Raw genomic sequence first — 71,824 nt, 5'->3', positions numbered from 1 at the left:
TTCAATCGGAGGGCCTGAATTGGGATAGGCAGGGAGTGGCAATGTATGATGGAGAAAAGCGCCACGGGGTGGTCAGCATGGGGAGGTCAGGAAACATGCAGTGGCAATGTAGGATAGGTTTCTGAAAAACATCGCCGGGTGGTGTGCATTGTAAGGGTTTCTAACAGGCCATTCACTAGTAGGAGTGAGAAACTCATCACGGATTGGTGTGAATCGAAGGGCCTGAATTAGGATAGGCAGTGATTGGCAATGTAGGATGGACAAAAGCGCCAAGGGGTGGTCAGCTTGGGGAGGTCAGGAAACATGCAGTGGCAATGTAGGACAGGTTTCTGAAAAACATCGCGGGGTAGTGCATTGTAAGGGTTTCTAACAGGCCATTCACTAGTAGGGGTGAGAAAAACATCACGGAGTGGTGTGAATCGTAGGGCCTGGATTAGGAAAGGCAGTGAGTTGCAAGGAAGGATGGAGAAAAGCGCCAAGGGTGGTCAGCATGGGGTGGTCAGGAAACATGCAGTGGCAATGTAGGATAGGTTTGTGAAAAAGATCGCGGATTGGTGTATTGTAAGGGTTTCTAACAGGCCATTCACTAGTAGGGGTGAGAAAAACATCATGGAGTGGTGTGAATAGGCGGGCCTGGATTAGTATAGGCAGAGAGTGGCAATGTTGGATGGAGAAAAGCAACACGGGGTGGTCAGCATGGGGAGGTCAGGAAACATGGAGTGGCAATGTGGGATAGTTTTCTGAAAAACATCGCCTGGTGGTGTGCATTTTAAGGGTTTCTAACAGGTCATTCACTAGTAGGAGTGAGAAAATCATCACGGGTTGGTGTGAATCGAAGGGCCTGAATTAGGATAGGCAGTGATTGGCAATGTAGGATGGAGAAAAGCGCCAAGGGGTGGTCAGCATGGCAAGGTCAGGAAACATGCCGTGGCAATGTAGGACAGGTTTCTGAAAAACATCGCGGGGTAGTGCATTGTAAGGGTTTCTAACAGGCCAATCACTAGTAGGGGTGAGAAAAACATCATGGAGTGGTGTGAATCGGACGGCCTGGATTAGGAAAGGCAGTGAGTCACAAGGAAGGATGGAGAAAAGCGCCAAGGGAGGTCAGCATGGGGTGGTCAGGAAACATGCAGTGGCAATGTAGGATAGGTTTGTGAAAAAGATCGCGGGTTGGTGCATTGTAAAGGTTTCTAACAGGCCATTCACTAGTAGGGGTGAGAAAATCATCACGGGTTGGTGTGAATCGAAGGGCCTGAATTAGGATAGGCAGTGATTGGCAATGTAGGATGGAGAAAAGCGCCACGGGGTGGTCAGCATGGCGAGGTCAGGAAACATGCCGTGGCCATTTAGGATAGGTTTCTGAAAAACATCGCGGGGTGGTGCGCATTGTAAGGTTTTCTAACACGCCATTCACTAGTAGGAGTGAGAAAAACATCACGGGGTGGTGTGAATCGGATGGCCTGAATTAGGATAGGAAGTGAGTTGCACTGTAGGATGGAGAAAATGGCCACGGGGTGGTCAGCATGTGGAGGTCAGGAAACATGCAGTGGCAATGTAGGATAGGTTTCTGAAAAACATCGCGGGGTCGTGTGAATTGTAAGGGTTTCTAACACGCCATTCACTAGTAGGAGTGAGAAAACCATCACGGGGTGTGGTGAATTGGTCTGCCTGTATTGGGATAGGCAGTGAGAGGCAATGTAGGATGGAGAAAAGCGATACGGTTTGGTCAGCATGTGGAGGTCAGGAAACATGCAGTGGCAATGTAGGATAGGTTTCTGAAAAACATCGCGGGGTGGTGCGCATTGTAAGGGTATCTAACAGGCCATTCATTAGTAGGAGTGAGAAAAACATCACGTTTTTGGGTGAATCGGAGGGCCTGAATTAGGATAGGCAGTGAGTGGTAATGTAGGATGGAGAAAAGCGCCACGGGGTGGTCAGCATGGGGAGGTCAGGAAACATGCAGTGGCAATGTAGGATAGCTTTCTGATAAACATAGCATGGTCGTGTGAATTGTAAGGGTTTCTAACACGCCATTCACTAGTAGAAGTGAGAAAACCATCAAGGGGTGGTGTGAATCGGGGGGCCTTAATTGGGATAGGCAGTGAGAGGCAATGTAGGATGGAGAAAAGCGATACGGTTTGGTCAGCATGTGGAGGTCAGGAAACATGCAGTGGCAATGTAAGATAGGTTTCTGAAAAACATCGCGGGGTGGTGCGCATTGTAAGGGTTTCTAACAGGCCATTCATTACTAGGAGTGAGAAAAACAACACGTTGTTGGGTGAATCGGCGGAGGGCCTGAATTAGGATAGGCAGTGAGTGGTAATGTAGGATGGAGAAAAGCGCCACGGGGTGGTCAGCATGGGGAGGTCAGGAAACATGCAGTGACAATGTAGGATACGTTTCTGAAGAACATCGCCGGGTGGTGCACATTGTAAGGTCTTCTAAAAGCCCATTTACTAGTAAGAGTGAGAAAACCATCACGGGGTGGTGTGAATCGGGGCACCTGAATTGGGATAGGCAGTGAGTGGCCATGTAGGATGGAGAAAAGCGCCACGGGGTGGTCAGCATGGGGTCGTAAGGAAACATGCAGTGGCAATGTACGATAGGTTTCTGAAAAACATCGCGGGGTGGTGCACATTGTAAGGGTTTCTAAAAGTCCATTAACTAGTAGGAGTGAGAAATACATCACGGGGTGGTGTGAGTCGGAGGGCCTGAATTAGGATTGGCAGATAGTGGCAATGTAGGATGGAGAAAAGCGCCACGGGGTGGTCAGCATGGGGAGGTCAGGAAACATGCAGTGGCAAAGTAGGATAGGTTTCTGAAAAACATAGCGGGGTGGTGCGCATTGTAAGGGTTTGTAACAGGCCATTCACTAGTAGGAGTGAGAAAAACATAACGGGGTGGTGTGAATCGGAGGAGCTGAATTGGGATAGGCAGTGAGTGGCAAAGTAGGATGGAGAAAAGCGCCACGGGTTGGTCAGCATGGGGAGGTCAGGAAACATGCATTGGTAATGTAGGATAGGTTCTGAAAAACTTCGCGGGCTGGTGCACTTTGTAAGGGTTTCTAACAGGCCATTCACTAGTAGGAGTGAGAAAAACATCACGGGGTGGTGTGAATAGGAGGGCCTGAATTAGAATAGGCAATGAGTGGCAATGTAGGATGGAGAAAAGCGCCACGGGGTAGTCAGCATGGGGAGGTCAGGAAACATGTAGTGGCAATGTAGGATACGTTTCTGAAGAACATCGCAGGGTGGTGCGCATTGTAAGGTCTTCTAAAGGCCCATTTACTAGTAAGAGTGACAAAAACATCACGGGGTGGTGTGAATCGTAGGGCCTGAATTAGCATAGGCAGTGAGTGGCACTGTAGGATGGATAAAATAGCCACCGGGTGGTCAGCATGGGGAGGTCAGGAAACATGCAGTGGCAATGCCGGATAGGTTTCTGAAAAACATCGCGTGGTCTTGTGAATTGTAAGGGTTTCTAACACGCCATTCACTAGTAGGAGTGAGAAAAACATCACGGGATGGTGTGAATCGGGGGGCCTGAATTGGGATAGGCAGTGAGTGGCAAGGTAGGACGGAGAAAAGCTATACGTTGTGGTCAGCAAGGGGAGGTCAGGAAACATGCAGTGGCAATGTAGGATAGGTTTCTGAAAAACATCGCGGGGTAGTGCATTGTAAGAGTTTCTAACAGGCCATTCAATAGTAGGAGTGAGAAAAACATCACGGGTTGGTTTCAATCGGAGGGCCTGAATTGGGATAGGCAGGGAGTGGCAATGTATGATGGAGAAAAGCGCCACGGGGTGGTCAGCATGGGGAGGTCAGGAAACATGCAGTGGCAATGTAGGATAGGTTTCTGAAAAACATCGCCGGGTGGTGTGCATTGTAAGGGTTTCTAACAGGCCATTCACTAGTAGGAGTGAGAAACTCATCACGGATTGGTGTGAATCGAAGGGCCTGAATTAGGATAGGCAGTGATTGGCAATGTAGGATGGACAAAAGCGCCAAGGGGTGGTCAGCTTGGGGAGGTCAGGAAACATGCAGTGGCAATGTAGGACAGGTTTCTGAAAAACATCGCGGGGTAGTGCATTGTAAGGGTTTCTAACAGGCCATTCACTAGTAGGGGTGAGAAAAACATCACGGAGTGGTGTGAATCGTAGGGCCTGGATTAGGAAAGGCAGTGAGTTGCAAGGAAGGATGGAGAAAAGCGCCAAGGGTGGTCAGCATGGGGTGGTCAGGAAACATGCAGTGGCAATGTAGGATAGGTTTGTGAAAAAGATCGCGGATTGGTGTATTGTAAGGGTTTCTAACAGGCCATTCACTAGTAGGGGTGAGAAAAACATCATGGAGTGGTGTGAATAGGCGGGCCTGGATTAGTATAGGCAGAGAGTGGCAATGTTGGATGGAGAAAAGCAACACGGGGTGGTCAGCATGGGGAGGTCAGGAAACATGGAGTGGCAATGTGGGATAGTTTTCTGAAAAACATCGCCTGGTGGTGTGCATTTTAAGGGTTTCTAACAGGTCATTCACTAGTAGGAGTGAGAAAATCATCACGGGTTGGTGTGAATCGAAGGGCCTGAATTAGGATAGGCAGTGATTGGCAATGTAGGATGGAGAAAAGCGCCAAGGGGTGGTCAGCATGGCAAGGTCAGGAAACATGCCGTGGCAATGTAGGACAGGTTTCTGAAAAACATCGCGGGGTAGTGCATTGTAAGGGTTTCTAACAGGCCAATCACTAGTAGGGGTGAGAAAAACATCATGGAGTGGTGTGAATCGGACGGCCTGGATTAGGAAAGGCAGTGAGTCACAAGGAAGGATGGAGAAAAGCGCCAAGGGAGGTCAGCATGGGGTGGTCAGGAAACATGCAGTGGCAATGTAGGATAGGTTTGTGAAAAAGATCGCGGGTTGGTGCATTGTAAAGGTTTCTAACAGGCCATTCACTAGTAGGGGTGAGAAAATCATCACGGGTTGGTGTGAATCGAAGGGCCTGAATTAGGATAGGCAGTGATTGGCAATGTAGGATGGAGAAAAGCGCCACGGGGTGGTCAGCATGGCGAGGTCAGGAAACATGCCGTGGCCATTTAGGATAGGTTTCTGAAAAACATCGCGGGGTGGTGCGCATTGTAAGGTTTTCTAACACGCCATTCACTAGTAGGAGTGAGAAAAACATCACGGGGTGGTGTGAATCGGATGGCCTGAATTAGGATAGGAAGTGAGTTGCACTGTAGGATGGAGAAAATGGCCACGGGGTGGTCAGCATGTGGAGGTCAGGAAACATGCAGTGGCAATGTAGGATAGGTTTCTGAAAAACATCGCGGGGTCGTGTGAATTGTAAGGGTTTCTAACACGCCATTCACTAGTAGGAGTGAGAAAACCATCACGGGGTGTGGTGAATTGGTGGGCCTGTATTGGGATAGGCAGTGAGAGGCAATGTAGGATGGAGAAAAGCGATACGGTTTGGTCAGCATGTGGAGGTCAGGAAACATGCAGTGGCAATGTAGGATAGGTTTCTGAAAAACATCGCGGGGTGGTGCGCATTGTAAGGGTTTCTAACAGGCCATTCATTAGTAGGAGTGACAAAAACATCACGTTGTTGGGTGAATCGGAGGGCCTGAATTAGTATAGGCAGTGAATGGTAATGTAGGATGGAGAAAAGCGCCACGGGGTGGTCAGCATGGGGAGGTCAGGAAACATGCAGTGGCAATGTAGGATAGCTTTCTGATAAACATCGCATGGTCGTGTGAATTGTAAGGGTTTCTAACACGCCATTCACTAGTAGAAGTGAGAAAACCATCACGGGGTGGTGTGAATCGGGGGGCCTTAATTGGGATAGGCAGTGAGAGGCAATGTAGGATGGAGAAACGCGATACGGTTTGGTCAGCATGTGGAGGTCAGGAAACATGCAGTGGCAATGTAAGATAGGTTTCTGAAAAACATCGCGGGGTGGTGCGCATTGAAAGGGTTTTTAACAGGCCATTCATTAGTAGGAGTGAGAAAAACATCACGTTGTTGGGTGAATCGGAGGGCCTGAATTAGGATAGGCAGTGAGTGGTAATGTAGGATGGAGAAAAGTGCCACGGGGTGGTCAGCATGGGGAGGTCAGGAAACATGCAGTGACAATGTAGGATACGTTTCTGAAGAACATCGCCGGGTGGTGCGCATTGTAAGGTCTTCTAAAGGCCCATTAACTAGTAAGAGTGAGAAAACCATGACGGGGTGGTGTGAATCGGGGGACCTGAATTGGGATAGGCAGTGAGTGGCAATGTAGGATGGAGAAAAGCGCCACGGGGTGGTCAGCATGGGGTCGTAAGGAAACATGCAGTGGCAATGTAGGATAGGTTTCTGAAAAACATCGCGGGTTGGTGCGCATTGTAAGGGTTTCTAAAAGTCCATTCACTAGTAGGAATGAGAAATACATCACGGGGTGGTGTGAGTCGGAGGGCCTGAATTAGGATTGGCAGATAGTGGCAATGTAGGATGGAGACAAGCACCACGGGGTGGTCAGCATGGGGAGGTCAGGAAACATGCAGTGGCAAAGTAGGATAGGTTTCTGAAAAACATAGCGGGGTGGTGCGCATTGTAAGGGTTTGTAACAGGCCATTCACTAGTAGGAGTGAGAAAAACATAACGGGGTGGTGTGAATCGGAGGGCCTAAATTGGGACAGGCAGTGAGTGGCAATGTAGGATGGAGCAAAGCGCCACGGGTTGGTCAGCATGGGGAGGTCAGGAAACATGCTGTGGCAATGTAGGATAGGTTTCTGAAAAACATCACAAGGTGGTGCGCATTGTAAGGGATTCTAACAGGCCATTCACTAATAGGAGTGAGAAAAACATCACGGGGTGGTGTGAATCGGAGTGCCTGAATTAGGACAGGCAGTGAGTGGCAATGTAGGATGGAGAAAAGCGCCACGGGGTGGTGAGCATGGGGAGGTCAGGAAACATGTAGTGGCAATGTAGGATACGTTTCTGAAGAACATCGCAGGGTGGTGTGCATTGTAAGGTCTTCTAAAGGCCCATTTACTAGTAAGAGTGACAAAAACATCACGGGGTTGTGTGAATCGTAGGGCCTGAATTAGCATAGGCAGTGAGTGTCACTGTAGGATGGATAAAATAGCCACCGGGTGGTCAGCATGGGGACGTCAGGAAACATGCAGTGGCAATGCCGGATAGGTTTCTGAAAAACATCGCGGGGTCTTGTGAATTGTAAGGGTTTCTAACACGCCATTCACTAGTAGGAGTGAGAAAAACATCACGGGATGGTGTGAATCGGGGGGCCTGAATTGGGATAGGCAGTGAGTGGCAATGTAGGACGGAGAAAAGCTATACGTGGTGGTCAGCATGGGGAGGTCAGGAAACATGCAGTGGCAATGTAGGATAGGTTTCTGAAAAACATCGCGAGGTAGTGCATTGTAAGGGTTTCTAACAGGCCATTCACTAGTAGGAGTGAGAAAAACATCACGGGGTGGTTTCAATCGGAGGGCCTGAATTGGGATAGGCAGGGAGTGGCAATGTATGATGGAGAAAAGCGCCACGGGGTGGTCAGCAGTGGGAGGTCAGGAAACATGCATTGGCAATGTAGGATAGGTTTCTGAAAAACATCGCCGGGTGGTGTGCATTGTAAGTGTTTCTAACAGGCATTTCACTAGTAGGAGTGAGAAAATCATCACGGATTGGTGTGAATCCAAGGGCCTGAATTAGGATAGGCAGTGATTGGCAATGTAGGATGGAGAAGAGCGCTACGGGGTGGTCAGCATGGGGAGGTCAGGAAACATGCCGTGGCCATGTAGGATAGGTTTCTGAAAAATATTGCGGGGTGTTGCGCATTGTAAGTGTTTCTAACACGCCATGCACTAGTAGCAGTGAGAAAAACACAACCGTGTGGTGTGAATCGGAGGGCCTGAATTAGGATAGGCAGTGAGTGGCAATGTAGGATGGACAAAAGCGCCAAGGGGTGGTCAGCTTGGGGAGGTCAGGAAACATGCAGTGGCAATGTAGGACAGGTTTATGAAAAACATCGCGGGGTAGTGCATTGTAAGGGTTTCTAACAGGCCATTCACTAGTAGGGGTGAGAAAAACATCACGGAGTGGTGTGAATCGTAGGGCCTGGATTAGGAAAGGCAGTGAGTCGCAAGGAAGGATGGAGAAAAGCGCCAAGGGTGGTCAGCATGGGGTGGTCAGGAAACATGCAGTGGCAATGTAGGATAGGTTTGTGAAAAAGATCGCGGATTGGTGAATTGTAAGGGTTTCTAACAGGCCATTCACTAGTAGGGGTGAGAAAAACATCATGGAGTGGTGTGAATAGGCGGGCCTGGATTAGTATAGGCAGAGAGTGGCAATGTTGGATGGAGAAAAGCAACACGGGGTGGTCAGCATGGGGAGGTCAGGAAACATGGAGTGGCAATGTGGGATAGTTTTCTGAAAAACATCGCCGGGTGGTGTGCATTTTAAGGGTTTCTAACAGGTCATTCACTAGTAGGTGTGAGAAAATCATCACGGGTTGGTGTGAATCGAAGGGCCTGAATTAGGATAGGCAGTGATTGGCAATGTAGGATGGAGAAAAGCGCCACGGGGTGGTCAGCATGGCAAGGTCAGGAAACATGCCGTGGCAATGTAGGACAGGTTTCTGAAAAACATCGCGGGGTAGTGCATTGTAAGGGTTTCTAACAGGCCATTCACTAGTAGGGGTGTGAAAAACATCATGGAGTGGTGTGAATCGGACGGCCTGGATTAGGAAAGGCAGTGAGTCACAAGGAAGGATGGAGAAAAGCGCCAAGGGAGGTCAGCATGGGGTGGTCAGGAAACATGCAGTGGCAATGTAGGATAGGTTTGTGAAAAAGATCGCGGGTTGGTGCATTGTAAAGGTTTCTAACAGGCCATTCACTAGTAGGGGTGAGAAAATCATCACGGGTTGGTGTGAATCGAAGGGCCTGAATTAGGATAGGCAGTGATTGGAAATGTAGGATGGAGAAAAGCGCCACGGGGTGGTCAGCATGGCGAGGTCAGGAAACATGCCGTGGCCATGTAGGATAGGTTTCTGAAAAACATCGCGGGGTGGTGCGCATTGTAAGGGTTTGTAACAGGCCATTCACTAGTAGGAGTGAGAAAAACATCACGGGGTGGTTTGAATCGGATGGCCTGAATTAGGATAGGAAGTGAGTTGCACTGTAGGATGGAGAAAATGGCCACGGGGTGGTCAGCATGGGAAGGTCAGGAAACATGCAGTGGCAATGGAGGATAGGTTTCTGAAAAACATCGCGGGGTCGAGTGAATTGTAAGGGTTTCTAACACGCCATTCCCTAGTAGGAGTGAGAAAACCATCACGGGGTGTGGTGAATTGGAGGGCCTGTATTGGTATAGGCAGTGAGAGGCAATGTAGGATGGAGAAAAGCGATATGGTTTGCTCAGCATGTGGAGGTCAGGAAAAATGCAGTGGCAATGTAGGATACGTTTCTGAAAAACATCGCGGGGTGGTGCGCATTGTAAGGGTATCTAACAGGCCATTCATTAGTAGGAGTGAGAAAAACATCACGTTGTTGGGTGAATCGGAGGGCCTGAATTAGGGTAGGCAGTGAGTGGTAATGTAGGATGGAGAAAAGCGCCACGGGGTGGTCAGCATGGGGAGGTCAGGAAACATGCAGTGGCAATGTAGGATAGCTTTCTGATAAACATCGCATGGTCGTGTGAATTGTAAGGGTTTCTAACACGCCATTCACTAGTAGAAGTGAGAAAACCATCACGGGGTGGTGTGAATCGGGGGGCCTTAATTGGGATAGGCAGTGAGAGGCAATGTAGGATGGAGAAAAGCGATACGGTTTGGTCAGCATGTGGAGGTCAGGAAACATGCAGTGGCAATGTAAGATAGGTTTCTGAAAAACATCGCGGGGTGGTGCGCATTGTAAGGGTTTCTAACAGGCCATTCCTTAGTAGGAGTGAGAAAAACATCACGTTGTTGGGTGAATCGGAGGGCCTGAATTAGGATAGGCAGTGAGTGGTAATGTAGGATGGAGAAAAGCGCCACGGGGTGGTCAGCATGGGGAGTTCAGGAAACATGCAGTGACAATGTAGAATACATTTCTGAAGAACATCGCCGGGTAGTGCGCATTGTAAGGTCTTCTAAAGGCCCATTTACTAGTAAGAGTGAGAAAACCATGACGGGGTGGTGTGAATTGGGGGACCTGAATTGGAATAGGCAGTGAGTAGCAATGTAGGATGGAGAAAAGAGCCACGGGGTGGTCAGCATGGGGTCGTAAGGAAACATGCAGTGGCAATGTAGGATAGGTTTCTGAAAAACATCGCGGGGTGGTGCGCATTGTAAGGGTTTCTAAAAGTCCATTCACTAGTAGGAGTGAGAAATACATCACGGGGTGGTGTGAGTCGGAGGGCCTGAATTAGGATTGGCAGATAGTGGCAATGTAGGATGGAGAAAAGCGCCACGGGGTGGTCAGCATGGGGAGGTCAGGAAACATGCAGTGGCAAAGTAGGATAGGTTTCTGAAAAACATAGCGGGGTGGTGCGCATTGTAAGGGTTTGTAACAGGCCATTCACTAGTAGGAGTGAGAAAAACATAACGGGGAGGTGTGAATCGGAGGGCCTGAATTGGGATAGGCAGTGAGTGGCAATGTAGGATGGAGAAAAGCGCCACGGGTTGGTCAGCATGGGGAGGTCAGGAAACATGCAGTGGCAATGTAGGATAGGTTCTGAAAAACTTCGCGGGCTGGTGCACTTTGTAAGGGTTTCTAACAGGCCATTCACTAGTAGGAGTGAGAAAAACATCACGGGGTGGTGTGAATAGGAGGGCCTGAATTAGAATAGGCAATGAGTGGCAATGTAGGATGGAGAAAAGCGCCACGGAGTGTTCAGTATTTGGAGGTCAGGAAACATGCAGTGGCAATGCAGGATAGGTTTCTGAAAAACATCGCCGGGTGGTTTGCATTGTAAGGGTTTCTAACAGGCCATTCACTAGTAGGAGTGAGAAAATCATCACGGGGTGGTGTGAATCGAAGGGCTTGAATTAGGATAGGCAGTGAGTGACAATGTACGATGGAGAAAAGCGCCACGGGGTGGTCAGCATGGGGAGGTCAGGAAACATGCTGTGGCAATGTAGGATAGGTTTCTGAAAAACATCACAAGGTGGTGCGCATTGTAAGGGATTCTAACAGGCCATTCACTAATAGGAGTGAGAAAAACATCACGGGGTGGTGTGAATCGGAGTGCCTGAATTAGGACAGGCAGTGAGTGGCAATGTAGGATGGAGAAAAGCGCCACAGGGTGGTCAGCATGGGGAGGTCAGGAAACATGTAGTGGCAATGTAGGATACGTTTCTGAAGAACATCGCCAAGTGGTGCGCATTGTAAGGTCTTCTAAAGGCCCATTTACTAGTAAGAGTGAGAAAAACATCACGGGGTGGTGTGAATCGTAGGGCCTGAATTAGCATAGGCAGTGATTGGCACTGTAGGATGGATAAAATAGCCACCGGGTGGTCAGCATGGGGAGGTCAGGAAACATGCAGTGGCAATGCCGGATAGGTTTCTGAAAAACATCGCGGTGTCTTGTGAATTGTAAGGGTTTCTAACACGCCATTCACTAGTAGGAGTGAGAAAAACATCACGGGATGGTGTGAATCGGGGGGCCTGAATTGGGATAGGCAGTGAGTGGCAATGTAGGACGGAGAAAAGCTATACGTGGTGGTCAGCATGGGGAGGTCAGGAAACATGCCGTGGCCATGTAGGATAGGTTTCTGAAAAACATCGCGGAGTGGTGCGCATTGTAAGGGTTTGTAACAGGCCATTCACTAGTAGGAGTCAGAAAAACATCACGGGGTGGTGTGAATCGGATGGCCTGAATTAGGATAGGCAGTGAGTTGCACTGTAGGATGGAGAAAATGGCCACAGGGTGGTCAGCATGGGGAGGTCAGGAAACATGCAGAGACAAAGTAGGATAGGTTTCTGAAAAACATTGCGGGGTCGTGTGAATTGTAACGGTTTCTAACACGCCATTCACTAGTAGGAGTGAGAAAACCATCACGGGGTGTTGTGAATTGGAGGGCCTGTATTGGGATAGGCAGTGAGAGGCAATGTAGGATCGAGAAAAGCGATACGGTTTGGTCAGCAAGTGGAGGTCAGGAAACATGCAGTGGCAATGCCGGATAGGTTTCTGAAAAACATCGCGGGGTGGTGCGCATTGCAAGGTTTTCTAACAGGCCATTCAGTAGTAGGAGTGAGAAAAACATCACGTTGTTGGGTGAATCGGAGGGCCTGAATTAGGATAGGCAGTGAGTGGTAATGTAGGACGGAGAAAAGCTATACGTGGTGGTCAGCATGGGGAGGTCAGGATACATGCAGTGGCAATGTAGGATAGGTTTCTGAAAAACATCGCGGGGTAGTGCATTGTAAGGGTTTCTAACAGGCCATTCACTAGTAAGAGTGAGAAAAACATCATGGGGTGGTTTCAATCGGAGGGCCTGAAATGGGATAGGCAGGGAGTGGCAATGTATGATGGAGAAAAGCGCCACGGGGTGGTCAGAATGGGGAGGTCAGGAAACATGCAGTGGCAATGTAGGATAGGTTTCTGAAAAACATCGCCGGGTGGTGTGCATTGTAAGGGTTTCTAACAGGCCATTCACTAGTAGGAGTGAGAAAATCATCACGGATTGGTGTGAATCGAAGGGCCTGAATTAGGATAGGCAGTGATTGGCAATGTAGGATGGAGAAGAGCGCCACGGGGTGGTCAGCATTGGGAGGTCAGGAAACATGCCGTGGCCATGTAGGATAGGTTTCTGAAAAACATCGCGGAGTGGTGCGCATTGTAAGGGTTTGTAACAGGCCATTCACTAGTAGGAGTCAGAAAAACATCACGGGGTGGTGTGAATCGGATGGCCTGAATTAGGATAGGCAGTGAGTTGCACTGTAGGATGGAGAAAATGGCCACAGGGTGGTCAGCATGGGGAGGTCAGGAAACATGCAGAGACAAAGTAGGATAGGTTTCTGAAAAACATTGCGGGGTCGTGTGAATTGTAACGGTTTCTAACACGCCATTCACTAGTAGCAGTGAGAAAACCATCACGGGGTGTTGTGAATTGGAGGGCCTGTATTGGGATAGGCAGTGAGAGGCAATGTAGGATCGAGAAAAGCGATACGGTTTGGTCAGCATGTGGAGGTCAGGAAACATGCAGTGACAATGTAGGATACATTTCTGAAGAACATCGCCGGGTGGTGCGCATTGTAAGGTCTTCTAAAGGCCCATTTACTAGTAAGAGTGAGAAAACCATCACGGGGTGGTGTGAATCGGGGGACCTGAATTGGGATAGGCAGTGAGTGGCAATGTAGGATGGAGAAAAGCACCACGGGGTGGTCAGCATGGGGTCGTCAGGAAACATGCAGTGGCAATGTAGGATAGGTTTCTGAAAATCATCGCGGGGTGGTGCGCATTGTAAGTGTTTCTAAAAGTCCATTCACTAGTAGGAGTGAGAAATACATCACGGGGTAATGTGAGTCGGAGGGCCTGAATTAGGATTGGCAGATAGTGGCAATGTAGGATGGAGAAAAGCGCCACGGGGTGGTCAGCATGGTGAGCTCAGGAAACATGCCGTGGCAAAGTAGGATAGGTTTCTGAAAAACATAGCGGGGTGGTGCGCATTGTAAGGGTTTGTAACAGGCCATTCACTAGTAGGCGTGAGAAAAACATCACGGGCTGGTGTGAATCGGAGGGCTTGAAATAGGACAGGCTGTGAGTGGCAATGTAACATAGAGAAAAGCTCCACGGGGTGGTCAGCATGTGTAGGTCAGGACACATGCAGTGGCAATGTAGAATAGGTTTCTGAAAAACATCGCGGGGTGGTGAGCATTGTATGGGTTTCTACCATGCCATTCACTAGTAGGAGTGAGAAAACCATCACAGGTGGTGTGAATAGGAGGGCCTGATTTGGAATAGGCAATGAGTGGCAATGTAGGATGGAGAAAAGCAATACGGGGTGGTCAGCATGGGGAGGTCAGGAAACATGCAGTGGCAATGTAGGATAGGTTTCTGAAAAACATCATGGGGTGGTGCGCATTGTAAGGGTTTCTAACAGGCCATTCACCAGTAGGAATGAGAAAAACATCACGTTCTTGTGTGAATCGGAGAGCCTGAATTAGGATAGGCAGTGAGTGGCAATGTAGGATGGAGAAAAGCGCCACGGGGTGGTCTGCACTGGGCGGTCAGGAAACATGCAGTGGCAATGTAGGATACATTTCTGAAGAACATCGCGTGGTGGTGCGCATTGTAAGGTCTTCTAAAGGCCCATTTACTAGTAAGAGTGAGAAAAACATCACAGTGTGGTGTGAATCGTAGGGTCTGAATTAGGATAGGCAGTGAGTGGCACTGTAGGATGGAGAAAAGCGCCACGGGGTGGTCAGCATGGGGACGTCAGCAAACATGCAGTGGCAATGTAGGGTAGGATTCTGAAAAACATTGCGGGGTGGTGCGAATTGTAAGAGTTTCTAACAGGCCATTCACTAGTAAGTGTGAGAAAAAATTCACGGGGTGGTATGAATCAGAGGGCCTGAATTAGGATAGGCAGTGATTGGCAATGTAGGATGGAGAAAAGCGCCACGGGGTGGTCAGCATGGCAAGGTCAGGAAACATGCCGTGGCAATGTAGGACAGGTTTCTGAAAAACATCGCGGGGTAGTGCATTGTAAGGGTTTCTAACAGGCCATTCACTAGTAGGGGTGAGAAAAACATCATGGAGTGGTGTGAATCGGACGGCCTGGATTAGGAAAGGCAGTGAGTCACAAGGAAGGATGGAGAAAAGCGCCAAGGGAGGTCAGCATGGGGTGGTCAGGAAACATGCAGTGGCAATGTAGGATAGGTTTGTGAAAAAGATCGCGGGTTGGTGCATTGTAAAGGTTTCTAACAGGCCATTCACTAGTAGGGGTGAGAAAATCATCACGGGTTGGTGTGAATCGAAGGGCCTGAATTAGGATAGGCAGTGATTGGCAATGTAGGATGGAGAAAAGCGCCACGGGGTGGTCAGCATGGCGAGGTCAGGAAACATGCCGTGGCCATGTAGGACAGGTTTCTGAAAAACATCGCGGGGTGGTGCGCATTGTAACGGTTTGTAACAGGCCATTCACTAGTAGGAGTGAGAAAAACATCACGGGGTGGTGTGAATCGGATGGCCTGAATTAGGATAGGAAGTGAGTTGCACTGTAGGATGGAGAAAATGGCCACGGGGTGGTCAGCATGGGGAGGTCAGGAAACATGCAGTGGCAATGTAGGATAGGTTTCTGAAAAACATCGCGGGGTCGTGTGAATTGTAAGAGTTTCTAACACGCCATTCACTAGTAGGAGTGAGAAAACCATCACGGGGTGTGGTGAATTGGAGGGCCTGTATTGGGATAGGCAGTGAGAGGCAATGTAGGATGGAGAAAAGCGATACGGTTTGGTCAGCATGTGGAGGTCAGGAAACATGCAGTGGCAATGTAGGATAGGATTCTGAAAAACATCGCGGGGTGGTGCGCATTGTAAGGGTTTCTAACAGGCCATTCATTAGTAGGAGTGAGAAAAACATCACGTTGTTGGGTGAATCGGAGGGCCTGAATTAGGATAGGCAGTGAGTGGTAATGTAGGATGGAGAAAAGCGCCACGGGGTGGTCAGCATGGGGAGGTCAGGAAACATGCAGTGGCAATGTAGGATAGCTTTCTGATAAACATAGCATGGTCGTGTGAATTGTAAGGGTTTCTAACACGCCATTCCCTAGTAGAAGGGAGAAAACCATCAAGGGGTGGTGTGAATCGGGGGGCCTTAATTGGGATAGGCAGTGAGAGGCAATGTAGGATGGAGAAAAGCGATACGGTTTGGTCAGCATGTGGAGGTCAGGAAACATGCAGTGGCAATGTAAGATAGGTTTCTGAAAAACATCGCGGGGTGGTGCGCATTGTAAGGGTTTCTAACAGGCCATTCCTTAGTAGGAGTGAGAAAAACATCACGTTGTTGGGTGAATCGGAGGGCCTGAATTAGGATAGGCAGTGAGTGGTAATGTAGGATGGAGAAAAGCGCCACGGGGTGGTCAGCATGGGGAGGTCAGGAAACATGCAGTGACAATGTAGGATACGTTTCTGAAGAACATCGCCGGGTGGTGCGCATTTTAAGGTCTTCTAAAGGCCCATTTACTAGTAAGAGTGAGAAAACCATCACGGGGTGGTGTGAATCGGGGGACCTGAATTGGAATAGGCAGTGAGTGGCAATGTAGGATGGAGAAAAGAGCCACGGGGTGGTCAGCAGGGGTCGTAAGGAAACATGCAGTGGCAATGTAGGATAGGTTTCTGAAAAACATCGCGGGGTGGTGCGCATTGTAAGGGTTTCTAAAAGTCCATTCACTAGTAGGAGTGAGAAATACATCACGGGGTGGTGTGAGTCGGAGGGCCTGAATTAGGATTGGCAGATAGTGGCAATGTAGGATGGAGAAAAGCGCCACGGGGTGGTCAGCATGGGGAGGTCAGGAAACATGCAGTGGCAAAGTAGGATAGGTTTCTGAAAAACATCGCGGAGTGGTGCGCATTGTAAGGGTTTCTAAGAGGCTATTCACTAGTAGGAGTGAGAAAAACATAACGGGGAGGTGTGAATCGGGGCACCTGAATTGGGATAGGCAGTGAGTGGCCATGTAGGATGGAGAAAAGCGCCACGGGGTGGTCAGCATGGGGTCGTAAGGAAACATGCAGCGGCAATGTATGATAGGTTTCTGAAAAACATCGCGGGGTGGTGCGCATTGTAAGGGTTTCTAAAAGTCCATTCACTAGTAGGAGTGAGAAGTACATCACGGGGTGGTGTGAGTCGGAGGGCCTGAATTAGGATTGGCAGATAGTGGCAATGTAGGATGGAGAAAAGCGCCACGGGGTGGTCAGCATGGGGAGGTCAGGAAACATGCAGTGGCAAAGTAGGATAGGTTTCTGAAAAACATAGCGGGGTGGTGCGCATTGTAAGGGTTTGTAACAGGCCATTCACTAGTAGGAGTGAGAAAAACATAACGGGGTGGTGTGAATCGGAGGGCCTGAATTGGGATAGGCAGTGAGTGGCAAAGTAGGATGGAGAAAAGCGCCACGGGTTGGTCAGCATGGGGAGGTCAGGAAACATGCAGTGGCAATGTAGGATAGGTTCTGAAAAACTTCGCGGGCTGGTGCACTTTGTAAGGGTTTCTAACAGGCCATTCACTAGTAGGAGTGAGAAAAACATCACGGGGTGGTGTGAATAGGAGGGCCTGAATTAGAATAGGCAATGAGTGGCAATGTAGGATGGAGAAAAGCGCCACGGAGTGTTCAGTATTTGGAGGTCAGGAAACATGCAGTGGCAATGCAGGATTGGTTTCTGAAAAACATCGCCGGGTGGTTTGCATTGTAATGGTTTCTAACAGGCCATTCACTAGTAGGAGTGAGAAAATCATCACGCGGTGGTGTGAATCGAAGGGCTTGAATTAGGATAGGCAGTGAGTGACAATGTACGATGGAGAAAAGTGCCACGGGGTGGTCAGCATGGGGAGGTCAGGAAACATGCTGTGGCAATGTAGGATAGGTTTCTGAAAAACATCACAAGGTGGTGCGCATTGTAAGGGATTCTAACAGGCCATTCACTAATAGGAGTGAGAAAAACATCATGGGGTGGTGTGAATCGGAGTGCCTGAATTAGGACAGGCAGTGAGTGGCAATGTAGGATGGAGAAAAGCGCCACGGGGTAGTCAGCATGGGGAGGTCAGGAAACATGTAGTGGCAATGTAGGATACGTTTCTGAAGAACATCGCAGGGTGGTGCGCATTGTAAGGTCTTCTAAAGGCCCATTTACTAGTAAGAGTGACAAAAACATCACGGGGTGGTGTGAATCGAAGGGCCTGAATTAGCATAGGCAGTGAGTGGCACTGTAGGATGGATAAAATAGCCACCGGGTGGTCAGCATGGGGAGGTCAGGAAACATGCAGTGGCAATGCCGGATACGTTTCTGAAAAACATCGCGGGGTCTTGTGAATTGTAAGGGTTTCTAACACGCCATTCACTAGTAGGAGTGAAAAAACATCACGGGATGGTGTGAATCGGGGGGCCTGAATTGGGATAGGCAGTGAGTGGCAATGTAGGACGGAGAAAAGCTATACGTGGTGGTCAGCATGGGGAGGTCAGGAAACATGCCGTGGCCATTTAGGATAGGTTTCTCAAAAACATCGCGGGGTGGTGCGCATTCTATGGGTTTCTAAAAGTCCATTCACTAGTAGGAGTGAGAAATACATCACGGGGTGGTGTGAGTCGGAGGGCCTGAATTAGGATTGGCAGATAGTGGCAATGTAGGATGGAGAAAAGCGCCACGGGGTGGTCAGCATGGGGAGGTCAGGAAACATGCAGTGGCAAAGTAGGATAGGTTTCTGAAAAACATAGCGGGGTGGTGCGCATTGTAAGGGTTTGTAACAGGCCATTCACTAGTAGGAGTGAGAAAAACATAACGGGGTGGTGTGAATCGGAGGAGCTGAATTGCGATAGGCAGTGAGTGGCAAAGTAGGATGGAGAAAAGCGCCACGGGTTGGTCAGCATGCGGAGGTCAGGAAACATGCAGTGGCAATGTAGGATAGGTTCTGAAAAACTTCGCGGGCTGGTGCACTTTGTAAGGGTTTCTAACAGGCCATTCACTAGTAGGAGTGAGAAAAACATCACGGGGTGGTGTGAATAGGAGGGCCTGAATTAGGATAGGAAGTGAGTTGCACTGTAGGATGGAGAAAATGGCCACGGGGTGGTCAGCATGTGGAGGTCAGGAAACATGCAGTGGCAATGTAGGATAGGTTTCTGAAAAACATCGCGGGGTCGTGTGAATTGTAAGGGTTTCTAACACGCCATTCACTAGTAGGAGTGAGAAAACCATCACGGGGTGTGGTGAATTGGTGGGCCTGTATTCGGATAGGCAGTGAGAGGCAATGTAGGATGGAGAAAAGCGATACGGTTTGGTCAGCATGTGGAGGTCAGGAAACATGCAGTGGCAATGTAGGATAGGTTTCTGAAAAACATCGCGGGGTGGTGCGCATTGTAAGGGTTTCTAACAGGCCATTCATTAGTAGGAGTGAGAAAAACATCACGTTGTTGGGTGAATCGGAGGGCCTGAATTAGGATAGGCAGTGAATGGTAATGTAGGATGGAGAAAAGCGCCACGGGGTGGTCAGCATGGGGAGGTCAGGAAACATGCAGTGGCAATGTAGGATAGCTTTCTGATAAACATCGCATGGTCGTGTGAATTGTAAGGGTTTGTAACACGCCATTCACTAGTAGAAGTGAGAAAACCATCACGGGGTGGTGTGAATCGGGGGGCCTTAATTGGGATAGGCAGTGAGAGGCAATGTAGGATGGAGAAACGCGATACGGTTTGGTCAGCATGTGGAGGTCAGGAAACATGCAGTGGCAATGTAAGATGGGTTTCTGAAAAACATCGCGGGGTGGTGCGCATTGTAAGGGTTTTTAACTGGCCATTCATTAGTAGGAGTGAGAAAAACATCACGTTGTTGGGTGAATCGGAGGGCCTGAATTAGGATAGGCAGTGAGTGGTAATGTAGGATGGAGAAAAGCGCCACGGGGTGGTCAGCATGGGGAGGTCAGGAAACATGCAGTGACTATGTAGGATACGTTTCTGAAGAACATCGCCGGGTGGTGCGCATTGTAAGGTCTTCTAAAGGCCCATTTACTAGTAAGAGTGAGAAAACCATGACGGGGTGGTGTGAATCGGGGGACCTGAATTGGGATAGGCAGTGAGTGGCAATGTAGGATGGAGAAAAGCGCCACGGGGTGGTCAGCATGGGGTCGTAAGGAAACATGCAGTGGCAATGTAGGATAGGTTTCTGAAAAACATCGCGGGTTGGTGCGCATTGTAAGGGTTTCTAAAAGTCCATTCACTAGTAGGAGTGAGAAATACATCACGGGGTGGTGTGAGTCGGAGGGCCTGAATTAGGATTGGCAGATAGTGGCAATGTAGGATGGAGACAAGCACCACGGGCTGGTCAGCATGGGGAGGTCAGGAAACATGCAGTGGCAAAGTAGGATAGGTTTCTGAAAAACATAGCGGGGTGGTGCGCATTGTAAGGGTTTGTAACAGGCCATTCACTAGTAGGACTGAGAAAAACATAACGGGGTGGTGTGAATCGGAGGGCCTAAATTGGGATAGGCAGTGAGTGGCAATGTAGGATGGAGAAAAGCGCCACGGGTTGGTCAGCATGGGGAGGTCAGGAAACATGCTGTGGCAATGTAGGATAGGTTTCTGAAAAACATCACAAGGTGGTGCGCATTGTAAGGGCTTCTAACAGGCCATTCACTAATAGGAGTGAGAAAAACATCACGGGGTGGTGTGAATCGGAGTGCCTGAATTAGGACAGGCAGTGAGTGGCAATGTAGGATGGAGAAAAGCGCCACGGGGTGGTGAGCATGGGGAGGTCAGGAAACATGTAGTGGCAATGTAGGATACGTTTCTGAAGAACATCGCAGGGTGGTGCGCATTGTAAGGTCTTCTAAAGGCCCATTTACTAGTAAGAGTGACAAAAACATCACGGGGTTGTGTGAATCGTAGGGCCTGAATTAGCATAGGCAGTGAGTGTCACTGTAGGATGGATAAAATAGCCACCGGGTGGTCAGCATGGGGAGGTCAGGAAACATGCAGTGGCAATGCCGGATAGGTTTCTGAAAAACATCGCTGGGTCTTGTGAATTGTAAGGGTTTCTAACACGCCATTCACTAGTAGGAGTGAGAAAAACATCACGGGATGGTGTGAATCGGGGGGCCTGAATTGGGATAGGCAGTGAGTGGCAATGTAGGACGGAGAAAAGCTATACGTGGTGGTCAGCATGGGGAGGTCAGGAAACATGCAGTGGCAATGTAGGATAGGTTTCTGAAAAACATCGCGAGGTAGTGCATTGTAAGGGTTTCTAACAGGCCATTCACTAGTAGGAGTGAGAAAAACATCACCGCGTGGTTTCAATCGGAGGGCCTGAATTGGGATAGGCAGGGAGTGGCAATGTATGATGGAGAAAAGCGCCACGGGGTGGTCAGCATGGGGAGGTCAGGAAACATGCATTGGCAATGTAGGATAGGTTTCTGAAAAACATCGCCGGGTGGTGTGCATTGTAAGGGTTTCTAACAGGCCATTCACTAGTAGGAGTGAGAAAATCATCACGGATTGGTGTGAATCCAAGGGCCTGAATTAGGATAGGCAGTGATTGGCAATGTAGAATGGAGAAGAGCGCTACGGGTTGGTCAGCATGGGGAGGTCAGGAAACATGCCGTGGCCATGTAGGATAGGTTTCTGAAAAATATTGCGGGGTGTTGCGCATTGTAAGTGTTTCTAACACGCCATGCACTAGTAGCAGTGAGAAAAACACAACCGTGTGGTGTGAATCGGAGGGCCTGAATTAGGATAGGCAGTGAGTGGCAATGTAGGATGGACAAAAGCGCCAAGGGGTGGTCAGCTTGGGGAGGTCAGGAAACATGCAGTGGCAATGTAGGACAGGTTTATGAAAAACATCGCGGGGTAGTGCATTGTAAGTGTTTCTAACAGGCCATTCACTAGTAGGGGTGAGAAAAACATCACGGAGTGGTGTGAATCGTAGGGCCTGGATTAGGAAAGGCAGTGAGTCGCAAGGAAGGATGGAGAAAAGCGCCAAGGGTGGTCAGCATGGGGTGGTCAGGAAACATGCAGTGGCAATGTAGGATAGGTTTGTGAAAAAGATCGCGGATTGGTGAATTGTAAGGGTTTCTAACAGGCCATTCACTAGTAGGGGTGAGAAAAACACCATGGAGTGGTGTGAATAGGCGGGCCTGGATTAGTATAGGCAGTGATTGGCAATGTAGGATGGAGAAAAGCGCCACGGGGTGGTCAGCATGGGGAGGTCAGGAAACATGTAGTGGCAATGTAGGATACGTTTCTGAAGAACATCGCCGGGTGGTGCGCATTGTAAGGTCTTCTAAAGGCCCATTTACTAGTAAGAGTGAGAAAAACATCACGGGGTGGTGTGAATCGTAGGGCCTGAATTAGCATAGGCAGTGATTGGCAGTGTAGGATGGATAAAATAGCCACCGGGTGGTCAGCATGGGGAGGTCAGGAAACATGCAGTGGCAATGCCGGATAGGTTTCTGAAAAACATCGCGGTGTCTTGTGAATTGTAAGGGTTTCTAACACGCCATTCACTAGTAGGAGTGAGAAAAACATCACGGGATGGTGTGAATCGGGGGGCCTGAATTGGGATAGGCAGTGAGTGGCAATGTAGGACGGAGAAAAGCTATACGTGGTGGTCAGCATGGGGAGGTCAGGAAACATGCAGTGGCAATGTAGGATAGGTTTCTGAAAAACATCGCGGGGTAGTGCATTGTAAGGGTTTCTAACAGGCCATTCACTAGTAAGAGTGAGAAAAACATCACGGGGTGGTGTGAATCGAAGGGCCTGAATTAGGATAGGCAGTGATTGGCAATGTAGGATGGAGAAAAGCGCCACGGGGTGGTCAGCATGGCAAGGTCAGGAAACATGCCTTGGCAATGTAGGACAGGTTTCTGAAAAACATCGCGGGGTAGTGCATTGTAAGGGTTTCTAACAGGCCATTCACTAGTAGGGGTGAGAAAAACATCATGGAGTGGTGTGAATCGGACGGCCTGGATTAGGAAAGGCAGTGAGTCACAAGGAAGGATGGAGAAAAGCGCCAAGGGAGGTCAGCATGGGGTGGTCAGGAAACATGCAGTGGCAATGTAGGATAGGTTTGTGAAAAAGATCGCGGGTTGGTGCATTGTAAAGGTTTCTAACAGGCCATTCACTAGTAGGGGTGAGAAAATCATCACGGGTTGGTGTGAATCGAAGGGCCTGAATTAGGATAGGCAGTGATTGGCAATGTAGGATGGAGAAAAGCGCCACGGGGTGGTCAGCATGGCGAGGTCAGGAAACATGCCGTGGCCATTTAGGATAGGTTTCTGAAAAACATCGCGGGGTGGTGCGCATTGTAAGGGTTTGTAACAGGCCATTCACTAGTAGGAGTGAGAAAAACATCACGGGGTGGTTTGAATCGGATGGCCTGAATTAGGATAGGAAGTGAGTTGCACTGTAGGATGGAGAAAATGGCCACGGGGTGGTCAGCATGGGGAGGTCAGGAAACATGCAGTGGCAATGGAGGATAGGTTTCTGAAAAACATCGCGGGGTCGAGTGAATTGTAAGGGTTTCTAACACGCCATTCACTAGTAGGAGTGAGAAAACCATCACGGGGTGTGGTGAATTGGAGGGCCTGTATTGGTATAGGCAGTGAGAGGCAATGTAGGATGGAGAAAAGCGATACGGTTTGGTCAGCATGTGGAGGTCAGGAAACATGCAGTGGCAATGTAGGATAGGTTTCTGAAAAACATCGCAGGGTGGTGCGCATTGTAAGGGTATCTAACAGGCCATTCATTAGTAGGAGTGAGAAAAACATCACGTTGTTGGGTGAATCGGAGGGCCTGAATTAGGATAGGCAGTGAGTGGTAATGTAGGATGGAGAAAAGCGCCACGGGGTGGTCAGCATGGGGAGGTCAGGAAACATGCAGTGGCAATGTAGGATAGCTTTCTGATAAACATCGCATGGTCATGTGAATTGTAAGGGTTTGTAACACGCCATTCACTAGTAGAAGTGAGAAAACCATCACGGGGTGGTGTGAATCGGGGGGCCTTAATTGGGATAGGCAGTGAGAGGCAATGTAGGATGGAGAAAAGCGATACGGTTTGGTCAGCATGTGGAGGTCAGGAAACATGCAGTGGCAATGTAAGATAGGTTTCTGAAAAACATCGCGGGGTGGTGCGCATTGTAAGGTTTTCTAACAGGCCATTCCTTAGTAGGAGTGAGAAAAACATCACGTTGTTGGGTGAATCGGAGGGCCTGAATTAGGATAGGCAGTGAGTGGTAATGTAGGATGGAGAAAAGCGCCACGGGGTGGTCAGCATGGGGAGGTCAGGAAACATGCAGTGACAATGTAGGATACGTTTCTGAAGAACATCGCCGGGTGGTGCGCATTGTAAGGTCTTCTAAAGGCCCATTTACTAGTAAGAGTGAGAAAACCATCACGGGGTGGTGTGAATCGGGGGACCTGAATTGGAATAGGCAGTGAGTGGCAATGTAGGATGGAGAAAAGAGCCACGGGGTGGTCAGCAGGGGTCGTAAGGAAACATGCAGTGGCAATGTAGGATAGGTTTCTGAAAAACATCGCGGGGTGGTGCGCATTGTAAGGGTTTCTAAAAGTCCATTCACTAGTAGGAGTGAGAAATACATCACAGGGTGGTGTGAGTCGGAGGGCCTGAATTAGGATTGGCAGATAGTGGCAATGTAGGATGGAGAAAAGCGCCACGGGGTGGTCAGCATGGGGAGGTCAGGAAACATGCAGTGGCAAAGTAGGATAGGTTTCTGAAAAACATCGCGGAGTGGTGCGCATTGTAAGGGTTTCTAAGAGGCTATTCACTAGTAGGAGTGAGAAAAACATAACGGGGAGGTGTGAATCGGAAGGCCTGAATTGGGATAGGCAGTGAGTGGCAATGTAGGATGGAGAAAAGCGCCACGGGTTGGTCAGCATGGGGAGGTCAGGAAACATGCAGTGGCAATGTAGGATAGGTTCTGAAAAACTTCGCGGGCTGGTGCACTTTGTAAGGGTTTCTAACAGGCCATTCACTAGTAGGAGTGAGAAAAACATCACGGGGTGGTGTGAATAGGAGGGCCTGAATTAGAATAGGCAATGAGTGGCAATGTAGGATGGAGAAAAGCGCCACGGAGTGTTCAGTATTTGGAGGTCAGGAAACATGCAGTGGCAATGCAGGATAGGTTTCTGAAAAACATCGCCGGGTGGTTTGCATTGTAAGGGTTTCTAACAGGCCATTCACTAGTAGGAGTGAGAAAATCATCACGGGGTGGTGTGAATCGAAGGGCTTGAATTAGGATAGGCAGTGAGTGACAATGTACGATGGAGAAAAGCGCCACGGGGTGGTCAGCATGGGGAGGTCAGGAAACATGCTGTGGCAATGTAGGATAGGTTTCTGAAAAACATCACAAGGTGGTGCGCATTGTAAGGGATTCTAACAGGCCATTCACTAATAGGAGTGAGAAAAACATCACGGGGTGGTGTGAATCGGAGTGCCTGAATTAGGACAGGCAGTGAGTGGCAATGTAGGATGGAGAAAAGCGCCACAGGGTGGTCAGCATGGGGAGGTCAGGAAACATGTAGTGGCAATGTAGGATACGTTTCTGAAGAACATCGCCGGGTGGTGCGCATTGTAAGGTCTTCTAAAGGCCCATTTACTAGTAAGAGTGAGAAAAACATCACGGGGTGGTGTGAATCGGGGGGCCTGAATTGGGATAGGCAGTGAGTGGCAATGTAGGACGGAGAAAAGCTATACGTGGTGGTCAGCATGGGGAGGTCAGGAAACATGCAGTGGCAATGTAGGATAGGTTTCTGAAAAACATCGCGGTGTCTTGTGAATTGTAAGGGTTTCTAACACGCCATTCACTAGTAGGAGTGAGAAAAACATCACGGGATGGTGTGAATCGGGGGGCCTGAATTGGGATAGGCAGTGAGTGGCAATGTAGGACGGAGAAAAGCTATACGTGGTGGTCAGCATGGGGAGGTCAGGAAACATGCAGTGGCAATGTAGGATAGGTTTCTGAAAAACATCGCGGGGTAGTGCATTGTAAGGGTTTCTAACAGGCCATTCACTAGTAAGAGTGAGAAAAACATCACGGGGCGGTTTCAATCGGAGGGCCTGAATTGGGATAGGCAGGGAGTGGCAATGTATGATGGAGAAAAGCGCCACGGGGTGGTCAGCATGGGGAGGTCAGGAAACATGCAGTGGCAATGTAGGACAGGTTTCTGAAAAACATCGCCGGGTGGTGTGCATTGTAAGGGTTTCTAACAGGCCATTCACTAGTAGGAGTGAGAAAATCATCACGGATTGGTGTGAATCGAAGGGCCTGAATTAGGATAGGCAGTGATTGGCAATGTAGGATGGAGAAGAGCGCCACGGGGTGGTCAGCATGGGGAGGTCAGGAAACATGCCGTGGCCATGTAGGATAGGTTTCTGAAAAACATCGCCGAGTGGTGCGCATTGTAAGGGTTTGTAACAGGCCATTCACTAGTAGGAGTCAGAAAAACATCACGGGGTGGTGTGAATCGGATGGCCTGAATTAGGATAGGCAGTGAGTTGCACTGTAGGATGGAGAAAATGGCCACAGGGTGGTCAGCATGGGGAGGTCAAGAAACATGCAGAGACAAAGTAGGATAGGTTTCTGAAAAACATTGCGGGGTCTTGTGAATTGTAACGGTTTCTAACACGCAATTCACTAGTAGGAGTGAGAAAACCATCACGGGGTGTTGTGAATTGGAGGGCCTGTATTGGGATAGGCAGTGAGAGGCAATGTAGGATCGAGAAAAGCGATACGGTTTGGTCAGCAAGTGGAGGTCAGGAAACATGCAGTGGCAATGTAGGATAGGTTTCTGAAAAACATAGCGGGGTGGTGCGCATTGCAAGGGTTTTTAACTGGCCATTCATTAGTAGGAGTGAGAAAAACATCACGTTGTTGGGTGAATCGGAGGGCCTGAATTAGGATAGGCAGTGAGTGGTAATGTAGGATGGAGAAAAGCGCCACGGGGTGGTCAGCATGGGGAGGTCAGGAAACATGCAGTGACTATGTAGGATACGTTTCTGAAGAACATCGCCGGGTGGTGCGCATTGTAAGGTCTTCTAAAGGCCCATTTACTAGTAAGAGTGAGAAAACCATGACGGGGTGGTGTGAATCGGGGGACCTGAATTGGGATAGGCAGTGAGTGGCAATGTAGGATGGAGAAAAGCGCCACGGGGTGGTCAGCATGGGGTCGTAAGGAAACATGCAGTGGCAATGTAGGATAGGTTTCTGAAAAACATCGCGGGTTGGTGCGCATTGTAAGGGTTTCTAAAAGTCCATTCACTAGTAGGAGTGAGAAATACATCACGGGGTGGTGTGAGTCGGAGGGCCTGAATTAGGATTGGCAGATAGTGGCAATGTAGGATGGAGACAAGCACCACGGGCTGGTCAGCATGGGGAGGTCAGGAAACATGCAGTGGCAAAGTAGGATAGGTTTCTGAAAAACATAGCGGGGTGGTGCGCATTGTAAGGGTTTGTAACAGGCCATTCACTAGTAGGACTGAGAAAAACATAACGGGGTGGTGTGAATCGGAGGGCCTAAATTGGGATAGGCAGTGAGTGGCAATGTAGGATGGAGAAAAGCGCCACGGGTTGGTCAGCATGGGGAGGTCAGGAAACATGCTGTGGCAATGTAGGATAGGTTTCTGAAAAACATCACAAGGTGGTGCGCATTGTAAGGGCTTCTAACAGGCCATTCACTAATAGGAGTGAGAAAAACATCACGGGGTGGTGTGAATCGGAGTGCCTGAATTAGGACAGGCAGTGAGTGGCAATGTAGGATGGAGAAAAGCGCCACGGGGTGGTGAGCATGGGGAGGTCAGGAAACATGTAGTGGCAATGTAGGATACGTTTCTGAAGAACATCGCAGGGTGGTGCGCATTGTAAGGTCTTCTAAAGGCCCATTTACTAGTAAGAGTGACAAAAACATCACGGGGTTGTGTGAATCGTAGGGCCTGAATTAGCATAGGCAGTGAGTGTCACTGTAGGATGGATAAAATAGCCACCGGGTGGTCAGCATGTGGAGGTCAGGAAACATGCAGTGGCAATGCCGGATAGGTTTCTGAAAAACATCGCTGGGTCTTGTGAATTGTAAGGGTTTCTAACACGCCATTCACTAGTAGGAGTGAGAAAAACATCACGGGATGGTGTGAATCGGGGGGCCTGAATTGGGATAGGCAGTGAGTGGCAATGTAGGACGGAGAAAAGCTATACGTGGTGGTCAGCATGGGGAGGTCAGGAAACATGCAGTGGCAATGTAGGATAGGTTTCTGAAAAACATCGCGAGGTAGTGCATTGTAAGGGTTTCTAACAGGCCATTCACTAGTAGGAGTGAGAAAAACATCACCGCGTGGTTTCAATCGGAGGGCCTGAATTGGGATAGGCAGGGAGTGGCAATGTATGATGGAGAAAAGCGCCACGGGGTGGTCAGCATGGGGAGGTCAGGAAACATGCATTGGCAATGTAGGATAGGTTTCTGAAAAACATCGCCGGGTGGTGTGCATTGTAAGGGTTTCTAACAGGCCATTCACTAGTAGGAGTGAGAAAATCATCACGGATTGGTGTGAATCCAAGGGCCTGAATTAGGATAGGCAGTGATTGGCAATGTAGAATGGAGAAGAGCGCTACGGGTTGGTCAGCATGGGGAGGTCAGGAAACATGCCGTGGCCATGTAGGATAGGTTTCTGAAAAATATTGCGGGGTGTTGCGCATTGTAAGTGTTTCTAACACGCCATGCACTAGTAGCAGTGAGAAAAACACAACCGTGTGGTGTGAATCGGAGGGCCTGAATTAGGATAGGCAGTGAGTGGCAATGTAGGATGGACAAAAGCGCCAAGGGGTGGTCAGCTTGGGGAGGTCAGGAAACATGCAGTGGCAATGTAGGACAGGTTTATGAAAAACATCGCGGGGTAGTGCATTGTAAGTGTTTCTAACAGGCCATTCACTAGTAGGGGTGAGAAAAACATCACGGAGTGGTGTGAATTGTAGGGCCTGGATTAGGAAAGGCAGTGAGTCGCAAGGAAGGATGGAGAAAAGCGCCAAGGGTGGTCAGCATGGGGTGGTCAGGAAACATGCAGTGGCAATGTAGGATAGGTTTGTGAAAAAGATCGCGGATTGGTGAATTGTAAGGGTTTCTAACAGGCCATTCACTAGTAGGGGTGAGAAAAACATCATGGAGTGGTGTGAATAGGCGGGCCTGGATTAGTATAGGCAGTGATTGGCAATGTAGGATGGAGAAAAGCGCCACGGGGTGGTCAGCATGGGGAGGTCAGGAAACATGTAGTGGCAATGTAGGATACGTTTCTGAAGAACATCGCCGGGTGGTGCGCATTGTAAGGTCTTCTAAAGGCCCATTTACTAGTAAGAGTGAGAAAAACATCACGGGGTGGTGTGAATCGTAGGGCCTGAATTAGCATAGGCAGTGATTGGCAGTGTAGGATGGATAAAATAGCCACCGGGTGGTCAGCATGGGGAGGTCAGGAAACATGCAGTGGCAATGCCGGATAGGTTTCTGAAAAACATCGCGGTGTCTTGTGAATTGTAAGGGTTTCTAACACGCCATTCACTAGTAGGAGTGAGAAAAACATCACGGGATGGTGTGAATCGGGGGGCCTGAATTGGGATAGGCAGTGAGTGGCAATGTAGGACGGAGAAAAGCTATACGTGGTGGTCAGCATGGGGAGGTCAGGAAACATGCAGTGGCAATGTAGGATAGGTTTCTGAAAAACATCGCGGGGTAGTGCATTGTAAGGGTTTCTAACAGGCCATTCACTAGTAAGAGTGAGAAAAACATCACGGGGTGGTGTGAATCGAAGGGCCTGAATTAGGATAGGCAGTGATTGGCAATGTAGGATGGAGAAAAGCGCCACGGGGTGGTCAGCATGGCAAGGTCAGGAAACATGCCTTGGCAATGTAGGACAGGTTTCTGAAAAACATCGCGGGGTAGTGCATTGTAAGGGTTTCTAACAGGCCATTCACTAGTAGGGGTGAGAAAAACATCATGGAGTGGTGTGAATCGGACGGCCTGGATTAGGAAAGGCAGTGAGTCACAAGGAAGGATGGAGAAAAGCGCCAAGGGAGGTCAGCATGGGGTGGTCAGGAAACATGCAGTGGCAATGTAGGATAGGTTTGTGAAAAAGATCGCGGGTTGGTGCATTGTAAAGGTTTCTAACAGGCCATTCACTAGTAGGGGTGAGAAAATCATCACGGGTTGGTGTGAATCGAAGGGCCTGAATTAGGATAGGCAGTGATTGGCAATGTAGGATGGAGAAAAGCGCCACGGGGTGGTCAGCATGGCGAGGTCAGGAAACATGCCGTGGCCATTTAGGATAGGTTTCTGAAAAACATCGCGGGGTGGTGCGCATTGTAAGGGTTTGTAACAGGCCATTCACTAGTAGGAGTGAGAAAAACATCACGGGGTGGTTTGAATCGGATGGCCTGAATTAGGATAGGAAGTGAGTTGCACTGTAGGATGGAGAAAATGGCCACGGGGTGGTCAGCATGGGGAGGTCAGGAAACATGCAGTGGCAATGGAGGATAGGTTTCTGAAAAACATCGCGGGGTCGAGTGAATTGTAAGGGTTTCTAACACGCCATTCACTAGTAGGAGTGAGAAAACCATCACGGGGTGTGGTGAATTGGAGGGCCTGTATTGGTATAGGCAGTGAGAGGCAATGTAGGATGGAGAAAAGCGATACGGTTTGGTCAGCATGTGGAGGTCAGGAAACATGCAGTGGCAATGTAGGATAGGTTTCTGAAAAACATCGCAGGGTGGTGCGCATTGTAAGGGTATCTAACAGGCCATTCATTAGTAGGAGTGAGAAAAACATCACGTTGTTGGGTGAATCGGAGGGCCTGAATTAGGATAGGCAGTGAGTGGTAATGTAGGATGGAGAAAAGCGCCACGGGGTGGTCAGCATGGGGAGGTCAGGAAACATGCAGTGGCAATGTAGGATAGCTTTCTGATAAACATCGCATGGTCATGTGAATTGTAAGGGTTTGTAACACGCCATTCACTAGTAGAAGTGAGAAAACCATCACGGGGTGGTGTGAATCGGGGGGCCTTAATTGGGATAGGCAGTGAGAGGCAATGTAGGATGGAGAAAAGCGATACGGTTTGGTCAGCATGTGGAGGTCAGGAAACATGCAGTGGCAATGTAAGATAGGTTTCTGAAAAACATCGCGGGGTGGTGCGCATTGTAAGGTTTTCTAACAGGCCATTCCTTAGTAGGAGTGAGAAAAACATCACGTTGTTGGGTGAATCGGAGGGCCTGAATTAGGATAGGCAGTGAGTGGTAATGTAGGATGCAGAAAAGCGCCACGGGGTGGTCAGCATGGGGAGGTCAGGAAACATGCAGTGACAATGTAGGATACGTTTCTGAAGAACATCGCCGGGTGGTGCGCATTGTAAGGTCTTCTAAAGGCCCATTTACTAGTAAGAGTGAGAAAACCATCACGGGGTGGTGTGAATCGGGGGACCTGAATTGGAATAGGCAGTGAGTGGCAATGTAGGATGGAGAAAAGAGCCACGGGGTGGTCAGCAGGGGTCGTAAGGAAACATGCAGTGGCAATGTAGGATAGGTTTCTGAAAAACATCGCGGGGTGGTGCGCATTGTAAGGGTTTCTAAAAGTCCATTCACTAGTAGGAGTGAGAAATACATCACAGGGTGGTGTGAGTCGGAGGGCCTGAATTAGGATTGGCAGATAGTGGCAATGTAGGATGGAGAAAAGCGCCACGGGGTGGTCAGCATGGGGAGGTCAGGAAACATGCAGTGGCAAAGTAGGATAGGTTTCTGAAAAACATCGCGGAGTGGTGCGCATTGTAAGGGTTTCTAAGAGGCTATTCACTAGTAGGAGTGAGAAAAACATAACGGGGAGGTGTGAATCGGAAGGCCTGAATTGGGATAGGCAGTGAGTGGCAATGTAGGATGGAGAAAAGCGCCACGGGTTGGTCAGCATGGGGAGGTCAGGAAACATGCAGTGGCAATGTAGGATAGGTTCTGAAAAACTTCGCGGGCTGGTGCACTTTGTAAGGGTTTCTAACAGGCCATTCACTAGTAGGAGTGAGAAAAACATCACGGGGTGGTGTGAATAGGAGGGCCTGAATTAGAATAGGCAATGAGTGGCAATGTAGGATGGAGAAAAGCGCCACGGAGTGTTCAGTATTTGGAGGTCAGGAAACATGCAGTGGCAATGCAGGATAGGTTTCTGAAAAACATCGCCGGGTGGTTTGCATTGTAAGGGTTTCTAACAGGCCATTCACTAGTAGGAGTGAGAAAATCATCACGGGGTGGTGTGAATCGAAGGGCTTGAATTAGGATAGGCAGTGAGTGACAATGTACGATGGAGAAAAGCGCCACGGGGTGGTCAGCATGGGGAGGTCAGGAAACATGCTGTGGCAATGTAGGATATGTTTCTGAAAAACATCACAAGGTGGTGCGCATTGTAAGGGATTCTAACAGGCCATTCACTAATAGGAGTGAGAAAAACATCACGGGGTGGTGTGAATCGGAGTGCCTGAATTAGGACAGGCAGTGAGTGGCAATGTAGGATGGAGAAAAGCGCCACAGGGTGGTCAGCATGGGGAGGTCAGGAAACATGTAGTGGCAATGTAGGATACGTTTCTGAAGAACATCGCCGGGTGGTGCGCATTGTAAGGTCTTCTAAAGGCCCATTTACTAGTAAGAGTGAGAAAAACATCACGGGGTGGTGTGAATCGTAGGGCCTGAATTAGCATAGGCAGTGATTGGCACTGTAGGATGGATAAAATAGCCACCGGGTGGTCAGCATGGGGAGGTCAGGAAACATGCAGTGGCAATGCCGGATAGGTTTCTGAAAAACATCGCGGTGTCTTGTGAATTGTAAGGGTTTCTAACACGCCATTCACTAGTAGGAGTGAGAAAAACATCACGGGATGGTGTGAATCGGGGGGCCTGAATTGGGATAGGCAGTGAGTGGCAATGTAGGACGGAGAAAAGCTATACGTGGTGGTCAGCATGGGGAGGTCAGGAAACATGCAGTGGCAATGTAGGATAGGTTTCTGAAAAACATCGCGGGGTAGTGCATTGTAAGGGTTTCTAACAGGCCATTCACTAGTAAGAGTGAGAAAAACATCACGGGGCGGTTTCAATCGGAGGGCCTGAATTGGGATAGGCAGGGAGTGGCAATGTATGATGGAGAAAAGCGCCACGGGGTGGTCAGCATGGGGAGGTCAGGAAACATGCAGTGGCAATGTAGGACAGGTTTCTGAAAAACATCGCCGGGTGGTGTGCATTGTAAGGGTTTCTAACAGGCCATTCACTAGTAGGAGTGAGAAAATCATCACGGATTGGTGTGAATCGAAGGGCCTGAATTAGGATAGGCAGTGATTGGCAATGTAGGATGGAGAAGAGCGCCACGGGGTGGTCAGCATGGGGAGGTCAGGAAACATGCCGTGGCCATGTAGGATAGGTTTCTGAAAAACATCGCCGAGTGGTGCGCATTGTAAGGGTTTGTAACAGGCCATTCACTAGTAGGAGTCAGAAAAACATCACGGGGTGGTGTGAATCGGATGGCCTGAATTAGGATAGGCAGTGAGTTGCACTGTAGGATGGAGAAAATGGCCACAGGGTGGTCAGCATGGGGAGGTCAAGAAACATGCAGAGACAAAGTAGGATAGGTTTCTGAAAAACATTGCGGGGTCTTGTGAATTGTAACGGTTTCTAACACGCAATTCACTAGTAGGAGTGAGAAAACCATCACGGGGTGTTGTGAATTGGAGGGCCTGTATTGGGATAGGCAGTGAGAGGCAATGTAGGATCGAGAAAAGCGATACGGTTTGGTCAGCAAGTGGAGGTCAGGAAACATGCAGTGGCAATGTAGGATAGGTTTCTGAAAAACATAGCGGGGTGGTGCGCATTGCAAGGGTTTCTAACAGGCCATTCACTAGTAGGAGTGAGAAAAACCTCACGTTGTTGGGTGAATCGGAGGGCCTGAATTAGGATAGGCAGTGAGTGGTAATGTAGGACGGAGAAAAGCTATACGTGGTGGTCAGCATGGGGAGGTCAGGAAACATGCAGTGGCAATGTAGGATAGGTTTCTGAAAAACATCGCGGTGTAGTGCATTGTAAGGGTTTCTAACAGGCCATTCACTAGTAAGAGTGAGAAAAACATCACGGGGTGGTTTCAATTGGAGGGCCTGAATTGGGATAGGCAGGGAGTGGCAATGTATGATGGAGAAAAGTGCCACGGGGTGGTCAGCATGGGGAGGTCAGGAAACATGCAGTGGCAATGTAGGATAGGTTTCTGAAAAACATCGCCGGGTGGTGTGCATTGTAAGGGTTTCTAACAGGCCATTCACTAGTAGGAGTGAGAAAATCATCACGGATTGGTGTGAATCGAAGGGCCTGAATTAGGATAGGCAGTGATTGGCAATGTAGGATGGAGAAGAGCGCCACGGGGTGGTCAGCATTGGGAGGTCAGGAAACATGCCGTGGCCATGAAGGATAGGTTTCTGAAAAACATCGCGGAGTGGTGCGCATTGTAAGGGTTTGTAACAGGCCATTCACTAGTAGGAGTCAGAAAAACATCACGGGGTGGTGTGAATCGGATGGCCTGAATTAGGATAGGCAGTGAGTTGCACTGTAGGATGGAGAAAATGGCCACAGGGTGGTCAGCATGGGGAGGTCAGGAAACATGCAGAGACAAAGTAGGATAGGTTTCTGAAAAACATTGCGGGGTCGTGTGAATTGTAACGGTTTCTAACACGCCATTCACTAGTAGGAGTGAGAAAACCATCACGGGGTGTTGTGAATTGGAGGGCCTGTATTGGGATAGGCAGTGAGAGGCAATGTAGGATCGAGAAAAGCGATACGGTTTGGCCAGCAAGTGGAGGTCAGGAAACATGCAGTGGCAATGTAGGATAGGTTTCTGAAAAACATCGCGGGGTGGTGCGCATTGTAAGGGTTTCTAACAGGCCATTCACTAGTAGGAGTGAGAAAAACATCACGTTGTTGGGTGAATCGGAGGGCCTGAATTAGGATAGGCAGTGAGTGGTAATGTAGGATGGAGAAAAGCGCCACGGGGTGGTCAGAATGGGGAGGTCAGGAAACATGCAGTGACAATGTAGGATACATTTCTGAAGAACATCGCCGGGTGGTGCGCATTGTAAGGTCTTCTAAAGGCCCATTTACTAGTAAGAGTGAGAAAACCATCACGGGGTGGTGTGAATCGGGGGACCTGAATTGGGATAGGCAGTGAGTGGCAATGTAGGATGGAGAAAAGCACCACGGGCTGGTCTACATGGGGTCGTCAGGAAACATGCAGTGGCAATGTAGGATAGGTTTCTGAAAAACATCGCGGGGTGGTGCGCATTGTAAGGTTTTCTAACAGGCCATTCATTAGTAGGAGTGAGAAAAACATCACGTTGTTGGGTGAATCGGAGGGCCTGAATTAGGATAGGCAGTGAATGGTAATGTAGGATGGAGAAAAGCGCCACGGTGTGGTCAGCATGGGGAGGTCAGGAAACATGCAGTGGCAATGTAGGATAGCTTTCTGATAAACATCGCATGGTCGTGTGAATTGTAAGGGTTTCTAACACGCCATTCACTAGTAGAAGTGAGAAAACCATCACGGGGTTGTGTGAATCGGGGTCCTTAATTGGGATAGGCAGTGAGAGGCAATGTAGGATGGAGAAACGCGATACGGTTTGGTCAGCATGTGGAGGTCAGGAAACATGCAGTGGCAATGTAAGATAGGTTTCTGAAAAACATCGCGGGGTGGTGCGCATTGTAAGGGTTTTTAACAGGCCATTCATTAGTAGGAGTGAGAAAAACATCACGTTGTTGGGTGAATCGGAGGGCCTGAATTAGGATAGGCAGTGAGTGGTAATGTAGGATGGAGAAAAGCGCCACGGGGTGGTCAGCATGGGGAGGTCAGGAAACATGCAGTGACAATGTAGGATACGTTTCTGAAGAACATCGCCGGGTGGTGCTCATTGTAAGGTCTTCTAAAGGCCCATTTACTAGTAAGAGTGAGAAAACCATGACGGGGTGGTGTGAATCGGGGGACCTGAATTGGGATAGGCAGTGAGTGGCAATGTAGGATGGAGAAAAGCGCCACGGGGTGGTCAGCATGGGGTCGTAAGGAAACATGCAGTGGCAATGTAGGATAGGTTTCTGAAAAACATCGCGGGTTGGTGCGCATTGTAAGGGTTTCTAAAAGTCCATTCACTAGTAGGAGTGAGAAATACATCACGGGGTGGTGTGAGTCGGAGGGCCTGAATTAGGATTGGCAGATAGTGGCAATTTAGGATGGAGACAAGCACCACGGGGTGGTCAGCATGGGGAGGTCAGGAAACATGCATTGGCAATGTAGGATAGGTTTGTGAAAAAGATCGCGGATTGGTGAATTGTAAGGGTTTCTAACACGCCATTCACTAGTAGGAGTGAGAAAAACATCACGGGATGGTGTGAATCGGGGGGCCTGAATTGGGATAGGCAGTGAGTGGCAATGTAGGACGGAGAAAAGCTATACGTGGTGGTCAGCATGGGGAGGTCAGGAAACATGCAGTGGCAATGTAGGATAGGTTTCTGAAAAACATCGCGAGGTAGTGCATTGTAAGGGTTTCTAACAGGCCATTCACTAGTAGGAGTGAGAAAAACATCACCGCGTGGTTTCAATCGGAGGGCCTGAATTGGGATAGGCAGGGAGTGGCAATGTATGATGGAGAAAAGCGCCACGGGGTGGTCAGCATGGGGAGGTCAGGAAACATGCATTGGCAATGTAGGATAGGTTTCTGAAAAACATCGCCGGGTGGTGTGCATTGTAAGGGTTTCTAACAGGCCATTCACTAGTAGGAGTGAGAAAATCATCACGGATTGGTGTGAATCCAAGGGCCTGAATTAGGATAGGCAGTGATTGGCAATGTAGGATGGAGAAGAGCGCTACGGGGTGGTCAGCATGGGGAGGTCAGGAAACATGCCGTGGCCATGTAGGATAGGTTTCTGAAAAATATTGCGGGGTGTTGCGCATTGTAAGTGTTTCTAACACGCCATGCACTAGTAGCAGTGAGAAAAACACAGCAGTGTGGTGTGAATCGGAGGGCCTGAATTAGGATAGGCAGTGAGTGGCAATGTAGGATGGACAAAAGCGCCAAGGGGTGGTCAGCTTGGGGAGGTCAGGAAACATGCAGTGGCAATGTAGGACAGGTTTATGAAAAACATCGCGGGGTAGTGCATTGTAAGGGTTTCTAACAGGCCATTCACTAGTAGGGGTGAGAAAAACATCACGGAGTGGTGTGAATCGTAGGGCCTGGATTAGGAAAGGCAGTGAGTCGCAAGGAAGGATGGAGAAAAGCGCCAAGGGTGGTCAGCATGGGGTGGTAAGGAAACATGCAGTGGCAATGTAGGATAGGTTTGTGAAAAAGATCGCGGATTGTTGAATTGTAAGGGTTTCTAACAGGCCATTCACTAGTAGGGGTGAGAAAAACATCATGGAGTGGTGTGAATAGGCGGGCCTGGATTAGTATAGGCAGAGAGTGGCAATGTTGGATGGAGAAAAGCAACACGGGGTGGTCAGCATGGGGAGGTCAGGAAACATGGAGTGGCAATGTGGGATAGTTTTCTGAAAAACATCGCCGGGTGGTGTGCATTTTAAGGGTTTCTAACAGGTCATTCACTAGTAGGTGTGAGAAAATCATCACGGGTTGGTGTGAATCGAAGGGCCTGAATTAGGATAGGCAGTGATTGGCAATGTAGGATGGAGAAAAGCGCCACGGGGTGGTCAGCATGGCAAGGTCAGGAAACATGCCGTGGCAATGTAGGACAGGTTTCTGAAAAACATCGCGGGGTAGTGCATTGTAAGGGTTTCTAACAGGCCATTCACTAGTAGGAGTGAGAAAAACATCATGGAGTGGTGTGAATCGGACGGCCTGGATTAGGAAAGGCAGTGAGTCACAAGGAAGGATGGAGAAAAGCGCCAAGGGAGGTCAGCATGGGGTGGTCAGGAAACATGCAGTGGCAATGTAGGATAGGTTTGTGAAAAAGATCGCGGGTTGGTGCATTGTAAAGGTTTCTAACAGGCCATTCACTAGTAGGGGTGAGAAAATCATCACGGGTTGGTGTGAATCGAAGGGCCTGAATTAGGATAGGCAGTGATTGGCAATGTAGGATGGAGAAAAGCGCCACGGGGTGGTCAGCATGGCGAGGTCAGGAAACATGCCGTGGCCATTTAGGATAGGTTTCTGAAAAACATCGCGGGGTGGTGCGCATTGTAAGGGTTTGTAACAGGCCATTCACTAGTAGGAGTGAGAAAACCATCACGGGGTGTGGTGAATTGGAGGGCCTGTATTGGTATAGGCAGTGAGAGGCAATGTAGGATGGAGAAAAGCGATACGGTTTGGTCAGCATGTGGAGGTCAGGAAACATGCAGTGGCAATGTAGGATAGGTTTCTGAAAAACATCGCGGGGTGGTGCGCATTGTAAGGGTATCTAACAGGCCATTCATTAGTAGGAGTGAGAAAAACATCACGTTGTTGGGTGAATCGGAGGGCCTGAATTAGGATAGGCAGTGAGTGGTAATGTAGGATGGAGAAAAGCGCCACGGGGTGGTCAGCATGGGGAGGTCAGGAAACATGCAGTGGCAATGTAGGATAGCTTTCTGATAAACATCGCATGGTCCTGTGAATTGTAAGGGTTTCTAACACGCCATTCACTAGTAGAAGTGAGAAAACCATCACGGGGTGGTGTGAATCGGGGGGCCTTAATTGGGATAGGCAGTGAGAGGCAATGTAGGATGGAGAAACGCGATACGGTTTGGTCAACATGTGGAGGTCAGGAAACATGCAGTGGCAATGTAAGATAGGTTTCTGAAAAACATCGCGGGGTGGTGCGCATTGTAAGGGTTTCTAACAGGCCATTCCTTAGTAGGAGTGAGAAAAACATCACGTTGTTGGGTGAATCGGAGGGCCTGAATTAGGATAGGCAGTGAGTGGTAATGTAGGATGGAGAAAAGCGCCACGGGGTGGTCAGCATGGGGAGGTCAGGAAACATGCAGTGACAATGTAGGATACGTTTCTGAAGAACATCGCCGGGTGGTGCGCATTGTAAGGTCTTCTAAAGGCCCATTTACTAGTAAGAGTGAGAAAACCATCACGGGGTGGTGTGAATCGGGGGACCTGAATTGGAATAGGCAGTGAGTGGCAATGTAGGATGGAGAAAAGAGCCACGGGGTGGTCAGCATGGGGTCGTAAGGAAACATGCAGTGGCAATGTAGGATAGGTTTCTGAAAAACATCGCGGGGTGGTGCGCATTGTAAGGGTTTCTAAAAGTCCATTCACTAGTAGGAGTGAGAAATACATCACGGGGTGGTGTGAGTCGGAGGGCCTGAATTAGGATTGGCAGATAGTGGCAATGTAGGATGGAGAAAAGCGCCACGGGGTGGTCAGCATGGGGAGGTCAGGAAACATGCAGTGGCAAAGTAGGATAGGTTTCTGAAAAACATAGCGGGGTGGTGCGCATTGTAAGGGTTTGTAACAGGCCATTCACTAGTAGGAGTGAGAAAAACATAACGGGGAGGTGTGAATCGGAGGGCCTGAATTGGGATAGGCAGTGAGTGGCAATGTAGGATGGAGAAAAGCGCCACGGGTTGGTCAGCATGGGGAGGTCAGGAAACATGCAGTGGCAATGTAGGATAGGTTCTGAAAAACTTCGCGGGCTGGTGCACTTTGAAAGGGTTTCTAACAGGCCATTCACTCGTAGGAGTGAGAAAAACATCACGGGGTGGTGTGAATAGGAGGGCCTGAATTAGATTAGGCAATGAGTGGCAATGTAGGATGGAGAAAAGCGCCACGGAGTGTTCAGTATTTGGAGGTCAGGAAACATGCAGTGGCAATGCAGGATAGGTTTCTGAAAAACATCGCCGGGTGGTTTGCATTGTAAGGGTTTCTAACAGGCCATTCACTAGTAGGAGTGAGAAAATCATCACGGGGTGGTGTGAATCGAAGGGCTTGAATTAGGATAGGCAGTGAGTGACAATGTACGATGCAGAAAAGCGCCACGGGGTGGTCAGCATGGGGAGGTCAGGAAACATGCTGTGGCAATGTAGGATAGGTTTCTGAAAAACATCACAAGGTGGTGCGCATTGTAAGGGATTCTAACAGGCCATTCACTAATAGGAGTGAGAAAAACATCACGGGGTGGTGTGAATCGGAGTGCCTGAATTAGGACAGGCAGTGAGTGGCAATGTAGGATGGAGAAAAGCGCCACAGGGTGGTCAGCATGGGGAGGTCAGGAAAAATGTAGTGGCAATGTAGGATACGTTTCTGAAGAACATCGCCGGGTGGTGCGCATTGTAAGGTCTTCTAAAGGCCCATTTACTAGTAAGAGTGAGAAAAACATCACGGGGTGGTGTGAATCGTAGGGCCTGAATTAGCATAGGCAGTGATTGGCACTGTAGGATGGATAAAATAGCCACCGGGTGGTCAGCATGGGGAGGTCAGGAAACATGCAGTGGCAATGCCGGATAGGTTTCTGAAAAACATCGCGGTGTCTTGTGAATTGTAAGGGTTTCTAACACGCCATTCACTAGTAGGAGTGAGAAAAACATCACGGGATGGTGTGAATCGGGGGGCCTGAATTGGGATAGGCAGTGAGTGGCAATGTAGGACGGAGAAAAGCTATACGTGGTGGTCAGCATGGGGAGGTCAGGAAACATGCAGTGGCAATGTAGGATAGGTTTCTGAAAAACATCGCGGGGTAGTGCATTGTAAGGGTTTCTAACAGGCCATTCACTAGTAAGAGTGAGAAAAACATCACGGGGTGGTTTCAATCGGAGGGCCTGAATTGGGATAGGCAGGGAGTGGCAATGTATGATGGAGAAAAGCGCCACGGGGTGGTCAGCATGGGGAGGTCAGGAAACATGCAGTGGCAATGTAGGACAGGTTTCTGAAAAACATCGCCGGGTGGTGTGCATTGTAAGGGTTTCTAACAGGCCATTCACTAGTAGGAGTGAGAAAATCATCACGGATTGGTGTGAATCGAAGGGCCTGAATTAGGATAAACAGTGATTGGCAATGTAGGATGGAGAAGAGCGCCACGGGGTGGTCAGCATGGGGAGGTCAGGAAACATGCCGTGGCCATGTAGGATAGGTTTCTGAAAAACATCGCCGAGTGGTGCGCATTGTAAGGGTTTGTAACAGGCCATTCACTAGTAGGAGTCAGAAAAACATCACGGGGTGGTGTGAATCGGATGGCCTGAATTAGGATAGGCAGTGAGTTGCACTGTAGGATGGAGAAAATGGCCACAGGGTGGTCAGCATGGGGAGGTCAGGAAACATGCAGAGACAAAGTAGGATAGGTTTCTGAAAAACATTGCGGGGTCGTGTGAATTGTAATGGTTTCTAACACGCCATTCACTAGTAGGAGTGAGAAAACCATCACGGGGTGTTGTGAATTGGAGGGCCTGTATTGGGATAGGCAGTGAGAGGCAATGTAGGATCGAGAAAAGCGATACGGTTTGGTCAGCAAGTGGAGGTCAGGAAACATGCAGTGGCAATGTAGGATAGGTTTCTGAAAAACATCGCGGGGTGGTGCGCATTGCAAGGGTTTCTAACAGGCCATTCACTAGTAGGAGTGAGAAAAACATCACGTTGTTGGGTGAATCGGAGGGCCTGAATTAGGATAGGCAGTGAGTGGTAATGTAGGACGGAGAAAAGCTATACGTGGTGGTCAGCATGGGGAGGTCAGGAAACATGCAGTGGCAATGTAGGATAGGTTTCTGAAAAACATCGCGGGGTAGTGCATTGTAAGGGTTTCTAACAGGCCATTCACTAGTAAGAGTGAGAAAAACATCACGGGGTGGTTTCAATCGGAGGGCCTGAATTGGGATAGGCAGGGAGTGGCAATGTATGATGGAGAAAAGCGCCACGGGGTGGTCAGCATGGGGAGGTCAGGAAACATGCAGTGGCAATGTAGGATAGGTTTCTGAAAAACATCGCCGGGTGGTGTGCATTGTAAGGGTTTCTAACAGGCCATTCACTAGTAGGAGTGAGAAAATCATCACGGATTGGTGTGAATCGAAGGGCCTGAATTAAGATAGGCAGTGATTGGCAATGTAGGATGGATAAGAGCGCCACGGGGTGGTCAGCATTGGGAGGTCAGGAAACATGCCGTGGCCATGTAGGATAGGTTTCTGAAAAACATCGCGGAGTGGTGCGCATTGTAAGGGTTTGTAACAGGCCATTCACTAGTAGGAGTCAGAAAAACATCACGGGGTGGTGTGAATCGGATGGCCTGAATTAGGATAGGCAGTGAGTTGCACTGTAGGATGGAGAAAACGGCCACAGGGTGGTCAGCATGGGGAGGTCAGGAAACATGCAGAGACAAAGTAGGATAGGTTTCTGAAAAACATTGCGGGGTCGTGTGAATTGTAACGGTTTCTAACAAGCCATTCACTAGTAGGAGTGAGAAAACCATCACGGGGTGTTGTGAATTGGAGGGCCTGTATTGGGATAGGCAGTGAGAGGCAATGTAGGATCGAGAAAAGCGATACGGTTTGGCCAGCAAGTGGAGGTCAGGAAACATGCAGTGGCAATGTAGGATAGGTTTCTGAAAAACATCGCGGGGTGGTGCGCATTGTAAGGGTTTCTAACAGGCCATTCACTAGTAGGAGTGAGAAAAACATCACGTTGTTGGGTGAATCGGAGGGCCTGAATTAGGATAGGCAGTGAGTGGTAATGTAGGATGCAGAAAAGCTATACGTGGTGGTCAGAATGGGGAGGTCAGGAAACATGCAGTGACAATGTAGGATACATTTCTGAAGAACATCGCCGGGTGGTGCGCATTGTAAGGTCTTCTAAAGGCCCATTTACTAGTAAGAGTGAGAAAACCATCACGGGGTGGTGTGAATCGGGGGACCTGAATTGGCATAGGCAGTGAGTGGCAATGTAGGATGGAGAAAAGCACCACGGGTTGGTCTACATGGGGTCGTCAGGAAACATGCAGTGGCAATGTAGGATAGGTTTCTGAAAAACATCGCGGGGTGGTGCGCATTGTAAGTGTTTCTAAAAGTCCATTCACTAGTAGGAGTGAGAAATACATCACGGGGTAGTGTGAGTCGGAGGGCCTGAATTAGGATTGGCAGATAGTGGCAATGTAGGATGGAGAAAAGCGCCACGGGGTGGTCAGCATGGTGAGCTCAGGAAACATGCCGTGGCAAAGTAGGATAGGTTTCTGAAAAACATAGCGGGGTGGTGCGCATTGTAAGGGTTTGTAACAGGCCATTCACTAGTAGGCGTGAGAAAAACATCACGGGCTGGTGTGAATCGGAGGGCTTGAAATAGGACAGGCTGTGAGTGGCAATGTAGCATAGAGAAAAGCTCCACGGGGTGGTCAGCATGTGTAGGTCAGGACACATGCAGTGGCAATGTAGAATAGGTTTCTGAAAAACATCGCGGGGTGGTGAGAATTGTATGGGTTTCTACCACGCCATTCACTAGTAGGAGTGAGAAAACCATCACAGGTGGTGTGAATAGGAGGGCCTGATTTGGAATAGGCAATGAGTGGCAATATAGGATGGAGAAAAGCAATACGGGGTGGTCAGCATGGGGAGGTCAGGAAACATGCAGTGGCAATGTAGGATAGGTTTCTGAAAAACATCGTGGGGTGGTGCGCATTGTAAGGGTTTCTAACAGGCCATTCACCAGTAGGAATGAGAAAAACATCACGTTCTTGTGTGAATCGGAGAGCCTGAATTAGGATAGGCAGTGAGTGGCAATGTAGGATGGAGAAAAGCGCCACGGGGTGGTCTGCACTGGGCGGTCAGGAAACATGCAGTGGCAATGTAGGATACATTTCTGAAGAACATCGCGTGGTGGTGCGCATTGTAAGGTCTTCTAAAGGCCCATTTACTAGTAAGAGTGAGAAAAACATCACAGTGTGGTGTGAATCGTAGGGCCTGAATTAGGATAGGCAGTGAGTGGCACTGTAGGATGGAGAAAAGCGCCACGGGGTGGTCAGCATGGGGACGTCAGCAAACATGCAGTGGCAATGTAGGGTAGGATTGTGAAAAACATTGCGGGGTGGTGCGCATTGTAAGAGTTTCTAACAGGCCATTCACTAGTAAGAGTGAGAAAAAATTCACGGGGTGGTATGAATCGGAGGGCCTGAATTAGGATAGGCAGTGATTGGCAATGTAGGATGGAGAAAAGCGCCACGGGGTGGTCAGCATGGCAAGGTCAGGAAACATGCCGTGGCAATGTAGGACAGGTTTCTGAAAAACATCGCGGGGTAGTGCATTGTAAGGGTTTCTAACAGGCCATTCACTAGTAGGGGTGAGAAAAACATCATGGAGTGGTGTGAATCGGACGGCCTGGATTAGGAAAGGCAGTGAGTCACAAGGAAGGATGGAGAAAAGCGCCAAGGGAGGTCAGCATGGGGTGGTCAGGAAACATGCAGTGGCAATGTAGGATAGGTTTGTGAAAAACATCGCGGGGTGGTGCGCATTGTAAGGGTTTGTAACAGGCCATTCACTAGTAGGAGTGAGAAAAACATCACGGGGTGGTGTGAATCGGATGGCCTGAATTAGGATAGGAAGTGAGTTGCACTGTAGGTTGGAGAAAATGGCCACGGGGTGGTCAGCATGGGGAGGTCAGGAAACATGCAGTGGCAATGTAGGATAGGTTTCTGAAAAACGTCGCGGGGTCGTGTGAATTGTAAGAGTTTCTAACACGCCATTCACTAGTAGGAGTGAGAAAACCATCACGGGGTGTGGTGAATTGGAGGGCCTGTATTGGGATAGGCAGTGAGAGGCAATGTAGGATGGAGAAAAGCGATACGGTTTGGTCAGCATGTGGAGGTCAGGAAACATGCAGTGGCAATGTAGGATAGGTTTCTGAAAAACATCGCGGGGTGGTGCGCATTGTAAGGGTTTCTAACAGGCCATTCATTAGTAGCAGTGAGAAAAACACAGCAGTGTGGTGTGAATCGGAGGGCCTGAATTAGGATAGGCAGTGAGTGGCAATGTAGGATGGACAAAAGCGCCAAGGGGTGGTCAGCTTGGGGAGGTCAGGAAACATGCAGTGGCAATGTAGGACAGGTTTATGAAAAACATCGCGGGGTAGTGCATTGTAAGGGTTTCTAACAGGCCATTCACTAGTAGGGGTGAGAAAAACATCACGGAGTGGTGTGAATCGTAGGGCCTGGATTAGGAAAGGCAGTGAGTCGCAAGGAAGGATGGAGAAAAGCGCCAAGGGTGGTCAGCATGGGGTGGTAAGGAAACATGCAGTGGCAATGTAGGATAGGTTTGTGAAAAAGATCGCGGATTGTTGAATTGTAAGGGTTTCTAACAGGCCATTCACTAGTAGGGGTGAGAAAAACATCATGGAGTGGTGTGAATAGGCGGGCCTGGATTAGTATAGGCAGAGAGTGGCAATGTTGGATGGAGAAAAGCAACACGGGGTGGTCAGCATGGGGAGGTCAGGAAACATGGAGTGGCAATGTGGGATAGTTTTCTGAAAAACATCGCCGGGTGGTGTGCATTTTAAGGGTTTCTAACAGGTCATTCACTAGTAGGTGTGAGAAAATCATCACGGGTTGGTGTGAATCGAAGGGCCTGAATTAGGATAGGCAGTGATTGGCAATGTAGGATGGAGAAAAGCGCCACGGGGTGGTCAGCATGGCAAGGTCAGGAAACATGCCGTGGCAATGTAGGACAGGTTTCTGAAAAACATCGCGGGGTAGTGCATTGTAAGGGTTTCTAACAGGCCATTCACTAGTAGGAGTGAGAAAAACATCATGGAGTGGTGTGAATCGGACGGCCTGGATTAGGAAAGGCAGTGAGTCACAAGGAAGGATGGAGAAAAGCGCCAAGGGAGGTCAGCATGGGGTGGTCAGGAAACATGCAGTGGCAATGTAGGATAGGTTTGTGAAAAAGATCGCGGGTTGGTGCATTGTAAAGGTTTCTAACAGGCCATTCACTAGTAGGGGTGAGAAAATCATCACGGGTTGGTGTGAATCGAAGGGCCTGAATTAGGATAGGCAGTGATTGGCAATGTAGGATGGAGAAAAGCGCCACGGGGTGGTCAGCATGGCGAGGTCAGGAAACATGCCGTGGCCATTTAGGATAGGTTTCTGAAAAACATCGCGGGGTGGTGCGCATTGTAAGGGTTTGTAACAGGCCATTCACTAGTAGGAGTGAGAAAACCATCACGGGGTGTGGTGAATTGGAGGGCCTGTATTGGTATAGGCAGTGAGAGGCAATGTAGGATGGAGAAAAGCGATACGGTTTGGTCAGCATGTGGAGGTCAGGAAACATGCAGTGGCAATGTAGGATAGGTTTCTGAAAAACATCGCGGGGTGGTGCGCATTGTAAGGGTATCTAACAGGCCATTCATTAGTAGGAGTGAGAAAAACATCACGTTGTTGGGTGAATCGGAGGGCCTGAATTAGGATAGGCAGTGAGTGGTAATGTAGGATGGAGAAAAGCGCCACGGGGTGGTCAGCATGGGGAGGTCAGGAAACATGCAGTGGCAATGTAGGATAGCTTTCTGATAAACATCGCATGGTCCTGTGAATTGTAAGGGTTTCTAACACGCCATTCACTAGTAGAAGTGAGAAAACCATCACGGGGTGGTGTGAATCGGGGGGCCTTAATTGGGATAGGCAGTGAGAGGCAATGTAGGATGGAGAAACGCGATACGGTTTGGTCAACATGTGGAGGTCAGGAAACATGCAGTGGCAATGTAAGATAGGTTTCTGAAAAACATCGCGGGGTGGTGCGCATTGTAAGGGTTTCTAACAGGCCATTCCTTAGTAGGAGTGAGAAAAACATCACGTTGTTGGGTGAATCGGAGGGCCTGAATTAGGATAGGCAGTGAGTGGTAATGTAGGATGGAGAAAAGCGCCACGGGGTGGTCAGCATGGGGAGGTCAGGAAACATGCAGTGACAATGTAGGATACGTTTCTGAAGAACATCGCCGGGTGGTGCGCATTGTAAGGTCTTCTAAAGGCCCATTTACTAGTAAGAGTGAGAAAACCATCACGGGGTGGTGTGAATCGGGGGACCTGAATTGGAATAGGCAGTGAGTGGCAATGTAGGATGGAGAAAAGAGCCACGGGGTGGTCAGCATGGGGTCGTAAGGAAACATGCAGTGGCAATGTAGGATAGGTTTCTGAAAAACATCGCGGGGTGGTGCGCATTGTAAGGGTTTCTAAAATTCCATTCACTAGTAGGAGTGAGAAATACATCACGGGGTGGTGTGAGTCGGAGGGCCTGAATTAGGATTGGCAGATAGTGGCAATGTAGGATGGAGAAAAGCGCCACGGGGTGGTCAGCATGGGGAGGTCAGGAAACATGCAGTGGCAAAGTAGGATAGGTTTCTGAAAAACATAGCGGGGTGGTGCGCATTGTAAGGGTTTGTAACAGGCCATTCACTAGTAGGAGTGAGAAAAACATAACGGGGAGGTGTGAATCGGAGGGCCTGAATTGGGATAGGCAGTGAGTGGCAATGTAGGATGGAGAAAAGCGCCACGGGTTGGTCAGCATGGGGAGGTCAGGAAACATGCAGTGGCAATGTAGGATAGGTTCTGAAAAACTTCGCGGGCTGGTGCACTTTGAAAGGGTTTCTAACAGGCCATTCACTCGTAGGAGTGAGAAAAACATCACGGGGTGGTGTGAATAGGAGGGCCTGAATTAGATTAGGCAATGAGTGGCAATGTAGGATGGAGAAAAGCGCCACGGAGTGTTCAGTATTTGGAGGTCAGGAAACATGCAGTGGCAATGCAGGATAGGTTTCTGAAAAACATCGCCGGGTGGTTTGCATTGTAAGGGTTTCTAACAGGCCATTCACTAGTAGGAGTGAGAAAATCATCACGGGGTGGTGTGAATCGAAGGGCTTGAATTAGGATAGGCAGTGAGTGACAATGTACGATGCAGAAAAGCGCCACGGGGTGGTCAGCATGGGGAGGTCAGGAAACATGCTGTGGCAATGTAGGATAGGTTTCTGAAAAACATCACAAGGTGGTGCGCATTGTAAGGGATTCTAACAGGCCATTCACTAATAGGAGTGAGAAAAACATCACGGGGTGGTGTGAATCGGAGTGCCTGAATTAGGACAGGCAGTGAGTGGCAATGTAGGATGGAGAAAAGCGCCACAGGGTGGTCAGCATGGGGAGGTCAGGAAAAATGTAGTGGCAATGTAGGATACGTTTCTGAAGAACATCGCCGGGTGGTGCGCATTGTAAGGTCTTCTAAAGGCCCATTTACTAGTAAGAGTGAGAAAAACATCACGGGGTGGTGTGAATCGTAGGGCCTGAATTAGCATAGGCAGTGATTGGCACTGTAGGATGGATAAAATAGCCACCGGGTGGTCAGCATGGGGAGGTCAGGAAACATGCAGTGGCAATGCCGGATAGGTTTCTGAAAAACATCGCGGTGTCTTGTGAATTGTAAGGGTTTCTAACACGCCATTCACTAGTAGGAGTGAGAAAAACATCACGGGATGGTGTGAATCGGGGGGCCTGAATTGGGATAGGCAGTGAGTGGCAATGTAGGACGGAGAAAAGCTATACGTGGTGGTCAGCATGGGGAGGTCAGGAAACATGCAGTGGCAATGTAGGATAGGTTTCTGAAAAACATCGCGGGGTAGTGCATTGTAAGGGTTTCTAACAGGCCATTCACTAGTAAGAGTGAGAAAAACATCACGGGGTGGTTTCAATCGGAGGGCCTGAATTGGGATAGGCAGGGAGTGGCAATGTATGATGGAGAAAAGCGCCACGGGGTGGTCAGCATGGGGAGGTCAGGAAACATGCAGTGGCAATGTAGGACAGGTTTCTGAAAAACATCGCCGGGTGGTGTGCATTGTAAGGGTTTCTAACAGGCCATTCACTAGTAGGAGTGAGAAAATCATCACGGATTGGTGTGAATCGAAGGGCCTGAATTAGGATAAACAGTGATTGGCAATGTAGGATGGAGAAGAGCGCCACGGGGTGGTCAGCATGGGGAGGTCAGGAAACATGCCGTGGCCATGTAGGATAGGTTTCTGAAAAACATCGCCGAGTGGTGCGCATTGTAAGGGTTTGTAACAGGCCATTCACTAGTAGGAGTCAGAAAAACATCACGGGGTGGTGTGAATCGGATGGCCTGAATTAGGATAGGCAGTGAGTTGCACTGTAGGATGGAGAAAATGGCCACAGGGTGGTCAGCATGGGGAGGTCAGGAAACATGCAGAGACAAAGTAGGATAGGTTTCTGAAAAACATTGCGGGGTCGTGTGAATTGTAATGGTTTCTAACACGCCATTCACTAGTAGGAGTGAGAAAACCATCACGGGGTGTTGTGAATTGGAGGGCCTGTATTGGGATAGGCAGTGAGAGGCAATGTAGGATCGAGAAAAGCGATACGGTTTGGTCAGCAAGTGGAGGTCAGGAAACATGCAGTGGCAATGTAGGATAGGTTTCTGAAAAACATCGCGGGGTGGTGCGCATTGCAAGGGTTTCTAACAGGCCATTCACTAGTAGGAGTGAGAAAAACATCACGTTGTTGGGTGAATCGGAGGGCCTGAATTAGGATAGGCAGTGAGTGGTAATGTAGGACGGAGAAAAGCTATACGTGGTGGTCAGCATGGGGAGGTCAGGAAACATGCAGTGGCAATGTAGGATAGGTTTCTGAAAAACATCGCGGGGTAGTGCATTGTAAGGGTTTCTAACAGGCCATTCACTAGTAAGAGTGAGAAAAACATCACGGGGTGGTTTCAATCGGAGGGCCTGAATTGGGATAGGCAGGGAGTGGCAATGTATGATGGAGAAAAGCGCCACGGGGTGGTCAGCATGGGGAGGTCAGGAAACATGCAGTGGCAATGTAGGATAGGTTTCTGAAAAACATCGCCGGGTGGTGTGCATTGTAAGGGTTTCTAACAGGCCATTCACTAGTAGGAGTGAGAAAATCATCACGGATTGGTGTGAATCGAAGGGCCTGAATTAAGATAGGCAGTGATTGGCAATGTAGGATGGATAAGAGCGCCACGGGGTGGTCAGCATTGGGAGGTCAGGAAACATGCCGTGGCCATGTAGGATAGGTTTCTGAAAAACATCGCGGAGTGGTGCGCATTGTAAGGGTTTGTAACAGGCCATTCACTAGTAGGAGTCAGAAAAACATCACGGGGTGGTGTGAATCGGATGGCCTGAATTAGGATAGGCAGTGAGTTGCACTGTAGGATGGAGAAAACGGCCACAGGGTGGTCAGCATGGGGAGGTCAGGAAACATGCAGAGACAAAGTAGGATAGGTTTCTGAAAAACATTGCGGGGTCGTGTGAATTGTAACGGTTTCTAACAAGCCATTCACTAGTAGGAGTGAGAAAACCATCACGGGGTGTTGTGAATTGGAGGGCCTGTATTGGGATAGGCAGTGAGAGGCAATGTAGGATCGAGAAAAGCGATACGGTTTGGCCAGCAAGTGGAGGTCAGGAAACATGCAGTGGCAATGTAGGATAGGTTTCTGAAAAACATCGCGGGGTGGTGCGCATTGTAAGGGTTTCTAACAGGCCATTCACTAGTAGGAGTGAGAAAAACATCACGTTGTTGGGTGAATCGGAGGGCCTGAATTAGGATAGGCAGTGAGTGGTAATGTAGGATGCAGAAAAGCTATACGTGGTGGTCAGAATGGGGAGGTCAGGAAACATGCAGTGACAATGTAGGATACATTTCTGAAGAACATCGCCGGGTGGTGCGCATTGTAAGGTCTTCTAAAGGCCCATTTACTAGTAAGAGTGAGAAAACCATCACGGGGTGGTGTGAATCGGGGGACCTGAATTGGCATAGGCAGTGAGTGGCAATGTAGGATGGAGAAAAGCACCACGGGTTGGTCTACATGGGGTCGTCAGGAAACATGCAGTGGCAATGTAGGATAGGTTTCTGAAAAACATCGCGGGGTGGTGCGCATTGTAAGTGTTTCTAAAAGTCCATTCACTAGTAGGAGTGAGAAATACATCACGGGGTAGTGTGAGTCGGAGGGCCTGAATTAGGATTGGCAGATAGTGGCAATGTAGGATGGAGAAAAGCGCCACGGGGTGGTCAGCATGGTGAGCTCAGGAAACATGCCGTGGCAAAGTAGGATAGGTTTCTGAAAAACATAGCGGGGTGGTGCGCATTGTAAGGGTTTGTAACAGGCCATTCACTAGTAGGCGTGAGAAAAACATCACGGGCTGGTGTGAATCGGAGGGCTTGAAATAGGACAGGCTGTGAGTGGCAATGTAGCATAGAGAAAAGCTCCACGGGGTGGTCAGCATGTGTAGGTCAGGACACATGCAGTGGCAACGTAGAATAGGTTTCTGAAAAACATCGCGGGGTGGTGAGAATTGTATGGGTTTCTACCACGCCATTCACTAGTAGGAGTGAGAAAACCATCACAGGTGGTGTGAATAGGAGGGCCTGATTTGGAATAGGCAATGAGTGGCAATATAGGATGGAGAAAAGCAATACGGGGTGGTCAGCATGGGGAGGTCAGGAAACATGCAGTGGCAATGTAGGATAGGTTTCTGAAAAACATCGTGGGGTGGTGCGCATTGTAAGGGTTTCTAACAGGCCATTCACCAGTAGGAATGAGAAAAACATCACGTTCTTGTGTGAATCGGAGAGCCTGAATTAGGATAGGCAGTGAGTGGCAATGTAGGATGGAGAAAAGCGCCACGGGGTGGTCTGCACTGGGCGGTCAGGAAACATGAAGTGGCAATGTAGGATACATTTCTGAAGAACATCGCGTGGTGGTGCGCATTGTAAGGTCTTCTAAAGGCCCATTTACTAGTAAGAGTGAGAAAAACATCACAGTGTGGTGTGAATCGTAGGGCCTGAATTAGGATAGGCAGTGAGTGGCACTGTAGGATGGAGAAAAGCGCCACGGGGTGGTCAGCATGGGGACGTCAGCAAACATGCAGTGGCAATGTAGGGTAGGATTGTGAAAAACATTGCGGGGTGGTGCGCATTGTAAGAGTTTCTAACAGGCCATTCACTAGTAAGAGTGAGAAAAAATTCACGGGGTGGTATGAATCGGAGGGCCTGAATTAGGATAGGCAGTGATTGGCAATGTAGGATGGAGAAAAGCGCCACGGGGTGGTCAGCATGGCAAGGTCAGGAAACATGCCGTGGCAATGTAGGACAGGTTTCTGAAAAACATCGCGGGGTAGTGCATTGTAAGGGTTTCTAACAGGCCATTCACTAGTAGGGGTGAGAAAAACATCATGGAGTGGTGTGAATCGGACGGCCTGGATTAGGAAAGGCAGTGAGTCACAAGGAAGGATGGAGAAAAGCGCCAAGGGAGGTCAGCATGGGGTGGTCAGGAAACATGCAGTGGCAATGTAGGATAGGTTTGTGAAAAACATCGCGGGGTGGTGCGCATTGTAAGGGTTTGTAACAGGCCATTCACTAGTAGGAGTGAGAAAAACATCACGGGGTGGTGTGAATCGGATGGCCTGAATTAGGATAGGAAGTGAGTTGCACTGTAGGTTGGAGAAAATGGCCACGGGGTGGTCAGCATGGGGAGGTCAGGAAACATGCAGTGGCAATGTAGGATAGGTTTCTGAAAAACGTCGCGGGGTCGTGTGAATTGTAAGAGTTTCTAACACGCCATTCACTAGTAGGAGTGAGAAAACCATCACGGGGTGTGGTGAATTGGAGGGCCTGTATTGGGATAGGCAGTGAGAGGCAATGTAGGATGGAGAAAAGCGATACGGTTTGGTCAGCATGTGGAGGTCAGGAAACATGCAGTGGCAATGTAGGATAGGTTTCTGAAAAACATCGCGGGGTGGTGCGCATTGTAAGGGTTTCTAACAGGCCATTCATTAGTAGGAGTGAGAAAAACATCACGATGTTGCGTGAATCGGAGGGCCTGAATTAGGATAGGCAGTGAGTGGTAATGTAGGATGGAGAAAAGCGCAACGGGGTGGTCAGCATGGGGAGGTCAGGAAACATGCAGTGGCAATGTAGGATAGCTTTCTGATAAACATAGCATGGTCGTGTGAATTGTAAGGGTTTCTAACACGCCATTCACTAGTAGAAGTGAGAAAACCATCAAGGGGTGGTGTGAATCAGGGGGCCTTAATTGGGATAGGCAGTGAGAGGCAATGTAGGATGGAGAAAAGCGATACGGTTTGGTCAGCATGTGGAGGTCAGGAAACATGCAGTGGCAATGTAAGATAGGTTTCTGAAAAACATCGCGGGGTGGTGCGCATTGTAAGGGTTTCTAACAGGCCATTCATTACTAGGAGTGAGAAAAACATCACGTTGTTGGGAGAATCGGAGGGCTTGAATTAGGATAGGCAGTGAGTGGTAATGTAGGATGGAGAAAAGCGCCACGGGGTGGTCAGCATGCGGAGGTCAGGAAACATGCAGTGACAATGTAGGATACGTTTCTGAAGAACATCGCCGGGTGGTGCGTATTGTAACGTCTTCTAAAAGCCCATTTACTAGTAAGAGTGAGAAAACCATCACGGGGTGGTGTGAATCGGGGCACCTGAATTGGGATAGGCAGTGAGTGGCCATGTAGGATGGAGAAAAGCGCCACGGGGTGGTCAGCATGGGGTCGTAAGGAAACATGCAGTGGCAATGTAGGATAGGTTTCTGAAAAACATCGCGGGGTGGTGCGCATTGTAAGGGTTTCTAAAAGTCCATTCACTAGTAGGAGTGAGAAATACATCACGGGGTGGTGTGAGTCGGAGGGCCTGAATTAGGATTGGCAGATAGTGGCAATGTAGGATGGAGAAAAGCGCCACGGGGTGGTCAGCATGGGGAGGTCAGGAAACATGCAGTGGCAAAGTAGGATAGGTTTCTGAAAAACATAGCGGGGTGGTGCGCATTGTAAGGGTTTGTAACAGGCCATTCACTAGTAGGAGTGAGAAAAACATAACGGGGTGGTGTGAATCGGAGGGCCTGAATTGGGATAGGCAGTGAGTGGCAAAGTAGGATGGAGAAAAGCGCCACGGGTTGGTTAGCATGGGGAGGTCAGGAAACATGCAGTGGCAATGTAGGATAGGTTCTGAAAAACTTCGCGGGCTGGTGCACTTTGTAAGGGTTTCTAACAGGCCATTCACTAGTAGGAGTGAGAAAAACATCACGGGGTGGTGTGAATAGGAGGGCCTGAATTAGATTAGGCAATGAGTGGCAATGTAGGATGGAGAAAAGCGCCACGGAGTGTTTAGTATTTGGAGGTCAGGAAACATGCAGTGGCAATGCAGGATTGGTTTCTGAAAAACATCGCCGGGTGGTTTGCATTGTAATGGTTTCTAACAGGCCATTCACTAGTAGGAGTGAGAAAATCATCACGGGGTGGTGTGAATCGAAGGGCTTGAATTAGGATAGGCAGTGAGTGACAATGTACGATGGAGAAAAGCGTCACGGGGTGGTCAGCATGGGGAGGTCAGGAAACATGCTGTGGCAATGTAGGATAGGTTTCTGAAAAAAATCACAAGGTGGTGCGCATTGTAAGGGATTCTAACAGGCCATTCACTAATAGGAGTGAGAAAAACATCATGGGGTGGTGTGAATCGGAGTGCTTGAATTAGGACAGGCAGTGAGTGGCAATGTAGGATGGAGAAAAGCGCCACGGGGTAGTCAGCATGGGGAGGTCAGGAAACATGTAGTGGCAATGTAGGATACGTTTCTGAAGAACATCGCAGGGTGGTGCGCATTGTAAGGTCTTCTAAAGGCCCATTTACTAGTAAGAGTGACAAAAACATCACGGGGTGGTGTGAATCGTAGGGCCTGAATTAGCATAGGCAGTGAGTGGCACTATAGGATGGATAAAATAGCCACCGGGTGGTCAGCATGGGGAGGTCAGGAAACATGCAGTGGCAATGCCGGATAGGTTTCTGAAAAACATCGCGGGGTCTTGTGAATTGTAAGGGTTTCTAACACGCCATTCACTAGTAGGAGTGAGAAAAACATCTCGGGATGGTGTGAATCGGGGGGCCTGAATTGGGATAGGCAGTGAGTGGCAATGTAGGACGGAAAAAAGCTATACGTGGTGGTCAGCATGGGGAGGTCAGGAAACATGCAGTGGCAATGTAGGATAGGTTTCTGAAAAACATCGCGGGGTAGTGCATTGTAAGAGTTTCTAACAGGCCATTCAATAGTAGGAGTGAGAAAAACATCACGGGTTGGTTTCAATCGGAGGGCCTGAATTGGGATAGGCAGGGAGTGGCAATGTATGATGGAGAAAAGCGCCACGGGGTGGTCAGCATGGGGAGGTCAGGAAACATGCAGTGGCAATGTAGGATAGGTTTCTGAAAAACATCGCCGGGTGGTGTGCATTGTAAGGGTTTCTAACAGGCCATTCACTAGTAGGAGTGAGAAAATCATCACGGATTGGTGTGAATCGAAGGGCCTGAATTAGGATAGGCAGTGATTGGCAATGTAGGATGGAGAAGAGCGCCACGGGGTGGTCAGCATGGGGAGGTCAGGAAACATGCCGTGGCCATGTAGGATAGGTTTCTGAAAAATATTGCGGGGTGTTGTGCATTGTAAGTGTTTCTAACACGCCATGCACTAGTAGCAGTGAGAAAAACACAACCGTGTGGTGTGAATCGGAGGGCCTGAATTAGGATAGGCAGTGAGTGGCAATGTAGGATGGACAAAAGCGCCAAGGGGTGGTCAGCTTGGGGAGGTCAGGAAACATGCAGTGGCAATGTAGGACAGGTTTCTGAAAAACATCGCGGGGTAGTGCATTGTACGGGTTTCTAACAGGCCATTCACTAGTAGGGGTGAGAAAAACATCACAGAGTGGTGTGAATCGGAGGGCCTGGATTAGGAAAGGCAGTGAGTTGCAAGGAAGGATGGAGAAAAGCGCCAAGGGTGGTCAGCATGGGGTGGTCAGGAAACATGCAGTGGCAATGTAGGATAGGTTTGTGAAAAAGATCGCGGATTGGTGTATTGTAAGGGTTTCTAACAGGCCATTCACTAGTAGGGGTGAGAAAAACATCATGGAGTGGTGTGAATATGCGGGCCTGGATTAGTAAAGGCAGAGAGTGGCAATGTTGGATGAAGAAAAGCAACACGGGGTGGTCAGCATGGGGAGGTCAGGAAACATGGAGTGGCAATGTGGGATAGTTTTCTGAAAAACATCGCCTGGTGGTGTGCATTTTAAGTGTTTCTAACAGGTCATTCACTAGTAGGAGTGAGAAAATCATCACGGGTTGGTGTGAATCGAAGGGCCTGAATTAGGATAGGCAGTGAGTGGCAATGTAGGATGGACAAAAGCGCCAAGGGGTGGTCAGCTTGGGGAGGTCAGGAAACATGCAGTGGCAATGTAGGACAGGGTTCTGAAAAACATCGCGGGGTAGTGCATTGTAAGGGTTTCTAACAGGCCATTCACTAGTAGGGGTGAGAAAAACATCATGGAGTGGTGTGAATCGGACGGCCTGGATTAGGAAAGGCAGTGAGTCACAAGGAAGGATGGAGAAAAGCGCCAAGGGAGGTCAGCATGGGGTGGTCAGGAAACATGCAGTGGCAATGTAGGATAGGTTTGTGAAAAAGATCGCGGGTTGGTGCATTGTAAAGGTTTCTAACAGGCCATTCACTAGTAGGGGTGAGAAAATCATCACGGGTTGGTGTGAATCGAAGGGCCTGAATTAGGATAGGCAGTGATTGGCAATGTAGGATGGAGAAAAGCGCCACGGGGTGGTCAGCATGGCGAGGTCAGGAAACATGCCGTGGCCATTTAGGATAGGTTTCTGAAAAACATCGCGGGGTGGTGCGCATTGTAACGGTTTGTAACAGGCCATTCACTAGTAGGAGTGAGAAAAACATCACGGGGTGGTGTGAATCGGATGGCCTGAATTAGGATAGGAAGTGAGTTGCACTGTAGGATGGAGAAAATGGCCACGGGGTGGTCAGCATGTGGAGGTCAGGAAACATGCAGTGGCAATGTAGGATAGGTTTCTGAAAAACATCGCGGGGTGGTGCGCATTGTAAGGGTTTCTAACAGGCCATTCATTAGTAGGAGTGAGAAAAACATCACGTTGTTGGGTGAATCGGAGGGCCTGAATTAGGATAGGCAGTGAGTGGTAATGTAGGATGGAGAAAAGCGCCACGGGGTGGTCAGCATGTGGAGGTCAGGAAACATGCAGTGGCAATGTAGGATAGCTTTCTGATAAACATCGCATGGTCGTGTGAATTGTAAGGGTTTCTAACACGCCATTCACTAGTAGAAGTGAGAAAACCATCACGGGGTGGTGTGAATCGGGGGGCCTTAATTGGGATAGGCAGTGAGAGGCAATGTAGGATGGAGAAAAGCGATACTGTTTGGTCAGCATGTGGAGGTCAGGAAACATGCAGTGGCAATGTAAGATAGGTTTCTGAAAAACATCGCGGGGTGGTGCGCATTGTAAGGGTTTCTAACAGGCCATTCATTAGTAGGAGTGAGAAAAACATCACGTTGTTGGGTGAATCGGAGGGCCTGAATTAGGATAGGCAGTGAGTGGTAATGTAGGATGGAGAAAAGCGCCACGGGGTGGTCAGCATGGGGAGGTCAGGAAACATGCAGTGACAATGTAGGATACGTTTCTGAAGAACATCGCCGGGTGGTGCGCATTGTAAGGTCTTCTAAAGGCCCATTTACTAGTAAGAGTGAGAAAACCATGACGGGGTGGTGTGAATCGGGGGGCCTGAATTGGGATAGGCAGTGAGTGGCAATGTAGGACGGAGAAAAGCTATACGTGGTGGTCAGCATGGGGAGGTCAGGAAACATGCCGTGGCCATTTAGGATAGGTTTCTCAAAAACATCGCGGGGTGGTGCGCATTGTCAGGGTTTCTAAAAGTCCATTCACTAGTAGGAGTGAGAAATACATCACGGGGTGGTGTGAGTCGGAGGGCCTGAATTAGGATTGGCAGATAGTGGCAATGTAGGATGGAGAAAAGCACCACTGGGTGGTCAGCATGGGGAGGTCAGGAAACATGCAGTGGCAAAGTAGGATAGGTTTCTGAAAAACATAGCGGGGTGGTGCGCATTGTAAGGGTTTGTAACAGACCATTCACTAGTAGGAGTGAGAAAAACATAACGGGGTGGTGTGAATCGGAGGGCCTAAATTGGGATAGGATAAACATGCTGAGGTAATGTAGGATAGGTTTCTGAAAAACATCACAAGGTGGTGCGCATTGTAAGGGATTCTAACAGGCCATTCACTAATAGGAGTGAGAAAAACATCACGGGGTGGTGTGAATCGGAGTGCCTGAATTAGGACAGGCAGTGAGTGGCAATGTAGGATGGAGAAAAGCGCCACGGGGTGGTGAGCATTGGGAGGTCAGGAAATATGTAGTGGCAATGTAGGATACGTTTCTGAAGAACATCGCAGGGTGGTGCGCATTGTAAGGTCTTCTAAAGGCCCATTTACTAATAAGAGTGACAAAAACATCACGGGGTTGTGTGAATCGTAGGGCCTGAATTAGCATAGGCAGTGAGTGGCACTGTAGGATGGATAAAATAGCCACCGGGTGGTCAGCATGGGGAGGTCAGGAAACATGCAGTGGCAATGCCGGATAGGTTTCTGAAAAACATCGCGGGGTCTTGTGAATTGTAAGGGTTTCTAACACGCCATTCACTAGTAGGAGTGAGAAAAACATCACGGGATGGTGTGAATCGGGGGGCCTGAATTGGGATAGGCAGTGAGTGGCAATGTAGGACGGAGAAAAGGTATACGTGGTGGTCAGCATGGGGAGGTCAGGAATCATGCAGTGGCAATGTAGGATAGGTTTCGGAAAAACATCGCGAGGTAGTGCATTGTCAGGGTTTCTAACAGGCCATTCACTAGTAGGAGTGAGAAAAACATCACGGGGTGGTTTCAATCGGAGGGCCTGAATTGGAATAGGCAGGGAGTGGCAATGTATGATGGAGAAAAGCGCCACGGGGTGGTCAGCATGGGGATGTCAGGAAACATGCATTGGCAATGTAGGATAGGTTTCTGAAAAACATCGCCGGGTGGTGTGCATTGTAAGGGTTTCTAACAGGCCATTCACTAGTAGGAGTGAGAAAATCATCACGGATTGGTGTGAATCCAAGGGCCTGAATTAGGATAGGCAGTGATTGGCAATGTAGGATGGAGAAGAGCGCTACGGGGTGGTCAGCATGGGGAGGGCAGGAAACATGCCGTGGCCATGTAGGATAGGTTTCTGAAAAATATTGCGAGGTGTTGCGCATTGTAAGTGTTTCTAACACGCCATGCACTAGTAGCAGTGAGAAAAACACAACCGTGTGGTGTGAATCGGAGGGCCTGAATTAGGATAGGCAGTGAGTGGCAATGTAGGATGGACAAAAGCGCCAAGAGGTGGTCAGCTTGGAGAGGTCAGGAAACATGCAGTGGCAATGTAGGACAGGTTTATGAAAAACATCGCGGGGTAGTGCATTGTAAGGGTTTCTAACAGGCCATTCACTAGTAGGGGTGAGAAAAACATCACGGAGTGGTGTGAATCGGAGGGCCTAGACTAGGAAAGGCAGTGAGTCGCAAGGAAGGATGGAGAAAAGCGCCAAGGGTGGTCAGCATGGGGTGGTCAGGAAACATGCAGTGGCAATGTAGGATAGGTTTGTGAAAAAGATCGCGGATTGGTGAATTGTAAGGGTTTCTAACAGGCCATTCACTAGTAGGGGTGAGAAAAACATCATGGAGTGGTGTGAATAGGCGGGCCTGGATTAGTATAGGCAGAGAGTGGCAATGTTGGATGGAGAAAAGCAACACGGGGTGGTCAGCATGGGGAGGTCAGGAAACATGGAGTGGCAATGTGGGATAGTTTTCTGAAAAACATCGCCGGGTGGTGTGCATTGTAAGGGTTTCTAACAGGTCATTCACTAGTAGGAGTGAGAAAATCATCACGGGTTGGTGTGAATCGAAGGGCCTGAATTAGGATAGGCAGTGATTGGCAATGTAGGATGGAGAAAAGCGCCACGGGGTGGTCAGCATGGCAAGGTCAGGAAACATGCCGTGGCAATGTAGGACAGGTTTCTGAAAAACATCGCGGGGTAGTGCATTGTAAGGGTTTCTAACAGGCCATTCACTAGTAGGGTTGAGAAAAACATCATGGAGTGGTGTGAATCGGACGGCCTGGATTAGGAAAGGCAGTGAGTCACAAGGAAGGATGGAGAAAAGCGCCAAGGGAGGTCAGCATGGGGTGGTCAGGAAACATGCAGTGGCAATGTAGGATAGGTTTGTGAAAAAGATCGCGGGTTGGTGCATTGTAAAGGTTTCTAACAGGCCATTCACTAGTAGGGGTGAGACAATCATCACGAGGTGGTTTCAATCGGAGGGCCTGAATTGGGATAGGCAGGGAGTGGCAATGTACGATGGAGAAAAGCGCCACGGGGTGGTCAGCATGGGGAGGTCAGGAAACATGCCGTGGCCATGTAGGATAGGTTTCTGAAAAACATCGCGGAGTGGTGCGCATTGTAAGGGTTTGTAACAGGCCATTCACTAGTAGGAGTCAGAAAAACATCACGGGGTGGTGTGAATCGGATGGCCTGAATTAGGATAGGAAGTGAGTTGCACTGTAGGATGGAGAAAATGGCCACGGGGTGGTCAGCACGTGGAGGTCAGGAAACATGCAGTGGCAATGTAGGATAGGTTTCTGAAAAACATCGCGGGGTCGTGTGAATTGTAAGGGTTTCTAACACGCCATTCACTAGTAGGAGTGAGAAAACCATCACGGGGTGTGGTGAATTGGAGGGCCTGTATTGGGATAGGCAGTGAGAGGCAATGTAGGATGGAGAAAAGCGATACGGTTTGGTCAGCATGTGGAGGTCAGGAAACATGCAGTGGCAATGTAGGATAGGTTTCTGAAAAACATCGCGGGGTGGTGTGCATTGTAAGGGTTTCTAACAGGCCATTCATTAGTAGGAGTGAGAAAAACATCACGTTGTTGGGTGAATCGGAGAGCCTGAATTAGGATAGGCAGTGAGTGGTAATGTAGGATGGAGAAAAGCGCCACGGAGTGGTCAGAATGGGGAGGTCAGGAAACATGCAGAGACAATGTAGGATACGTTTCTGAAGAACATCGCCGGGTGGTGCGCATTGTAAAGTCTTCTAAAGGCCCATTTACTAGTAAGAGTGAGAAAACCATCACGGGGTGGTGTGAATCGGGGGACCTGAATTGGGATAGGCAGTGAGTGGCAATGTAGGATGGAGAAAAGCGCCACGGAGTGTTCAGTATTTGGAGGTCAGGAAACATGCAGTGGCAATGCAGGATTGGTTTCTGAAAAACATCGCCGGGTGGTTTGCATTGTAAGGGTTTCTAACAGGCCATTCACTAGTAGGAGTGAGAAAATCATCACGGGGTGGTGTGAATCGAAGGGCTTGAATTAGGATAGGCAGTGAGTGACAATGTACGATGGAGAAAAGCGCCACGGGGTGGTCAGCATGGGGAGGTCAGGAAACATGCTGTGGCAATGTAGGATAGGTTTCTGAAAAACATCACAAGGTGGTGCGCATTGTAAGGGATTCTAACAGGCCATTCACTAATAGGAGTGAGAAAAACATCATGGGGTGGTGTGAATCGGAGTGCCTGAATTAGGACAGGCAGTGAGTGGCAATGTAGGATGGAGAAAAGCGCCACGGGGTAGTCAGCATGGGGAGGTCAGGAAACATGTAGTGGCAATGTAGGATACGTTTCTGAAGAACATCACAGGGTGGTGCGCATTGTAAGGTCTTCTAAAGGCCCATTTACTAGTAAGAGTGACAAAAACATCACGGGGTGGTGTGAATCGTAGGGCCTGAATTAGCATAGGCAGTGAGTGGCACTGTAGGATGGATAAAATAGCCACCGGGTGGTCAGCATGGGGAGGTCAGGAAACATGCAGTGGCAATGCCGGATAGGTTTCTGAAAAACATAGCGGGGTCTTGTGAATTGTAAGGGTTTCTAACACGCCATTCACTAGTAGGAGTGAGAAAAACATCACGGGATGGTGTGAATCGGGGGGCCTGAATTGGGATAGGCAGTGAGTGGCAATGTAGGACGGAGAAAAGCTATACGTGGTGGTCAGCATGGGGAGGTCAGGAAACATGCAGTGGCAATGTAGGATAGGTTTCTGAAAAACATCGCGGGGTAGTGCATTGTAAGAGTTTCTAACAGGCCATTCCATAGTAGGAGTGAGAAAAACATCACGGGTTGGTTTCAATCCGAGGGCCTGAATTGGGATAGGCAGGGAGTGGCAATGTATGATGGAGAAAAGCGCCACGGGGTGGTCAGCATGGGGAGGTCAGGAAACATGCAGTGGCAATGTAGGATAGGTTTCTGAAAAACATCGCCGGGTGGTGTGCATTGTAAGGGTTTCTAACAGGCCATTCACTAGTAGGAGTGAGAAAATCATCACGGATTGTTGTGAATCGAAGGGCCTGAATTAGGATAGGCAGTGATTGGCAATGTAGGATGGAGAAGAGCGCCACGGGGTGGTCAGCATGGGGAGGTCAGGAAACATGCCGTGGCCATGTAGGATAGGTTTCTGAAAAATATTGCGGGGTGTTGTGCATTGTAAGTGTTTCTAACACGCCATGCACTAGTAGCAGTGAGAAAAACACAACCGTGTGGTGTGAATCGGAGGGCCTGAATTAGGATAGGCAGTGAGTGGCAATGTAGGATGGACAAAAGCGCCAAGGGGTGGTCAGCTTGGGGAGGTCAGGAAACATGCAGTGGCAATGTAGGACAGGTTTCTGAAAAACATCGCGGGGTAGTGCATTGTAAGGGTTTCTAACAGGCCATTCACTAGTGGGGGTGAGAAAAACATCACGGAGTGGTGTGAATCGGAGGGCCTGGATTAGGAAAGGCAGTGAGTTGCAAGGAAGGATGGAGAAAAGCGCCAAGGGTGGTCAGCATGGGGTGGTCAGGAAACATGCAGTGGCAATGTAGGATAGGTTTGTGAAAAAGATCGCGGATTGGTGTATTGTAAGGGTTTCTAACAGGCCATTCACTAGTAGGAGTGAGAAAAACATCATGGAGTGGTGTGAATAGGCGGGCCTGGATTAGTATAGGCAGAGAGTGGCAATGTTGGATGGAGAAAAGCAACACGGGGTGGTCAGCATGGGGAGGTCAGGAAACATGGAGTGGCAATGTGGGATAGTTTTCTGAAAAACATCGCCTGGTGGTGTGCATTTTAAGGGTTTCTAACAGGTCATTCACTAGTAGGAGTGAGAAAATCATCACGGGTTGGTGTGAATCGAAGGGCCTGAATTAGGATAGGCAGTGATTGGCAATGTAGGATGGAGAAAAGCGCCAAGGGGTGGTCAGCATGGCAAGGTCAGGAAACATGCCGTGGCAATGTAGGACAGGTTTCTGAAAAACATCGCGGGGTAGTGCATTGTAAGGGTTTCTAACAGGCCATTCACTAGTAGGGGTGAGAAAAACATCATGGAGTGGTGTGAATCGGACGGCCTGGATTAGGAAAGGCAGTGAGTCACAAGGAAGGATGGAGAAAAGCGCCAAGGGAGGTCAGCATGGGGTGGTCAGGAAACATGCAGTGGCAATGTAGGATAGGTTTGTGAAAAAGATCGCGGGTTGGTGCATTGTAAAGGTTTCTAACAGGCCATTCACTAGTAGGGGTGAGAAAATCATCACCGGTTGGTGTGAATCGAAGGGCCTGAATTAGGATAGGCAGTGATTGGCAATGTAGGATGGAGAAAAGCGCCACGGGGTGGTCAGCATGGCGAGGTCAGGAAACATGCCATGGCCATTTAGGATAGGTTTCTGAAAAACATCGCGGGGTGGTGCGCATTGTAAGGGTTTGTAACAGGCCATGCACTAGTAGGAGTGAGAAAAACATCACGGGGTGGTGTGAATCGGATGGCCTGAATTAGGATAGGAAGTGAGTTGCACTGTAGGATGGAGAAAATGGCCACGGGGTGGTCAGCATGTGGAGGTCAGGAAACATGCAGTGGCAATGTAGGATAGGTTTCTGAAAAACAGCGCGGGGTCGTGTGAATTGTAAGGGTTTCTAACACGCCATTCACTAGTAGGAGTGAGAAAACCATCACGGGGTGTGGTGAATTGGTGGGCCTGTATTGGGATAGGCAGTGAGAGGCAATGTAGGATGGAGAAAAGCGATACGGTTTGGTCAGCATGTGGAGGTCAGGAAACATGCAGTGGCAATGTAGGATAGGTTTCTGAAAAACATCGCGGGGTGGTGCGCATTGTAAGGGTTTCTAACAGGCCATTCATTAGTAGGAGTGAGAAAAACATCACGTTGTTGGGTGAATCGGAGAGCCTGAATTAGGATAGGCAGTGAGTGGTAATGTAGGATGGAGAAAAGCGCCACGGGGTGGTCAGCATGGGGAGGTCAGGAAACATGCAGTGGCAGTGTAGGATAGCTTTCTGATAAACATCGCATGGTCGTGTGAATTGTAAGGGTTTCTAACACGCCATTCACTAGTAGAAGTGAGAAAACCATCACGGGGTGGTGTGAATCGGGGGGCCTTAATTGGGATAGGCAGTGAGAGGCAATGTAGGATGGAGAAAAGCGATACGGTTTGGTCAGCATGTGGAGGTCAGGAAACATGCAGTGGCAATGTAAGATAGGTTTCTGAAAAACATCGCGGGGTGGTGCGCATTGTAAGGGTTTCTAACAGGCCATTCATTAGTAGGAGTGAGAAAAACATCACGTTGTTGGGTGAATCGGAGGGCCTGAATTAGGATAGGCAGTGAGTGGTAATGTAGGATGGAGAAAAGCGCCACGGGGTGGTCTTCATGGGGAGGTCAGGAAACATGCAGTGACAATGTAGGATACGTTTCTGAAGAACATCGCCGGGTGGTGCGCATTGTAAGGTCTTCTAAAGGCCCATTTACTAGTAAGAGTGAGAAAACCATGTCGGGGTGGTGTGAATCGGGGGACCTGAATTGGGATAGGCAGTGAGTGGCAATGTAGGATGGAGAAAAGCTCCACGGGGTGGTCAGCATGGGGTCGTAAGGAAACATGCAGTGGCAATGTAGGATAGGTTTCTGAAAAACATCGCGGGGTGGTGCGCATTGTAAGGGTTTCTAAAAGTCCATTCACTATTGGAGTGAGAAATACATCACGGGTTGGTGTGAGTCGGAGGGCCTGAATTAGGATTGGCAGATAGTGGCAATGTAGGATGGAGAAAAGCACCACGGTGTGGTCAGCATGGGGAGGACAGGAAACATGCAGTGGCAAAGTAGGATAGGTTTCTGAAAAACATAGCGGGGTGGTGCGCATTGTAAGGGTTTGTAACAGGCCATTCACTAGTAGGAGTGAGAAAAACATAACGGGGTGGTGTGAATCGGAGGGCCTAAATTGGGATAGGCAGTGAGTGGCAATGTAGCATGGAGAAAAGCGCCACGGGTTGGTCAGCATGGGGAGGTCAGGAAACATGCTGTGGCAATGTAGGATAGGTTTCTGAAACACATCACAAGGTGGTGCGCATTGTAAGGGATTCTAACAGGCCATTCACTAATAGGAGTGAGAAAAACATCACGGGGTGGTGTGAATCGGAGTGCCTGAATTAGGACAGGCAGTGAGTGGCAATGTAGGATGGAGAAAAGCGCCACAGGGTGGTCAGCATGGGGAGGTCAGGAAACATGCAGTGACAAAGTAGGATAGGTTTCTGAAAAACATTGCGGGGTCCTGTGAATTGTAACGGTTTCTCACACGCCATTCACTAGTACTAGTGAGAAAACCATCACGGGGTGGTGTGAATCGGGGGGCCATAATTGGGATAGGCAGTGAGAGGCAATGTAGGATGGAGAAAAGCGATACGGTTTGGTCAGCATGTGGAGGTCAGGAAACATGCAGTGGCAATGTAAGATAGGTTTCTGAAAAACATCGCGGGGTGGTGCGCATTGTAATGGTTTCTAACAGGCCATTCATTAGTAGGAGTGAGAAAAACATCACGTTGTTGGGTGAATCGGAGGGCCTGAATTAGGATAGGCAGTGAGTGGTAATGTAGGATGGAGAAAAGCGCCACGGGGTGGTCAGCATGGGGAGGTCAGGAAACATGCAGTGACAATGTAGGATACGTTTCTGAAGAACATCGCCAGGTGGTGCGCATTGTAAGGTCTTCTAAAGGCCCATTTACTAGTAAGAGTGAGAAAACCATCACGGGGTGGTGTGAATCGGGGGACCTGAATTGGGATAGGCAGTGAGTGGCAATGTAGGATGGAGAAAAGCGCCACGGGGTGGTCAGCATGGGGTCGTTAGTAAACATGCAGTGGCAATGTAGGATAGGTTTCTGAAAAACATCGCGGGGTGGTGCGCATTGTAAGGGTTTCTAAAAGTCCATTCACTAGTAGGAGTGAGAAATACCTCACGGGGTGGTGTGAGTCGGAGGGCCTGAATTAGGATTGGCAGATAGTGGCAATGTAGGATGGAGAAAAGCGCCACGGGGTGGTCAGCATGGGGAGGTCAGGAAACATGCAGTGGCAAAGTAGGATAGGTTTCTGAAAAACATAGCGGGGTGGTGCGCATTGTAAGGGTTTGTAACAGGCCATTCACTAGTAGGAGTGAGAAAAACATCACGGGGTGGTGTGAATTCGAGGGCCTGAATTGGGATAGGCAGTGAGTGGCAATGTAGGATGGAGAAAAGCGCCACGGGTTTGTCAGCATGGGAGGTGAGGAAACATGCAGTGGCAATGTAGGGTAGGTTCTGAAAAACTTTGCGGGCTGGTGCACTTTGTAAGGGTTTCTAACAGGCCATTCACTAGTAGGAGTGAGAAAAACATCACGGGGTGGTGTGAATAGGAGGGCCTGAATTAGAATAGGCAATGAGTGGCAATGTAGGATGGAGAAAAGCGCCACGCAGTGTTCAGTATTTGGAGGTCAGGAAACATGCAGTGGCAATGCAGGATAGGTTTCTGAGAAACATCGCCGGGTGGTGTGCATTGTAAGGGTTTCTAACAGGCCATTCACTAGTAGGAGTTAGAAAATCATCACGGGGTGGTGTGAATCAAAGTGCTTGAATTAGGATAGGCAGTGAGTGACAATGTAGGATGGAGAAAAGCGCCACGGGGTGGTCAGCATGGGGAGGTCAGGAAACATGCTGTAGCAATGTAGGATAGGATTCTAAAAAACATCACGGTGTGGTGCAGATTGTAAGGCTTTCTAACAGGCCATTCACTACTAGGAGTGAGAAAAACATCACGGGGTGGTGTGAATCGGAGGGCCTGAATTAGGACAGGCTGTGAGTGGCAATGTAGCATGGAGAAAAGCGCCACGGGGTGGTCAGCATGTGTAGGTCAGGACACATGCTTTGGCAATGTAGGATAGGTTTCTGAAAAACATCTTGGGGTGGTGCGCATTGTAAGGGTTTCTAACACGCCATTCACTAGTAGGAGTGAGAAAACCATCACGGGGTGGTGTGAATCGGAGGGCCTGATTTGGGATAGGTAATGATTGGAAATGTAGGATGGAGAAAAGCGATACGTTGGTGGTCAGCATGGGGAGGTCAGGAAACATGCAGTGGCAATGTAGGATAGGTTTCTGAAAAACATCTTCGGGTGGTGCGCATTGTAAGGGTTTCTAACAGGCCATTCACCAGTAGGAATGAGAAAAACATCACGTTGTTGTGTGAATCGGAGAGCCTGAATTAGGATAGGCAGTGAGTGGCAATGTAGGATGGAGAAAAGTGCCACGGGGTGGTCAACACGGGGAGGTCAGGAAACATGCAGTGGCAATGTAGGATACATTTCTGAAGCACATCGCGTGGTGTTGCGCATTGTAAGGTCTTCTAAAGGCCCATTTACTAGTAAGAGTGAGAAAAACATCACAGGGTGGTGTGAATCGTAGGGCCTGAATTAGGATAGGCAGTGAGTGGCACTGTAGGATGGAGAAAATGGCCACGGAGTGGTCAGCACGGGGAGGTCAGCAAACATGCAGTGGCAATGTAGGATACATTTGTGAAGAACATCGCGTGGTGGTGCGCATTGTAAGGTCTTCTAAAGGCCCATTTACTAGTAAGAGTGAGAAAAACATCACAGGGTGGTGTGAATCGGAGGGCCTGAATTAGGATAGGCAGTGAGTGGTAATGTAGGATGGAGAAAAGCGCCACGGGGTGGTCAGCATGGGGAGGTCAGGAAACATGCAGTGACAATGTAGGATACGTTTCTGAAGAACATCGCCGGGTGGTGCGCATTGTAAGGTCTAAAAGCCCATTTACTAGTAAGAGTGAGAAAATCATCACGGGGTGGTGTGAATCGGGGGACCTGAATTGGGATAGGCAGTGAGTGGCAATGTAGGATGGAGAAAAGCGCCACGGGGTGGTCAGCATGGGGAGGTCAGGAAACATGCCGTGGCAATGTAGGATAGGTTTCTGAAAAACATGGCGGGGTGGTGTGCATTGTAAGGGTTTCTAAAAGTCCATTCACTAGTAGGAGTGAGAAAATCATCACGGGGTGGTGTGAATCGAAGGGCGTGAATTAGGACAGGCAGTGATTGGCAATGTAGGATGGAGATAAGCGCCACGGGGTGGTCAGCATGGGGAGGTCAGGAAACATGCAGTGGCAAAGTAGGATAGGTTTCTGAAAAACATAGCGGGGTGGTGCGCATTGTAAGGGTTTGTAACAGGCCATTCACTAGTAGGAGTGAGAAAAACATCACGGGGTGGTGTGAATCGGAGGGCCTGAAATAGGACAGGCTGTGAGTGGCAATGTAGCATAGAGAAAAGCTCCACGGGGTGGTCAGCATGTGTAGGACAGGACACATGTAGTGGCAATGTAGAATAGTTTTCTGAAAAACATCGTGGGGTGGTGAGCATTGTAAGGGTTCCTACCACGCCATTCACTAGTAGGAGTGAGAAAACCATCACAGGGTGGTGTGAATAGGAGGGCCTGATTTGGGATAGGCAATGAGTGGCAATGTAGGATGGAGAAAAGCGATAAGGAGTGGTCAGCATGGGGAGGTCAGGAAACATGCAGTGGCAATGTAGGATAGGTTTCTGAAAAACATCGTGGGGTGGTGCGCATTGTAAGGGTTTCTAACAGGCCATTCACCAGTAGGAATGAGAAAAACATCACGTTCTTGTGTGAATTCGAGAGCCTGAATTAGGATAGGCAGTGAGTGGCAATGTAGGATGGAGAAAAGCGCCACGGGGTGGTCAGCACGGGGAGGTCAGGAAACATGCAGTGGCAATGTAGGATACATTTCTGAAGAACATCGCGTGGTGGTGCGCATTGTAAGGTCTTCTAAAGGCCCATTTACTAGTAAGAGTGTGAAAAAATTCACGGGGTGGTGTGAATCAGAGGGCCTGAATTAGGATAGGCAGTGAGTGGCAATGTAGGATGGACAAAAGTGCCACGGGCTGGTCAGCATGGGGAGGTCTGGAATCATGCAGTGGCAATGTAGGATAGGTTTCTGAAAAATATTGCGGGGTATTGCGCATTGTAAGTGTTTCTAACACGCCATGCACTAGTAGCAGTGAGAAAAACACAACCGTGTGGTGTGAATAGGAGGGCCTGAATTAGGATAGGCAGTGATTGGCAATGTAGGATGGACAAAAGCGCCAAGGGGTGGTCAGCTTGGGGAGGTCAGGAAACATGCAGTGGCAATGTAGGACAGGTTTCTGAAAAACATCGCGGGGTAGTGCATTGTAAGGGTTTCTAACAGGCCATTCACTAGTAGGGGTGAGAAAAACATCACGGAGTGGTGTGAATCGGAGGGCCTGGATTAGGAAAGGCAGTGAGTCGTAAGGAAGGATGGAGAAAAGCACCAAGGGTGGTCAGCATGGGGTGGTCAGGAAACATGCAGTGGCATTGTAGGATAGCTTTGTGAAAAAGAACGCGGATTGGTGAATTGTAAGGGTTTCTAACAGGCCATTCACTAGTAGGGGTGAGAAAAACATCATGGAGTGGTGTGAATAGGCGGGCCTGGGTTAGGATAGGCAGTGAGTGGCAATGTTGGATGGAGAAAAGCAACACGGGGTGGTCAGCATGGGGAGGTCAGGAAACATGGAGTGGCAATGTGGGATAGTTTTCTGAAAAACATCGCCGGGTGGTGTGCATTGTAAGGGTTTCTAACAGGCCATTAACTAGTAGGAGTGAGAAAATCATCACGGGTTGGTGTGAATCGAAGGGCCTGAATTAGGATAGGCAGTGATTGGCAATGTAGGATGGAGAAAAGCGCCACGGGGTGGTCAGCATGGTGAGGTCAGGAAACATGCCGTGGCCATGTAGGATAGGTTTCTGAAAAACATCGCGGGGTGGTGCGCATTGTACAGGTTTGTAACAGGCCATTCACTAGTAGGAATGAGAAAAACATCACGGGGTGGTGTGAATCGGATGGCCTGAATTAGGATAGGCAGTGAGTTGCACTGTAGGATGGAGAAAATGGCCACGGGGTGGTCAGCATGGGGAGGTCAGGAAACATGCAGTGGCAATGTAGGATAGGTTTCTGAAAAACTTCGCGGGCTGGTGCGCTTTGTAAGGGTTTCTAACAGGCCATTCACTAGTAGGAGTGAGAAAAACATCACGGGGTGGTGTGAATAGGAGGGCCTGAATTAGAATAGGCAGTGAGTGGCAATGTAGGATGTAGAAAAGCGCCACGGAGTGTTCAGTATGTGGAGGTCAGGAAACATGCAGTGGCAATGCAGGATAGGTTTCTGAAAAACATCGTCGGGTGGTGTTCTTTGTAAGGGTTTCTAACAGGCCATTCATTAGTAGGAGTGAGAAAATCATCACGGGGTGGTGTGAATCGAAGGGCCTGAATTAGGATAGGCAGTGAGTGACAATGTCGGATGGAGAAAAGCGCGACAGGATGGTCAGAATGTGTAGGTCAGGACACATGCAGTGGCAATGTAGGATAGGTTTCTGAAAAACATTGCGGGGTGGTGCGCATTGTAAAGGTATCTAACACGCTATTCACTAGTAGGAGTGAGAAAACCATCATGGGGTGGTGTGAATCGGAAGGCCTGATTTGGGATAGGCAATGAGTGGAAAGGTAGGATGGAGAAAAGCGATACATGGGGGACAGCATGGGGAGGTCAGAAAACATGCAGTGGCAATGTAGGATAGGTTTCTGAAAAACATAGCGGGGTGGTGCGCATTGTAAGGGTTTGTAACAGGCCATTCACTAGTAGGAGTGAGAAAAACATCACGGGGTGGTGTGAATTGGAGGGCCTGAATTGGGATAGGCAGTGAGTGGCAATGTAGGATGGAGAAAAGCGCCACGGGTTTGTCAGCATGGGGAGGTGAGGAAACATGCAGTGGCAATGTAGGATAGGTTTCTGAAAAACATAGCGGGGTGGTGCGCATTGTAAGGGTTTGTAACAGGCCATTCACTAGTAGGAGTGAGAAAAACATCACGGGGTGGTGTGAATAGGAGGGCCTGAATTAGAATAGGCAATGAGTGGCAATGTAGAATGGAGAAAAGCGCCACGCAGTGTTCAGTATTTGGAGGTCAGGAAACATGCAGTGGCAATGCAGGATAGGTTTCTGAGAAACATCGCCGGGTGGTGTGCATTGTAAGGGTTTCTAACAGGCCATTCACTAGTAAGAGTTAGAAAATCATCACGGGGTGGTGTGAATCAAAGTGCTTGAATTAGGATAGGCAGTGAGTGACAATGTAGGATGGAGAAAAGCGCCACGGGGTGGTCAGCATGGGGAGGTCAGGAAACATGCTGTAGCAATGTAGGATAGGATTCTAAAAAACATCACGGTGTGATGCAGATTGTAAGGCTTTCTAACAGGCCATTCACTACTAGGAGTGAGAAAAACATCACGGGGTGGTGTGAATCGGAGGGCCTGAATTAGAACAGGCTGTGAGTGGCAATGTAGCATGGAGAAAAGCGCCACGGGGTGGTCAGCATGTGTAGGTCAGGACACATGCATTGGCAATGTAGGATAGTTTTCTGAAAAACATCTTGGGGTGGTGCGCATTGTAAGGTCTAAAGGCCCATTTACTAGTAAGAGTGAGAAAATCATCACAGGGTGGTGTGAATCGGGGGACCTGAATTGGGATACGCAGTGAGTGGCAATGTAGGATGGAGAAAAGCGCCACGGGGTGGTCAGCATTGGGAGGTCAGGAAACATGCCGTGGCAAAGTAAGATAGGTTTCTGAAAAACATAGCGGTGTGGTGCGCATTGTAAGGGTTTGTAACAGGCCATTCACTAGTAGGAGTGAGAAAAACATCACGGGGTGGTGTGAATCGGAGGGCCTGAATTGGGATAGGCAGTGAGTGGCAATGTAGGATGTTGAAAAGTGCCACGGGGTGTTCAGCATGGGGAGGTCAGGA

Source organism: Cavia porcellus, unplaced genomic scaffold, assembly GCF_034190915.1.
Source record: "Cavia porcellus strain 051 isolate PalLab524CR breed Dunkin Hartley unplaced genomic scaffold, mCavPor4.1 scaffold_3, whole genome shotgun sequence".
NCBI lineage: Eukaryota > Metazoa > Chordata > Mammalia > Rodentia > Caviidae > Cavia > Cavia porcellus.
Note: the sequence above shows the minus strand (reverse complement) of the source record.